The sequence below is a fragment of the Dama dama genome, chromosome 14 (genome assembly GCF_033118175.1).
Source record: "Dama dama isolate Ldn47 chromosome 14, ASM3311817v1, whole genome shotgun sequence".
Lineage (NCBI taxonomy): Eukaryota > Metazoa > Chordata > Mammalia > Artiodactyla > Cervidae > Dama > Dama dama.
The window spans coordinates 74,881,642-74,942,589 of NC_083694.1; the positions used below are offsets into that span (position 1 = coordinate 74,881,642).

The 60,948-nt window shown below is 49.2% G+C and overlaps 1 protein-coding gene across 2 annotated transcripts; it reads right to left on the reverse strand.

Moving 5' to 3' along the window:
* Positions 1-16,004: 16,004 nt before the first annotated feature.
* Positions 16,005-59,741, reverse strand: KIF14 (kinesin family member 14). Of its 2 annotated transcripts, none has more exons than XM_061161104.1 (30): positions 59,678-59,741; positions 55,202-56,399; positions 53,186-53,440; positions 52,541-52,628; positions 50,794-50,892; positions 49,752-49,804; positions 48,588-48,618; positions 48,060-48,167; positions 46,990-47,106; positions 46,036-46,151; positions 44,040-44,212; positions 43,192-43,339; positions 42,620-42,683; positions 41,093-41,277; positions 38,943-39,045; positions 37,240-37,400; positions 36,842-36,989; positions 36,077-36,229; positions 33,022-33,148; positions 31,028-31,121; positions 29,983-30,115; positions 28,698-28,798; positions 26,770-26,864; positions 23,803-24,027; positions 23,454-23,635; positions 21,511-21,669; positions 20,795-20,917; positions 19,183-19,257; positions 18,295-18,433; positions 16,005-17,939 (listed from the first exon to the last, which is right to left on the reverse strand). In XM_061161104.1, exons 2-30 carry the CDS (start codon positions 56,284-56,286, stop codon positions 17,548-17,550), a joined length of 4,932 nt encoding a protein of 1,643 aa, XP_061017087.1. In that variant the 5' UTR covers positions 56,287-56,399; positions 59,678-59,741; the 3' UTR covers positions 16,005-17,547. The 2 variants fall into 2 exon arrangements, with proteins under 2 accessions (XP_061017087.1, XP_061017088.1); XM_061161105.1 differs by having other exon boundaries at positions 55,202-56,396; positions 59,678-59,724.
* Positions 59,742-60,948: the final 1,207 nt, after the last annotated feature.

Sequence of the window (60,948 nt, forward strand, 5' to 3'; positions counted from 1 at the left end):
GTAGCCCACCAGGCTCCTCTGTCCATGGGGATTCTCCAGGCGAGAGTTCTCGGGGGAGGGCGGGTTGCCATGCCCTCCTCCAAGGGATCTTCCCAATCCAGGGGTCGAAGCCAGGTCTCCTGACTGCAGGCGGATTCTTTATCATCTGAGCCACCAGGGTGAGCCTGGCCCCAGGTCAGCGTCTCCGCTCCGTGGTTCTGGGGAAAGATGTCCCCAGTTCCATTGTTTTCCTTCCTTCAGTCTGTGAATCAAGTTTTATTAGTAGTAGTAACAGCATTGTTATTATTATTATTTTGGCCCTACCCTGCAGCTTGTGGGATCTTAGTTCCCCAAGCAGGGCTTGAACCTGGGCCCTTAGCAGTGAAGGCACCAAGTCCTAACCACTGGACCGCCAGGGAATTCTCGGGATCAAAATTTTTCAAACATTAGCTAGATTCTTGGGCAAATACAGGAATCAAGTTTTGTTTGGGGGAGGGGGCAGAAGGTTAATAGTGAGTTATGAGGATGGTTGAGGGGAGTGCAAACGTCCACACAAAGCCCGGAGTTTAACCGGGGGATCGGATATGACGCGTAAGAAAAACAAGAGCTCAAGTTGTCTTTAACTGACTTTGAAGTCAGGTAGATCCACATTCAAGTCCTGCGTCTACCACTCAGCTGCGCAGCCTGGAGCAAGTTCCTCTCACTGCGTTGCCCGTCTCCTCACCTGTAAGTTTACAGTGACAGAATCTTCTGTGTGTGAGGGTTAGATGAGACCATACACTCAAGCCCCGCGGACAGCGCCTGACGACTGCACAGTTGGTGGGGCTCATTCACTCAGTCGTGTCAGACTCTTTGCGACCCCATGGACATGCACACCAGGCCTCCCTGTCCTTCACTACTTCCCAGCATGTCCATCGAGTCAGTGATGCCATCCAAACCTCTCATCCTCTGCCGCCCTCTCCTCCTCCTGCCGTCAGTCTTTCCCAGCATCAGGGTCTTCACATCAGGTGGCCACAGTATTGGAGCTTCAGCTTCAGCATCAGTCCTTCCAATGGATATTCCAGGTTGATCTCCTTTAGGATGGGCTGGTTGGATCTCCTCACTGTCCAAGCAAGTGATGTACAGTGACATGGTATGGTGATGTCTCAATAAACGAGAGCTCCTGGGATTGCACCATCATCAGGGACATTTTCTTCTTGGACTCTGTCACCATCGGCGTCTCTGCATTCCCACTTATTTACTCTGTTCTCTGGAAAACCCATGCAGATGCTAAATAGCAGGAAAGCATTGCCTGGCTTCCATGCCAGCTGAATAGACTCAAGGATGAAAACTGCCAGGAATTCTCCCACTGGTTTTAACATCTCTGGATGTCTCCTTCTGTTTTACTTCACCAGGAAAAAGATGAAGCTGTCCATCAGCGCCCTCGGTGGAGGCCAGTCCCACCTGTGCATGGCGGTCAGGTTCACAGGGCCCTGGGAAGGTGAGCCAGAACCCCCCAGGGGGTGCATGTGTACACACTCAGCGTCCGTAAAATACAGCACCGCGTTATTTCTGCTGGCCTCGGGGTATAAAGAATGGATATAAAATGCCACAGGAGAACTTTTTGAGAGTGTTTGGAGATATTTCTTTTCACAATATTAAGAACAAAAAGATGTTGACATTTTTTACTGCTCCTTTCATCTTTATAGTTATTTTGAAGTCAGGGCTTCAAGTCCAAGACCAAGGAGCCAGGCGGGCAGGTTCACCTAGGCCTGTGAGATGCTGCCATCTCGTGGCCAATATGAGCACTACAGAGGGACGCTGACTGCCCTTTGTCCATCGGTTCAGTTCAGTTCAGTCGCTCAGTCGTGTCCGACTCTGTGACTCTATGGACTGTAGCACGCCAGGCCTCCCTGTCCATCACCAACTCCAGTTTACTCAAACTCATGTCCATTGAGTCAGTGGTGCCATCAAACCATCTCATCCTCTGTCGTCCCCTTCTCCTCCTGCCCTCAATCTTTCCCAGCATCAGGGTTTTTTCCAAGAGTCAGTTCCTTTCATCAGGTGGCCAAAGTATTGGAGTTTCAGCTTCAGCATCAGTCCTTCCAATGAATACTCAGGACTGATCTCCTTTAGGATGGTCTGGTTTGGTCTCCTTGCAGTCCAAGGGACTCTCAAGAGTCTTCCCCAACACCACAGTTCAAAAGCATCAGTTCTTCAGCGCCTAGCTTTCTTTATAGTCCAGCTCTCACATCCATCAAGTTTCAGGTTATTTGGCAAACCTGTGGCCTGCGCTTCACCAATACTGCCACTAATTGTATAGACTGCCCGGGCCTCGAGTGAATCTTCACCTTCCTGGGTAAGGAAGGGACTAATGAGCCATAACAAACTCCCAGAATGTTTAGGCTGAAGGCTGAGGGCTTTTTTAGTGGGTTTGTTTCGGATGCATGTTTGAGCAGAAAGAAAAAAAAAAAGAAAATCCAGCCTTAATTTATTTTTTTGCCCCACCTCATAGCATATGGCTTTTCCTTTCTTTTCTTCCTTCTTTTTCTTTCATTCTTTTTCACAGCATATGGCTATCCCAGTGGCAAACAGTGGGAAAGAATTCCCCGGCAATGCAGGAGACTCGGGAAACAAGGGTTCGATCCCTGGATTGGGAAGATCCCCTAAAGGAGAGCATGGCAACCCACTCCAGTATTTTTGCCGGGAAAATCTCATGGACAGAGGAGTCTGGTGGGCCACAGTCCACGGGTCACAAAGAGTCGGACACGACTGAGGTAACCAAGCACCCAGTCACGGCACATGGGGTACTTGTTCCCAGAGCAGGTATTGAACCCAGGCCCCCGGTGTTGGAAGCTCAGAGTCTTAACCACTGGACCACCAGGAAGTCCCAGAAAATCCAGGCTTTTACTCTATAAACATTGACAGTAGAAGCACAGATCCACTCTTTCGAGGTTTGACAGGCAGGCACGCTCTGTGTGAATTCTGTGACTTCGCAGGAAAAGCAACGCAAACCCTGAAGATGCATCAATATGTGTGATCAGCAGGGCACAGATGATTGGCTCCAGGCCTGGACAGCCCGCCGGGAGCTCTCCACCTGGTGTCCCCCGCGGTCCCCACAGCAGCCCCGCCAGCTCTGTTCTGCCTTCCCAGCAGCTCGCGGGGCTGCGGTCACCCGGCCACGAGGTGAGGACTCGGAACCGGGGCTCCGTCCTCCCAGAGGCGGACAGCCCTGCATCCCGTGGGCTGCTGGGTCTTCCCAGCCGCAGACAGTGCTGTCACGGCACAGCTACTCAACATGGCCGGGAGCGGGCGAGCGGGTGAGTGAGCGAGCCCTCTGGCAGTAGACGCCAGGCCTCCCTGTCCTTCACCATCTCTCCAAGTTTGTCCAAGTTCATGTTCATTGCATCGGTGATGCCATCCAGCCATCTCATCCTCTGACACCCTCTTCTCCTTCTGCCCTCAATCTTTCCCAGCACCAGGGACTTTTCCAGTGAGTCAGCTATTCGAGTCAGATCACCAGTCCACTTAGTGAGATTCAAAAGCGTACATGATTCCATCAGACATACAAAATGACTTGTCCCACTCGCCAGTGTCCGAGTGGCCCTTCCTCCCGGGTCATGCAACGAGACGGCATTTTTCGTCTCCTTTGCAGTGAATGCGACCAGCAACCAAATTCTGGCCCGTGGAAGCTCTACGTCCAGGCCTGGCCGATGAAAACCTCCCCTCCTTTTCTCTCCCCTCAGCAGGCTGAAAAGAGGGAGCTCTGAGAACCTAAAGGAGAGTGGGGTACCCAACGGGTCTGGGCTGGGACCCCTGAGTGGCTGCGTAAAGCAGAGTCCTGCTTCCCCCCACTAGACTGCAAGAGCGTGAGAAATCAAGGCGGATGTTATGCAGGCCACACAATCTGAGGGTTGTCTGTTAGCAGTGAGTCCACCCAGACCAATGAGACGCCACGGCAGTTCTTTTGAAGTCATAAACTCAGCCTTTTCTGTACAGAAAGACGTCCTGCGTTGCTGTCATTTTAAGTTAAAGCTCCCATGACTGAATAAAGAACTCAAGCTTTATGCTTATAATTAATTCACACCCTCATGGGACAGTCTTTATTAAATCAGAGAAACTTAAAGAAAGCTGATTCTCTCTCTCTTCCTTCTTCTGAGATTTTCACTGAATGAACCCAAAGGAGAAAGCGTGTTCCCCGAGGTGGTGTGGACGGCTGAAGCGTCTGTCCATGTTTACGGCTGCCCACAAGCTCAGGTGCGTTGCATGAACTCACCATCTGCCATCTACCTGGAGACCCAGGCCTCTGACTCTGACTCAGCTGCGTGAGCCACGCTCGACTTCTCCGATGACACGTCGACCCACAGGATGGGGGGTGAGGGGACAAAGCAGGGGGGTGGGTGGCTGTGTTCACACTGATGGAACCCCCCACACACACACACCTGTGGTGGGGGCCCTCCAGGTCACCTTGGAAACGCAGGCACACACGGGACAGGTTTACATCGGAGCCGCTCTGTAACACACTCACACAGTGGAGCGTGCGCGTGCCCACCTGCCTCCCTGGAAGGCTTCAAGGCTTCTACTGACACGTCTTTCCCTTTCTAACTGTTCTGATAAGGAAGGAGCTCCTGCTCAATGCGGCTACCCGCCTCTAACCTCAGGTCATCTGCCTACAGGGGCCCTCGTCTTGGATTAGAATCAAAATGCAGCTGAGAGGAGAAACCTCACAGAGAAAAACTTTGTCCATTAACGCACAGGCTCCTAAAACTCAAATACAATACTGCCATTTGACATCCTATCCTAACAACTATCTGAGAAAATACACAGCTGCGGATGGTTCAGAAATTTTGTCAGAAGAGAAAATGAAGAAGGATTTGCCTGATTAAAACCAATAGGACGCTCCGCTTTTGTTTTCGTTTTTTTGCCACTAAAGACAGAGACTGGTAAGACTCTGGACTCCAAGTTTGTGATGTCTGATGCCTTGTCTTGGTTCTTTAAAAATAAGAGAAGGAATTTCCTGGTGGTCCAGGATTCGGTGCTTTCACTGCTGGGGACTGGGTTCCATCCCTGGTGGGGAACTAAGAGCCCACAGGCCAGGAAGAACGGCCAAAGAAATAAAGAATAACTAAAACAGGTATACAAGAAGATGGGGCTGGTGAAGGGAGCGTGAAAGAGGCAGTCTTGGAGATGCGGCACCGACAGCCGGCTGCCCCTGACCTGCAGAAGGCTCAGCTCTTACATTCAGCCTCCCCACTGCACCTGCCAGACCCCCTCCCGGGCAGCGCCCTGTGTCTGCCCGAGGAAGAAGGTCTAACCTGCTGGCTTCCTGCCCACCTTATCGGGAAACTATGTTTGCCTTCCCTCAGCTAATTCCTTTCCATTTCCAGCCCACTTTGTTGTTCAGTCACCCAGTCGTGTCTGACTCCTATCAACCCCACGGACTGCAGCATGCCAGGCCTCCCTGTCCTTCACCATCTCTCCAAATATGTCCAAGTTCATGTTCATTGCATCGGTGATGCCATCCAGCCATCTCATCCTCTGACACCCTCTTCTTCTGCCCTCAATCTTTCCCAGCATCAGGGACTTTTCCAGTGAGTCAGCTATTCGAGTCAGATCACCAGTCCACTTAGTGAGATTCAAAAGTGTACATGATTCCATCAGACGTACAAAATGACTTGTCCCACCATTATCCTTTGATGCTTCGTTTGTGATAGCAAAAGATGGAAACGACCCAAATGTCAATTTATGAGGAAAATGTTGTTAGCTAAATTTTGGCTCAAACAGAGGGCTTCCATACAGCCATAAAATGGAATCAGGAAGCTCTTTGTGAATTTTGAGATGATTTCCAGGATCCTGTTACATGAACAAAGTTGAGTGTCTACAGAATGCACCAATTGATTTAAAAAAGAGAAAAATTAAAACATGCATGGATTTGCTTATAAATGCATAAAATATTTACAGGAAGACCCATAAGAAATTGAAAATCTGGGTGACTGGGTAAGGGTGGGAAGAGGGCTTTTTAATCAGATGTTATTTGGTGCCTTTTGGACTTAGAACCTGGTGAGTGAGTTGCTTCATCAGAAAATAAATTAGATTTAACACCTTCATTGGTGACAGGGTAAGAGGTTTTGTCCGGGGACTGAACACAGTGACCACACAGACACGGCCCCCACCCACCAGGAGCCTGAGACAGAATCAACTCTGAGTGACAGGAGGGGTCCCAAGGGCCCCCCAAAAGGAGGCTCAGAGCAGGGGGAGGGGTTGCCCCAGGTCACATGGCCTCCCGCCTGCAATGGTGACCTCTGGCCTCTGTCCTGCGGCCCCTCTGGACTTGCGGGTGTCCACGTGCCATGAATTGGTCCAGGCCCATTTTCTTTCCATGACAAGCCGACCTGTTCTGCTTCGTCCTCCTGAAGGAAAGCAGCCAACGGGTGTCCGAGCAGGAGCTGGCTTCGTCTCCGCAGGCGTGAGAGGAGATGCGGTGAAGGAGACGCAGTACCTGCCGCCGCCGGAGCTGAAGGCCCCGCAGCCACGAGAGCCTGCGGGCGCACGAGGGCGTCCTGGGCGCCTCCCGGGGCTCGGGGACCCCGCGGCTGGCCTCCCGCAACGCCCCTGCCGCCCTCAGGCCTCGGGGAAGATCTAAACTAATTAGGATTTTTATTCCACCCCTGCATCATCGCGGGGAGGAGCTCCTCAGTGTGAGAAATGGGCTGTTGGCTGTGTTCACAGTATGCGCGGCCCCTCGCCTGGGGTCTCCTGACGTCAGCCCCTCACATCCCCGGAGAGAACGGACTTTCCGGGCGGCGCCGCCACGGCCTGCAGGGCCCGAGCCGAAGAAGACCTGCTCATGTGCTCCGAACGAAGACACTTCGGTGGTGTCTTTAAAAAGCACTTAACAGGAAAGGATCCATGAAATATAAAATGGTAAATGAGAAAAGCCACGTGCAGCATGCTGCCAAAACCTCGTGTGTGCGTAAAAAGGCCCGCCTTATTATTCACCACGTTTCAGAGCAGTTACTATTTCTGTGCAGTAAGGACGGCAGGTGATATTTATTTTTTTTACTGTCTCGATTTATCTTACATTTTTACAAAAGACTTTCTTATATTTTCATGATCAGACCAGAAAAAACTCGATCCTTAGAAAAACGTATTCGCATTCATCATACTCTGGAAGGCGAGATGTGCGGGTCATAAAGTTTAGCAAGACGTTCAGCAGCTCCAGGAGGCTGAATCCAAGATATTCCATTTGCTAGAGCCCTGCACCCCTGTGGGTGAGGGTCCCTGAGCTCTCAATATTCTCGTGAGGACACGGTCCATGGCGGGGACTCCCGGGCAGCTGTGGTCAGTGGCTCCCCCACACCCTGTCCCCTGGACACCCTGTCCCCTGGAAGTGGGAGTAGTGGCTGGCCTGACCCCCAGAGAGGAGGCCTTGTGGCCGTTCTGGCCCTCTGGATGGACCGAGACCCGCCGGGGGACCAGTAAGAGGACAATGCTGACAGATAGTAAACGACATGTCGACACAGCCTCTCACACTGTCTTTGCTGACTGTTGTCCCAACCTGCTTTTCCGTCCTCCTCTTCCCTCTTCTCTGCAGATCTGAGTGCTGGGGCTAAGGGGCTTCTGCTGGTTCCCAGGACCCTCAGCAGAGCTGGGCAGCCCCAAGCCCAGTGGCTCCTGGACGTCCCGCCCGCACGAGTCGCGACCCTGGAGCAAGCACTGCAGACCACGGTACAGGAGGAACTTGCAAGCTGGCGGCTGGGGGAGGCCCTGTCTAGGCGCTGTGGAGGGTGGAGTGCGAGGAGGCTGCCAGAAAGAAGCAGAGAGTGTGGGGAGGGAAGAGGTGGAATGGGACAAAAGTTTAAAAAGCTTAGCCTTGTCTCTGGATGTTGGCCTCTGCTTATTTACCCTTCAGTTCAGTTCAGTTCAGCTGCTTAGTCGTATCCGACCCTTTGCGACCCATGGACTGTAGCACACCAGGCTTCCCTGTCCATCACCAACTCCCAGAGTTTACCAAACTCACGTCCATTGAGTCGGTGAGACCATCCAACTATCTCATCCTCTGTCATCCCCTTCTCCTCCTGCCCTCAATCTTTCCCAGCATCAGGGTCTTTTCCAGTGACTCAGTTCTTCCCATCAGGTGGCCAAAGGATTGGAGTTTCAGCTTTGGCATCAGTCCTTCCAATGAATATTCAGGACAGATTTCCTTTAGGATGGACTGGTTGGATCTCTTTGTAATCCAAGGGACTCTTAAGAGTCTTCTCCAACACCACAGTTCAAAAGCATCAATTCTTCGGCTATAAAGCATCAATTCTTGGACTATAAAGAAAGCTGAGCGCCGAAGAATTTACCCTTCGCTTCTGTACAAAACTTGACAATTTAATAATTATTGTTGTTCTGTTGTTGGTATATGTTCATGAACTTACAAGTAGAAAACAAAATTTTTGAGCCTTGAAGGACTAATCCATAGAAAAGTATGTATAGTAAAAATTAAAGTATTTTTAGAAATTTTTTAAAAAATCGACAATTTAGAAACACTTGGATTCTATCAAATAAGACACAACAAAATGAAGTCCTGTCCTGGTTGTCTGTCTTTTCACTCTAGTGCTTCGCCCATTTTCTGATTTTGGGGGTGTGCCTCCCTGTGATCACACTGCCTAGGGACACAGAAGCCAGCAACGGGGACTCCCCTGGTGCCCAGTGGCCAAGACCCCACTCTCTTGAGGCAGTTCGGGTTTGATCCCTAATCAGGGAACTGGATCCCACAGACCCCAATCAAGACCGGAGATCTTCGTGCCACAGCTAAGGCCCAGAGTGGCAAATTAATCAATATTAAAAAAAAAAAAAAAGCAGTGGCAGCCAGCACCAGTTGAGAGGCCGTCATTTCTGACCCTGGGAAGCTGGAGGGGGCACGTCTTGAAGAACAGCGTCAGAGCCGGGAAGGGTCTGGCAGGCATGCCAGGCCCCACCAGGACCAGCGCTGGTTCCCTGAAAGCTGCCTCATGTCTGGGGCCCTGCCTTTTCTCTACACAAATCTGTTCTGAAGTCAGCTCTATAGACCAAGAGGTGAAGGCAAACCCCGGAGTTCTCAGGTTCCCTGGCTGCGCGCTTTCACGGAAGGGCGTCCCTGCAAAGGCCTCTTCCCCACATGCTTCTGTGATGCTGTGCGCTCTCTCACAGCTCAGGGGACAATCCAGGAGCCAAGTCTCTTTGCATAAACCACTGCAGCTCTAAAGGAGACCATTCCTGCTGGAGGATTTAGAAAATACCCCGGGAGTCAAGCATCCATTACGTCACAGCGTGAGCATGTTCCGACGGCTATTACTGGGATTATGCTTGGGGGCCGGCAGATTAAAGGGTGTCAGCCCCAATACTTCACGTTCTACTCAGGAGAAAGGCAAGGAAACCAACCGCTGAGACGGCAGCCTCCTACCTGCTGAGTCAACTGCAGGAGCATTACTGTGCTTATTCTCAACTTTCTGTGATGAGACGCAAAGCGAAACAAAACAAAAAGAACGGAAACACTAGCTGTTTCTGTTACAGAAACCAGTGAACTTTCTGATAATTGCCTGTGTACTTTGGAGGCAAAGAGACTAACCTAGAAAATGCTAAGCATATGTAAAATAGAGCGTGAACCTTCGGAAGGGCTCGTGTGTTTCTGGCTGATCACGCGACCGACAAGGTCCGAATGTATCCAGGTGTCTCCAGACGCACAGTAACTTTGCTCCCTGATAGTGCTTCTTGGAAATGTCACATGAACTTTAACTAGACTTGACATTTTGTATGTATTTTCCCGTAGTATTTTGAGTGTTGGTATATAAATATGTGAATCCTCGACCACTCTTCAATGCCAAAGGAGCAATGTGTTTGCAAGGACCATGTGACCAAACTTTTATACCCAGATGGGAGTAATTGCTATAAACCTGAAAATGTCCTTACAATGATCTAAAGCAAATGCATGGGATAGCATTGCTGCTAGCGCTGGGTCACAGGACAGGACACAGGGCCGGGGACACGTTCGCGTCTCAACAGACAGTGGGGTGGGAGTTCAGGGCGACTCCTGCAACACACAGGGTGATGGAGGCTCCCCTGTCTGCCCGGAGCTGGGAGCTCGGCTCGTGCCCACCAGCCGAGTGCCGGCCGCTCGGTCACCTACCAGGAGCTGGTGGAAGCCGTGCTGGTGTGAATCAGCCGAGGGGGACCACTCGCGAGGCCTGCAACCCCACAACGCTGGCCCCCAGCACCTCCGCTCTGACCTGGAGTTCTGGAAGCCAGGCCTGGAGTGGTCAAGGTCTGGTGCATGGCCCTGGGTCACCTGGGCTGAGGAGCCACCCACGGCCCCTGGGTCTGGTCTGGAACTGGATTCAGAACCGTCCACGGCCCCACAGGCTGGCTCTAGAGACTCACAGGGCAGGCCTTCCACAGCCCGTGTTTACAGATGTGAATCCCGCTCCTCCAGGCGCCCGTGAAGCAGGCTGCTCTAGGAGCCACGGGGGTGGGGGGCCTGGGCTGAGGCTGGGCAGCCCTGATTCCCCAGCTGCCCACGGCCCTCGGTGGGGACCCACCTGGAAGGTTGCGATGCGGTGGGGGCTGAAACCTGGTATCTGCAGTGGAATCTGTGTGTGTCTGCGCGTGCACATGTGTGTGCCTGCACGTGTGCTCGTGTGTGTGCCTGCAGGTGTGTGCCTGCACATGTGTGCTTGTGTGTGTGCACGTGTGTGCTCACGTACACGTGTGCTCGCGTGCGTGTGTGCCCGCATGTGTGCATGTGCACGTGTGTGCGTGCATGTGTGCTCGTGGGTGTGCATTCATGTGTACGTGTGCAGGATGCAGTGGTAAGACACCTCTCCCAGTCTGACAGCCTGGGCCCCGGGACTCCCCTCGTCCTTGCGCCTCCTGCAAGCAGACCCAAGGGCCTCTGCACCCCCTGGGGCTGCATGGTGGGGGGCTCTCCCCAACCCCACTCCCCTCCTTCCTCCGCAGACTGCCCTTCCTCTTACCACACTTTCCTTTCCCGCCCCTCCTGGGCTCACCCCCACCCCGATCCCCAGGCCCCTCACTGCCCCGGGCCTTGCTCAGCCTCAGCATGTCCTGGGGTCTCTGCTCACAGCTCCCCACAAGCGAGGCCTCCCTCGTGCCTCACTTGTGGCATGGAACACAACCCCACCCTCACCATGCCGGCACCTTCCACCCCCCCCCCCAATCGATTTGATTTTCTCCACAGCATTGTCATTATCTGACACAACACTTACAGGTCTGTGACATTAAATGTATAACCCTTTATACAAAACAGCTGCCTGTGACGAAGTTAAGATCTCACATACATTTTATAAGTATTCAATCATATTTTAAAAAGCTTATCAGTTTCAGCTTCTGAAATTACACATATGTATTTTATAATCCCATTCAGTGTTTAAATGTTAATAAGGTCAAAAGCTTTGGGCTAAAATCAAGTGTTATTCGGAGTGATCTACGATCTATATTAGCACTGAGAATGGAATGGTCACTTTCAGATGATTTCTGGTGCTTCAACTACATTAGAAACATTAATACACTCAAAAGGATGTGCACTGCTGGTGTGTTGATTTATACTCTTGTTCTGCGCTAGTTAAATAGAAAACCCACAGAAGAATGGCTGCTTCCTGATTCTCTCTGCGTATGCCGAGTGGACGTGTGAAGGAGCTGATCGGGTGCCATCCTGAATTTGGTCTGCGTGTGGATTTGCGCCCTCAGCCAGGGAGAGCCAGGCTGGGGCGGCATTGAGAGTCCCTGGGTGAGAACCACAGTGGGGGCCCAGCCAACTCACTGGAAAAGACCCTGATGCTGGGAAAGACTGAAGGCGGAAGAAGGGGACAACAGAGGATGAGATGGTTGGATGGCATCACTGACTCAATGGACATGAGTTTGAGCAGGCTCCAGGAGTTAGTGATGGACAGGGAGGCCTGGTGTGCTGCAGTCTATGGGGTCGCAAAGAGTCAGACACAACTGAGTGACTGAGAAACAACAATGGACATTCCCACTCCATGCCAACTAAATAAAACATCTCTGGCATCAGGGCTTAGGGGTTAATAGTTTTTAAAATCTCCCCGGGTGGGTGGTACTGATGGGCAGTCATGTTTCAGCCCCCCTCAGTGGTCCAGAGCAGAATGTCTGGATCCAGACCACTTGCGTTCGTCATTTACCAGCTCTGTGACCTTGGGCAAGTCACTCAACCATTTTGTACTTCACTTTTCTCAACTTTGAGAGAGAGAGAATAGTAGCTAATTTTACAAAGGTGTTGTGAGGATTCAGTGAGATAACGGATGAGTAGTAAGCACTGAGCCTCGCTTTTATGTTTAAGGAAGTCGGGCACAACTCTCGAGTCACCGGAACATTCCATCCACATCTAGCGGGAGCTGCACAGAACAAAGCCTCTTCTCTCCTGAACAACAAAGGCAGCTACACCTCCCCCAACTTGGGTCCCGATTTATTCCAGCCAACTCTTGGCTCCTGGTCATCAGACATCCCTGTTCCCCCTCTGCGTAAACACAACGGGTTTCCTGAGGTCCAAAGTCTCGTGGGAGCTGTTAACACTTTATGCATCGTGACTGCCACTCTGTTATCTAAACACGAGGTCAAGAGCAAGGCCGTCCACCCGAGGACGCAGCTCCAGCCACCGAAACAGAGGGGGCAGAGCCAGCACTCAGCCTCCATTGATCCCCCTGGCGGCTGCAAAACTCTGCTTACAGGCCGATTTTGTATGCCCCCGATTGGCATACTGCAAAATGAAATGAAAGTATCAAGAACAGTAATATATCTTCCAAGAGTTATGGATGTCTACCCCGTCCACCTCTCTTAGCCTGAACCTGAGTTGTTGCCCACAAGAAATTCCTTTCTAAATCAGAGATAAACTTTGTATCATGAAACACCACTCACAGCCACATCAGTCCAACCTGAGCCCACCTTTCTCTCTTGACCTGAACGCCTGGACCCCACAGCTCACACAGTGTGGCTCTCCCACGTTATCGCCTCAGTGGAGTCTCACACGAAGAGGTAACGGGGCTGCAGCTCGCTCGGCGGATCTGTAGGGGCCATGCTTCAGGGAAGCCCTGATCCCGGGGTGACAGGGAGCTGGGGGCTGCTGGGGGTGCACTGGTGGCAGGCGGTCCCCATGAGTGCACCCACCGGGAGCACCAGTCAGGTGCAGCCTGTAGGGGCAGAGAGAAGCCCCACGTGGACCCTGGGACCCCACTCCCACCAGCCCCTCCTGTCTACAGGCAAGCGGGCAGCCGCAGGCAGAGTGCTCAACCACCGACCTCCGCTCTTAGGGCTGATGGTCTGCAATTAACACGCATCTTTCTAGAGGTTTGGATGAAACCAAAGGCCTAACTTTTACTTTGGAGAATACAGTATATTTTTATAATAAACTTGTTAAAGGAAATTGCATTCTATCTCTTTCTTCTATTCAATTTTAAAACGTTGAGCCATTTGGGGAACTGTAGGTGTGTGCACCAGCAGACAGGTTCAAGGAGGTCCGTGTCATTATTACTATAATAACCAAAGCCGGGGAATAAGCCGTCTGCCAAGGGGACAGGCTGTGGGGCACAGTGGAACACGGGGTCAGCTGTGCACAGGCTCCGCAGCGGCAGCAGCACTTGTTTTAGCTCATGAATCAGTAATACTCTGCCAGGTGGTCCGGATTGGCGGGGATGGAGCCTCTGCATCAAGCCCCTCTCATCCTCCTCCTGCAACCAGCCTGCACGTGCAAGTCCCGGAGCGACGGTGGTCGTACAAGAGCTAACCAGCCCACCTTCACAGCACTTCTCCAAGGCTGTACATCACTTCTGCTATTGTCCTCTTGGCCAAAGGCAGTCAGATGACCACAGCCGTGGCAGGGAATTCACCCAGCCTCACGGGGAAGGCATTGAAAATTTACGGGCCCAAGGGTACGGGACCCAGGGTGGAAGCGGGGTGGTCAGTTCAACCACATGCATATAAGTTGTGATATGGTCACATGGTGGACTACTATACAGCAGTGAAAAGGAGTGACCAGCTGCTAGTCACAAACGTAACAGTGAGCAGAAGGCAGACTCTAAAGAGCTCACAGGTGCAACTCCATCTGTACAAGGTCAAACCGTCACAACTAAGGACAGTGTCACAAGTCAGGTGGTGGTCACCTTTTGGGGGCAATGAGAGGAGTGGGCATGTGGAGGGTCTCTGGGTGTCTGTGGCATTCTGTTTCTTTATCGAGGTCGTGGCTACACTGATGTTTTCCCATGGTGAAAATCCTTGCAGGACACATGATCTGTGCATTTTATGTATTTGTCATGCTTCAATTAAAAAGTCAATTTGAAGAAAACTGAGCTTGCCAGGGAGTATGTCTCACCAAGTGTGGATAAAAAAATGAGAAGACATTTAAACCGTGAATGTCTTACCGCTGATGCTCTCGTGATGATACCCAGAACGGCAGTGAGACTGTGAGACACTAACTTCCCTTTGTTTCAGCCGCCAGGTGTGGGGTACCTGTCACGGCAGCTGTGACGAGCAAGCCCACCACCCCACAGCCTCGCCTCTGTTTCCTATCCCAGGAAACGTGCCCACCCACCTGCCGCCTGGGCCCAACACCTGGACTCCAGTCTTCTACCTCCGTTCCCTGCGTCCTCCCTTCACTAGGTCACCACATCTGGTCCATTTGCCCCCCTGAACGTTTCCAAGACCCACTCACTGTCCAGCTGACAGTGAGTGACCCTGGCCCAGGCGTCCTGGAGAACAACCCCCAGCCATCCCACCCCACGCCCTGTCCCCCACACGGAGGGATGCTCCTAGAGTCCAAATTTGAGATCATTTCCCGGCTTAACCGCGCAAGGTCCAGGCTGTGGGGCCAGGACCTGATGGCCCGTGAGACGCCCCGCCCCAGGCCCCGCCTTCCCGCTTGGCCTCGCCCCGAGTCCCCGCCTCAGGCCACGCCCAGTCCCGGCGGACCTTGCTCCCGGTCTCCGCGACCCGCAGGCGCGCACGCGCAGTTCCCCTGCAGCGGCGTTCACTCTGCCCAGAGCGGGCCAATTGCCGGCCGTTTCCGAGGTCAGACCTCGCGTGTCTCAGCCTGTGGGTGGGGGGCCTGCGGCCCGGCCAAGCCGCCTCACCGCTGCAGTGACCCATCGTCCCTCCCGAGGGCCCAAGGCCGCTGTCTCCCGGCGTCTCGGGGCCCTGCCCGCCCATCACCAGCGCTCAGGGAACAAGATGGAGAGACTTCCAGATCTGAGGGACGGGCAGGCCCGGACGAGCTGGGGAGGAGGAGGGAGGTTCCCGTGTCACCAACCCGAGGCCGGGCGCCAGGGCCCCGCGCGGGATGCGCAGACTGAGCTCGTGAGGCTGGCGGCAGGAGTGAACCGCGTGTGACTGGCCGTCATCCTGGAGGCACTTCTTCAGGGGAGTCCACTGGAGGGTGGCGCGGGGCAGAGCAGGCAGGGGCCCAGGAGTGACGGGGAGTGACGGAGCCCGGGAGTGACGGGGAGTGATGGGGGCCCAGGAGTGACGCAGGCCAGGGAGTGATGGGGGCCCAGGAGTGACGCAGGCCAGGGAGTGATGGGGGCCCAGGAGTGACGCAGGCCAGGGAGTGATGGGGGCCCAGGAGTGACGCGGCCCAGGAGTGACGGGGAGTGATGGGGGCCGGGGAGTGACGCAGGCCAGGGAGTGACGCAGGCCAGGGAGTGACGGAGCCCGGGAGTGACGGGGAGTGATGGGGGGCCCAGGAGTGACGCAGGCCAGGGAGTGACGGGGGCCCTGGACAACGTGGGCCCTGGGCAGAGCTCCCCGGCCCTGAGGGAGCGCAGATCAGGGGCAGGTGGGGGGTCTCTGTGGAGGACGGGCAGCGGGGCTGGTGTACAGCTCACAGGCCAGGATGAGGAGGGCAGTGGAGTGGGGCTGGCTCTGACACTGGCAGTGACCATCCACACGAGGCGGGGCCTCCCTGAGGGCGACCTGCTGGGCACGGGACAGGGTCACATGACTGGCGATGGGTAAGTCAGACACCGACTTTATGGACAGGAGCGAGACCACAGACCAAGAGGCAACTTTCCACAGCCATCCATTTATTATAACACATCAGCGCACATGATTCCAACAGGAAATATACTTACCAAAGTTGGTTTAAATATTGTGTAACAATCCACGGTATAAATATATGTATATACAAAATTTTACAAAGACATTAAAAGGTTACTGACCAATGAAGTCCTGAGTTTAGAAAGCAGAAAGGATTAAATAGTGAACATCAAGATAAAAACTACCAAAGTAATACTGTAGGAAGTTCCTCCAAGAGGAACAACCTTCAGGAGAGGTCCTTGTCTCTACACCTGCTCTTCCTAAAACCTGACAGCAAAGAGCCACTTGGCAGAGCACTGACTGTGACAAACGCATATGGACCCTCAGAGCGAATACAAGCTCAAATGCCAAAAATAAAAGAAAAAACAAAAGCACATTTTTTAAACTGCACCGTTTTAAAGCACCTGAAAACACATGGTTCATTAGCATCATAAGTAAGAACCAGTCGCTGTGTGAGAATAACTCTGCCTAACGAGAAAGCCATCCAAGGCGCCCCGGCACCAATCCCCACAGCCGTTCCAGGCTCACAGCGTGTCTGCACGTGCGGGGGACAAGGGGGAGATCCGGTTACTCAAAATAATTCTTGCCCAAGACCTGCTCGACCTCACCCACGCCAGGCCACTGGGTATCTCTTCAGTTTACACACATTTCTGCAGCCGAAAATGTCAGACAATCTCCTTGAGGGATGGGCCCCAAAGTGCAATATGACCTCTATTACCTGATTGTAGATAAAGGTTTTTTTAAGTTCAGAGATATAATAAGGGTCTTAAATCTTCATCAAATCATGTACAAACTCCCTATGTCTTCATCAGACAAGAGTTATCAAGAGAAGACCTGGCCTCTGATTCCCCAACCCCATCCAATAGTTGAATTAATATTCAATCGGTTTGAAGTTACATTCACACAGCCCCTAACATGAAGCCCCTGGCAGATAAAGAAGTGAGCTGGCATGCCAGCAAACCAGGTTATTAATATAAATTATACTATATTAGGAAGCTACTCATAATTTGCAAAGAAAAAGGAAACTGTGTCGTGAACACACCATTCAGAATGGCAACCAGTTAATCTTTCAAGAAAAGGGTTGTCGATTCAACAAGGCAGGTTAAGCTGCCCTGGTTAGACTTGCTTTGGCAGCTTCACCATAAAACTCATCGTAGCTATTGTATTTACAAGGGAGTGAAGATAGAGGCATGAAGGTGTCCACTCACAGGAAATAACTCATCCTCAGTCACCACAGTCCCCATAAGAACCATTACACACAGGCTAGTGAGCCAGCCCCAGACTGCACACCCGTGTTAAAAACGAACATCGACATTTCCAGGCAATGGACAAGGACCACTCACTTGGTTTTGAATCCCAATTCTATCCGATTGCCACGAGACTCTGACATGGTAAGTACCTGTCTTACATCATCTGCAGGGAAGCCTGCAGCTGCACATTCAGGCATCTGAAATCAGCGTCAACACCCAGGAGGAGGCCGCCCACAGACTGGCCGGCTCTGGAGTGGGCTCACTGCTCTCTGGCAGGAGGAGACCCCTCCCTGGTGCCCTCCCGGGTGGGCAGCACACCCTGCTCCGAGCCGCCCGGGGCTGGGCCCGGGAGCTCGTACACCCGCTTGGGCACTCCTCGGGTCCTCTGGGGGCCGGGCCTGTCCGACCCAGGCTGCTCTCGTTCTGCTGCTCTGGGACCCTGATTGCAAGCTTCCCAGGGCCCCCACAAACCAGGTCCTTCTTCAAATTCAAAACTCAAGAGCAGTGAGGTGGCGCGAGACTCCAGCTCCCGGTGGCCGGCTCGGGCCCTGCTGTCCTCAGGGCTCCCGCTCCGGTCGCCGTGGAGACCCCGGGCCGAGCTGCACAGACGCTGCACACAGTCCTGGAGGAGGGCCAGGTCCCCACGGCGCCCTGTGCGAGGAGAGGGGAGAGGGGGTCACCTCGCCGTCCTCCCCAGGGAGTCGGCTCCGAGATGTGACCCGAGACGTCTAGCCAAGTGACCCACTGGGACAACTCCAGGCAACTTAAGGGCATTCAGTGCCTCTGTTAAGTAAACAACTTGTTCTTCAGGATCTAGTAGTTTAGGCAGAGGAACTTACAGATGTTAAGTGGGAATTCAATCATACAAGTTCCTACAAGTCAACAATGCCAACAAGGGGCACTGATGAGGCCTCAGTGAGTGAATCAAACTAGAAATGAGAAGATGTTTGAGATTCCTCAAACTGTCAACTCCTGATTAACCACAAATTCCATTTGCACTACATACCTCTCACAGCAGAAATAATAATTTGAATAGTTTGCTCTAAGCCACATTTTAACTTCAAGAATTCTTGGGCAAGATTAATCATCTTCTTCAAATCTTCACATTCAGAATTTTCTTCTTGTACTTGAGTTCTGAAGCTTTTCTGCATAAAAAAGTTCATAGTTTAAAAAATACATAATAGGTTACATGGAGGGAAAGCTCAGTCAAAATAATTTTAATTGCCAGAATTTTACCTTCAAAATGACAGTGAGTTTAATTTCAAGACCAAAATGTGATATGAACAATTACTATATTCAAAAGAAACAAAAAGTTTTAAATAATTTAAAAATCAAAGTCCAATTTCCTATTTTATGAAAATGAAATAAAACAATAGTACCTACTGTTTACTACCCAATTATCATAAAAGATAAATTTGTTTAATTTTTAAGAGTTCAACTTTATATCTCCTGCTTATTTTAACATTTTCAAGCTATAGAAATTTTGATTCCATATTTAGTTTATATTTTTCTATTTACCTGTGACATGAGTAAAATAATTTGTCTAATTTGCCTGTATTTTAAAATCTTTGAGCATACTGATTATTAAACATAATTTTTTAGCCTATGGTGATTATTCAAGCAAAAGCTGACAGCAGCAGAAAGAAACAGGCATGACACATTAATATGCTCAGTGTCTGCATACTATTTCATTCATCACTAAACCAACCAAGTCAGACACCAAGAGGAAGATGCCTGAGAGCTCCTGCACCTGCCTGCTTCCAGTAAACAGGCAGAGAGGAGTCCCCAGCAAGCGACAGAAACTAAAACAAAAGCACATCCACGCCGGAGCCCAGTGAGATGAAAAACACACTCAACAAAACCAAACATGGAAACAATTAAGAGCTTCTCTTACTGTTTTCCATTCAGCGAAGAGGTTTCCGAGGGATTCGATCAGTCCCAGGGCATTAGCTTTCATCTGTTTGGTAACCTACAGAGAATGTTAAAATATTATACAAATAACTGTTTCAGTTCAGTCAGTCAGTTCAGTCGCTCAGTCGTGTCCGACTCTTTGTGACCCCATGAATCACAGCACACCAGGCCTCCCTGTCCATCACCAACTCCCAGAGTTTACTCAAACTCATGTCCATCGAGTCGGTGATGCCATTCAACCATCTCATCCTCTGTCATCCCCTTCTCCTCCTGTCCCCAATCCTTCCCAGCATCAGGGTCTTTTCCAATGAGTCAGCTCTCTGCATGAGGTGGCCAAAGTATTGGAGTTTCAGCTTCAACATCAGTTCTTCCAATGAACACCCAGGACTGATCTCCTTTAGGATGGACTGGTTGCAATTCCCTGATAGCTTAGTTGGTAAATAACTGTTTGCTGCTGCTGCTAAGTCACTTCAGTCGTGTCCGACTCTGTGCGGCCCCATAGACGGCAGCCCACCAGGCTCCCCCGTCCCTGGGACTCTCTAGGCAACAACACTGGAGTGGGTTGCCATTTCCTTCTCCAATGCATGAAAGTGAAAAGTGAAAGTTCAGTCGCTCAGTTGTGTCTGACTCTCTGCGACCCCATGAATTGCAGCCTACCAGGCTCCTCCATCCATGGGATTTTCCAGGCAAGAGTACTGGAGTGGGTTGCCATTGCCTTCTCCGAAACTGTTTAGAGTTCTATGGGATCTACCAGGGAGAAGAGTTTTCGTCCAGTAGTCATGAGGTTGGGGCTCAGTTACTGAGACTACAAGTAAGTAGCCAGAGTGTCCAAGTCACAGAAGTGGACTTTCTAAATAAGTTGCACACTGGTCCCACATTAAATGTGGATACCCGTCTTCCTGCTGGTCCAGTGGTTAAGCGTCCATCTTGCAATGCAGGGGACACCGATTCAATCCCTGATCTGGGAGGATCCCACATGCTGCGGAGGACTAGGCTCGTGTGCCGCAACTGCTGGGCCCCGGCTCTAGCACCTGGGAGCTGCAGCTGCTGAAGCCCACTCACCTAGACCCTGTGCTCTGCAACCAGAAGCCCACACACTGCAACGAAGAGTAGCCCCCATTCCTCGCAACTAGAGAAAGCCCACGTGGCAACAAAGACCCAAAAATAAAAAAATAAATAAAACTATATAAAAAAAAGAAATTATAAAAACAAAACTAAATAAATAAACAGTAGTTCCCATTCTCAAGTGGAAAAGCAGAGCCCCAATCAAAGGAGGAAAAAGAAAAGCAGAACGAGGCCACTAGGGGTCACTGACACACTCCATCCTCTCAGTTTCATCCAAGGCTGAATCTCTGGCAACAACCACTGCCACGGCAGGACCCACACAGAGTTAACCTCGAGAGCGGCTGTCATGACTCAGGTGTAAAACTGGGGTAATCACCAGGAGTGATGATGCCAACAGCCTTTTCAATAAAAAATAACCCAACTAAAATATATAAATTTATAAAGACCTCATTCACTGAGCTAAACTATTTTTAGAAGCCAATTTCATCTCCTCTCTGGTACCATACAGGACATTCCTTTGTTTGTCTTACCTCATCCTGGGGATTCTGCCTTAGGAGTTCATGCTCAAGCTCTTCTGCTTTTTCTAGTCCAGAATCGAGGAGACTCTTTATTCCCAAGTCTACACCATCACAAACGGCACCCACAAAATCATCCTAGAAAAAGTTTTTAAGCGTTAACTGGCAAATTCAATTTCTATATATATTTTAAATTATCAAATAATTAAGTTAAATATTCTGCTTATTTTAGCACTGTAATACATTCCTAGTTTATTAATTCAACTAAAGCTAGAATAAGAACAGTATGTAAGAAAAAAAAACAGCAAGTCTGTACTTCTGTATTCTACATATATTGTAAAGAGTGTTCGTCATCTTAGATAGGACACCATGTGGCTAGAACAAACATTTTAATATAACACTGTCAGTAGCATGAATAATTAAAGCAAACACACATTTTCTAGAATCACACGCCAATGTAATTATGAATACACTCTCCGTGTTGGCTGGCTGAGCACCCTCCAGAGCAGACGGAAACCATCAAGCCAAAGACCCAGAAGGTACGGGCAGGATCCCAAATCATCGGGTACATTTATCCACTCAGACTGTAACAGCTTTCATCTTCTGCTAAACTAGTAAGGTATGAGCAGCTCTGAAAACTAAATGCTTCTCCTGCTTCATGGCCCCTTGACAGGAAACGCTGCTGCTCCCTGAGACGAAGGCTGTCACCACGAGTGAACATGGCCCATTACCTGCAGGCCGGCGGCCCCGTGAGCACTGCTCTCCAGGAAGTGCAGCCGGTCCCCGGTAAGAGCCGCTGACCGCCCCACGCACGCGACGGCTCGGTGTATGGTTTGGATCACTTGCTTTTGAGCCTCTTTGACCATCGGTGAAATATCCGAAGAGCATCCCTGTAAGACAAAAATGGCCCAAGGTGTCAGATACCTGAGATGATGAGGGGAGGGAAGGACAAGACCAAAGAAAACGGGTTCTGCGCCCACTGCCACAGTGGCTGTGCTTCACAGGAGTCCGCTCAGAACCAGAGAGCATGCAGCCTCTGACAGCGAGGACGAGAGAAGGACACAGGGGACCCTCGAACAGCTTCTGCACCAACAGGCGAGCAGGCCGCGGCGAGGTGTGCGGAATTCAGATCAGTCAGCGAAGGAGTTACACAGCTCAAAATAGCCTGGAGTTAAAACTCCCCTCCAGGTCCTCCCCACCATTCTATGGAAAACAAAGAACTCCGTCACCCGAAGGAAAAAAAAATTAAGGTTGATTATGCCCAGCTCCCAGCTGGTCCAGCCTCTGGCCGATCTCCAAAATTCCTTGCCCCAGCCATTTAAGAGATAACTACTCCGAACAACCTTGGAGAGGAACAGGCCCCCTTAAGACAGTAGCTTTCCACACGTATGCCCATATATACCTCCTCTTTTCTTGGGTTAATGCAGCAGCTCACTAATTTGACTGTTGCCCCTTTTCGCCTCATTAAAGGCGATCTATTCCTGTAAAGTGCCGGCCTCGTTCTTTTTCTGAATCTCGCCTTCTCTGACTCCATACCCTACAGTCAGTGCAGCAGAGTCCCTCCCGGGAGGTGCCTGACATAACAAAGTGTCCACTAGATGAGAGGACTGGGAAGGCCTGGGAGGCACCAGAGGATCTGGCCAACATCTAGAAGCTTCGCTGTCTCTCGGGGTTTCCACTTTGGCCCCCTGGATGTGTGGACGTCTCTCGGAGGAGGTCTGGGCATCAGCAGACTCAGGGCCTCTGCTCCCACTTCCCCCTCCTCCATCCTCACCGGGCACATGGCTGCTTGAATAAAAACGCAGGTCCCAGGGACCCCGGCTCCATACGTGATGACGCTCCGGCCAAAGATGTGTGAATAGAAACGTCACATGACCATTTCCAGAAACCACCTTGAATGAAGACCCCCCAGGCCCCAACATTATTTGTCCCCTCTCCCATCCCACGCACTGACCTCCCCAGGGCCCTGCCATGGAGTGGACATGGAGCTCGGGCCAGCCACAGGCTACACGGGAGGAAGTGGGGCCCCAAGGCAGCCAAGCCCACCTCCAGATGTTACGAGAGAAGGGAAGCTTCTATCTTACATCTTCCTACAACCAAACCTCATCTAAGGGAAGAGACAACAGAAATACTCTTTGCCCTGGGTCAGCAGGCTTGTGACTAACTCACCACCTTTGACCAGAACAATGCCCCGCCCCTCCCCAGCCCCAGAGCGAGGCCCCGCCCCCTTTCCCAGCCCCAGAGCGAGGCCCCGCCCCCTTCCCAGGCCCAGAGAGAGGCCCCGCCCCTCCCCAGCCCCGCTGGGGCCCTGGGGGTCAGGAGCACTCTGGAATCAAGGCTATGGCCTAGTAGTGGTGAACAGTGGACACATCCTCCCTGGCCCTCCCTTCCTTTCTTAAAAAGGGGACAAACCAGCGCACACGTCTGAGGCTGCAGCGAAAACTAGAGGAGTGAACATTCATAAACCACACAGCACGGCCACAGCCTGGCCCACAGAAAGCCCTGGAAGTCCTGGTTCATTAAGTCAATTATTAAACATCCAGTCTACTGATTTCACACAGAAAGCGCTTCTGAAAACCCTAGAGGTCTGGTCCTGGGCGAGGCACAAATGGGAGGAAGTCAACGAACACTTGCTGAGCAGAGGAGTCCTAAGGGGGACCTGCAGCCCCATTACCTGCAGAAACAGCTGCAAGCGGCCCCCCAGCGTCCTCACTTCCCGCCGCAGCTCAGCTGGCAGGGCCTCCCGGCCAGCCTCTGGGAGGATGCCGCTCAGCCAGGGTCCCATCAGCACCGTGACCTGCTCGAACGCGCTTGTCACCTGGACTGCAAGCGACTGGTTTGCTCGGTCAGTGAACACTTGGAAAGAAGAAAAGTGATGAGCAGAAATGACCTCCCAGTAAAAGAGCTCACAGACGCTTGCCACGCAACCACGAGCGTCAGACAACGCACGGCAGAGGTGACCACTCCACCGAGGACGCGTAGGATGCGGCAGTGCCTGCGGGCAGGTCAGCACAGACACTTACGGTTACACTGACTGTCCTCGTCCTGCTCTTCGTGGGCTCTGGACACGGCCAGTACCCCATCGTAGATTCTGAGGAAATTACTCATCAGGCTGTCTGCCACGGTGTCTTCTTCATCATCACTCTGTCCGAGAAGCTCTAATGACGAGCCGATCAACTCTTTGCAAATGCCAGGAAGGAAGGGTTCTGCTGAAGCCGTATAAACAGGGCTGGATTTCCCCACTAAGCCTGTGTGGACAGAAAACAGCCACCGTAAGGCTTGTTTCCAGGGACAACGCTTGCAAACAAATGCATCAGTACAATACTGGGCACACACGCCAAGCAGGCTGCTTCCATTTCAAGACATCCTCCTTTCTCTACAGCAAGGGGAAGACAGCCCCACAGAGGACTCAACCAGCTTCTCAACAGCATCCATCCATCCACAGCCCAGCAGCTACAGAAGCAGATAACAGGGAAAACACAAATCCCATGTAACCACTGACTTCATTTCCTTCTAATTTACTTACTGGCAACACCTAAGGAAGTGTGAATTGGTGAAAACAATGGTAGTTGCATAAAGCAAAATAATATAAACACAATAAACATTAAGGAATAAACCACATGCTGGAAAAGCAGGCAGTAGCAAACAATGGAAGGAAGGTCCCGGCAGCTCTTCGTGTAGCACCTCCTGCTCCAGGTATCCTACCACCAGAAGAGGAGGAAGCCAAACGACTATCCAGTCAGTCTGTCAAATCTTAGGGAGACAGACTCTCCGAACAACTTTCTAAGCACCGTCCAAGCCAGAGGTAGAAAGTGTGAAAGCACTCATCGGCACCTCTGGAAGTAACTGCACCCAGAACGATAGCCCGAGTAGGGCTCTCATTGAACGTACACGGGTAGTCTTCCGGTCCAGTCCACAGGTGACGAGAAACAGCAAACTACAAAGCAAAGTAAAACACAAGCACGGGGCGGGGACTGCTGAGTGCAGAGCCAAAACAAGAGCTTGATTTGGGAGGAGAAAACAGAAACGCTGCCACGCCTAGAGCTCTGTCACTGCAGGGTGACGACGATGGCAGTGACCTCCCACCACCTGCTCCATGAGACGCCCGTCTGAATGCATCAAGTCCAGCTGCAGCCTGTCACCAAGATCTGTGCAAGTCCAGTTTCAGAACACAGGACCTCAGGTGAGGCGTTCAGCCACATGCTGACTCGCTGCAGTCGGGAGGTGCCGCCCCCACTAACCCCCGGCGGGCCTGGTCCTGCTCCCCCCCACGCGACCACCCAGGTGGGTTCACACTAAAGGCACAGGTGGGCTTCCATCTCCCTCTCGGAAAACTGCAAACAGGCCAAGACCTCTTAATGCTAACTTCCCCTTATATCTTAATTTTTTTAAAGGGCACTTAAAAATGACCCTTGAGTGCCTGAAACTAACACAACATAGTAAATCAACTATTCTTCAATTTAAAAAAAGACCCTAGAAGAGATAGGTTTAGTTATCTGGAAAAGGTACATTTATAAAACATCTTACTCTTAAGTAGTACTGAATAAATAAGTTGCTACCACAGATACATGGCCTTTTATTTTGCTGATAAACAAAAAGTCCATGGCATATTTTGCTTTGACTTATATTAAACAAGCAGTAAGATAATAATTATCTTCCTAAAAGATAAGTTTATGATTAAAAAAGAAATTCTTAATATCTTTAAAGTCAAGATGAAATATAATTTCTTTCATGGCTACTCACATCCCACTGATATCGTTATAGACTATTGTGTTACATATTAATTTTTAAACTCAGTTTACTAAGGTACAGGTAACACTCTGCAGTGTTCGCATCTTGAGTGTACAGCTTTTTTACGCCCGTGTACACCACGTAACTGCCAGCGAGGGGGACACACCCCAGCCCATCGCCCATGACAGGCTCCCTTGTGACCCGCTCCCTATCTGCTGTCACTGCGGCTCAGTTTTCCCTATTCTTGAACTTTCCATAAATAGAATCATATGGAATGCACTCTTCATTATATAGGTTCTTATACTTCACGTGGAGCTTCCCTTGTGGCTCAGCTGGTAAAGAATCCGCCTGCAATGCAGGAGACCTGGGTTGGATCCCTGGGTTGGGAAGATCCCCTGGAGAAGGGAATGGCTCCCCACTCCAGTGCTCTGGCCTGGAGAATCCCATGGACTGTGTAGTCCGTGGGGTCGCACAGAGTCGGACACGGCTGAGCGACCTTTACTTTCACGCTCCACACGCTGCTTTTGGGATTCACCCAGGAGGTGTCAGGAATCAGAGGTTCTTTTCTGTCACTATGTAGTAGTTTGCTGTTACCAAGTAGTAACTTTAATTATTACAGGTACTTACACACATAAAGTGTATCCCCCCTCTTCTTATGAAAACTGATATTACAGTCAATATTGGCATAAAATAATTATTCAGTGGAGTAAGTCCTATAAGTTTTTCTTTTAAACCATTAAAACTGGAAGTAATTTTGTGACAGATGACATGTGTGTGTTACACGAAATCCGGAAGGAAACGGGGGTGCGTTCTGCCGAGGACGCCCCCTCCCTGCCCTGCGTCACCCCGGACAAGCAGCGCTTGTGCCCCGGACAAGCAGCGCTTTCAGGCCGAGGGCAGCTCTCCCGGAGACTTGTTCACGAGCAAGCACATTCCCCCTCCTCACACAAGTGACATCCTGTAACACACCATCTTCCACACTTGGCCTCTTTCCACTTGGAAGGAAACAGTATCCTCGTACATTTATGAACACACACACATCTTCCCCATCTGAACCAGTCACCCGATTAACGCTTGGAAATGCACCACAGAGCACAGAGCTTCAGAAGCGGGAGGCCCTCCGGCCCACCCTCCTGTTTACAGACGAGATGGAAGCTCCCAGGAGAGGAGAGGATTTGCACAAGGACGGGAAACAAGATGGTGCAGAGACAGACTCGGTAGCTGCTCTCAGCAAACAGCAGAAACAACAGGAAGAGGACCTGCGGAGCGCGGGGAGCGCAGGTCCCGGCCCGCGTGGGCCTCAATGTCGTGCAGACAGCCGGAAACCCTCCTGTTGTTCATCAGGCTCCTGCTCCTGAAACAACAGACCCCAGCAGGTTAGCAGTCACATTAATACACCACATGCAATGACGCTAGATTGCTTGCTGTTAAATACCCTAAAGAAAACAGACCTCCATGAGTGTGCTTCCCACGGAGACGTTTTCATCAAGGGCTAAGTGAATCTGCCCACTGACTAAGAATTTCACTGTCTCTAGGTAGGATTCTAACCCTCCAGTTCACTGAACAGAATCAATATGTACAGGATGCAGGTGACCCTTGGACGACACAGGGGTCACACGCCCTGGGCACGGCTGAAAGCCCGTGTGTACCTTACGGTCAGCCCCGGTGCGTGAGGTTCCGCCACATCCGTGGGCCCAACCAACCCCAGGCCTGTAGGGGTTCCTATTGGAAACCCGTGTTGTTCAAGGTCAACTGTCCCATTAGTCACAGGCTCTGGATACTGTGGTTAAAGCACTTCAGTGAGCTTCTGGGCTCACTGAGCTTAAGGTCCACAGAAAGAGAGAGAAATTAGGAGTAACTACACTCAAGTGCCATGCTGTGAAAGTACTGGGGTTGGGGGGTGGCCTGCAGGACTCTGGGGAAGGACGTGGCCCCAGAGCCCAGAGGCCCCCCACACCCAGGGCAAGGGTCAGCCGCACGGGGAGGCAGGCGGGTTGTACGGCGAGAGGGAGGCTCAGCCCAGATGGATTCTGAGCTGCGGCTGAAGGTGATGAAGTTAAAAAGACTGTAACCAAAGAGACACTGTTCTCTGCGACAGAGAGGCTATAACACAGTCACAGTCGGGGGCTCGGGGGTCACTCAGAGCTGGGCTTGAGCACCAGCCCTTCCCTTAGCAGCTGTAGGCCTTTGGACAAGGTTCTCATCTCTTTAAATTCTCAGGGACTTCGTCCATGAACTGGGGGTAAGGAGGGCCTTTGCTGCTTAGCAGACATTCAACACGCTCCTCTGGTGACCATGATTCCAGTGGATGAACCGCTGTGACCTCCACATCCTGAAAACCTCCAATCTCCTCCTCAAAGCTTTAGACCGCAGGAGACCCCCATCCGGGAACCTGCCTCACTGCATCCACACCAGCCTCACCGCAGGGCACCCTGCTCCCCCGCCTGTCCCCTGGACCCGCCCGCGTCCCTGCATCCTCGTCACCCGCACCCAGGCCAAGGGTCCAGTCTCCGGGATGCATGTGAAGCCTGCCCTCCCTCGGGGCTCAGGCCGGGCCCTCATCACCGGCCCTGACCTGCTCTCCTCCCACCGGTCCTGGAGGACAGGGCGCGCCGGGCCTTTCTCTGGCATCCCCAGACATGGCAACCGGCAGGCCTAGTTCCAAACCACGCTGGGGGCCGGGCCTGGGACGAAGGCCTCTCCAGGGCACATTGGCCTCTCTGTAGCCCAAGGGTCGTGGTAACAGGGGCAGCCGTGCCTCTCCTCTGCCTCAGTTAATAAGCAGCACTTGTCACGCACGGACGTCCTCGGTCCCCACGACTGAGTGCCGAGATGCTCGTACTGACCTGACTGCATCTCACACTCCGCAAATTATGATAAAATATCAGAATATGCAAGGCTTCTGAGAAAGGGTTATTTAAAGTAATAAACACTGCTCGTTTTTATACGCAATTGGATTTATGCTAATCTAAGTTGCTCTTAAAGCTTATATGGTAAAATACTGAGGACTTTTCCTTCATATACTAACTGAATATAGGCAATTTAATGCCCTAACGGCTGTAATCTGATCACTGACATACGGCTTCCCGCCACAGATACCCGCCGTGACTGCAGACAGTTCTTGTAGACAGGAAATGACACATGTCTACAACCAGAACAAGAGCGCCAGGAGCACCAGCACCCTCACCTCCTTCTGGAAAAGGAAGAAACAGGAACATCGGTGATGTCGGGTTCCCACTCATCTTCAGGGTCACAGAAGACATCTTCACCCGGGCCACTCCCACGGCTCTAAAGAAACAAATACAGAGTTTCCAGTAACAAAGGGGGAAAAGATGTAACTACTTTGCTGCATTTATCAAAGTAAAAATGCACAGAAGTGGATGCTGTTTCAGTAAGATCTGCAAATTAATAAGTTCAAATGAGCCAAATTAAAAATGCCTACACAACAAAATGAAACCCTGGAGATGTCGACATAGCCAGGGGGGAAACAAATACAATAAATATAAAATAAAGGTTATTTTTTTTAATAAAGGTTTACTATCAAAATATGTTAAGAAAGCTTACAGATGTTAGCTCACCACTCACACTTCACGTGCCAAAAACTTCAGAGGACGTGAACACACACTTTACCAATAAGCAAACAAATCCTCAATCACTACTTATGAAAATGTAAGTTAAACCAGGGACACTGGTAAATGGCAATATTACTGGTAGGCAAATTGTCAGTGAGAAAAATAAAACAAAAAGTTTATTCTATTTATACAGTATTTATAAAGTTTACTTATACAGTGTCAGAAAATGGAAGACAAGGAAATAAGACCTTAGAGACTAACGTGCGGAGCTGAGACTTCTCAAGCAGCAAATCGCCGAACCCCGCGAGCACAGCAGCAGCCTGGGGACACCGCGCACGCAGGCCGCCAGCACCGCGGAGGACCGAGCCCGCTGCAGCGCTCTGGGTCCCTCACACCCTGCCCCCTGCACTCACGTGCAAGACTTAAAGAACACGCTATTATAACCGAGGAGATTTAGTACTAAACTTCTCCATACAGCAGTGAAAGTGAGAGTGTTAGTCACTGAGTCGTGTCTGACTCTTTTTGAGACCCCGTGGACTGTAGCCCACCAGGCTCCTCTGTCCACGCGATTTTTCAGGCAAGAACACTGGAGAGGGTTGCCGTTTCCTTCTCCAGGGGATCTTCCCAACCCTGGGGTCAAATCCAGGTCTCCTGCATTGCAGGCAGATTCTTTATCGTCTTAGCCACCAGGGAAGCATGCCTTACACAGCTATAACTATATTAAAACCCAAAAAATCCCTTCTACAGGCAAAAGTAAATATACACAATCGTTAATACTGGTTGGTTTGGCTAATGTGGACAGCCTTTTATTAATATTTGTCAAATTTTCCTCAGTGAGAACATGTCACTTCTGCATTTTTCATTTCAAAAGTTTATAGAGATTTTGATGATACCGCAAACCTCATAAAGTTCCTTCATTGCTGCAAGCTTAGACTCAAACTTTTCCAGACTCCAGACGGTTGAGACCCCGAGCTGCAGGTTACGGACCCGAATACAAGTGTCAAAACTGCTTCCTTTATCTGACACCACATGTCTGAAAGAGAAACCAAAGAAAAAATGCTTTGTCTAAAATACACGTAAGAAATACACATAACCGAGAGAGTCTGGAAACAACAGCTCCCAGAAAATTCAGTCCACAGATTAAGTCTCTCCAGAGTTAAGTATTTCTGTTATGGTTATAGTCAGGTCGAGGATATACTACATACTAAAATAACTTTTTACATAATAACTTTTTAAATTAAAAATTCATGGAATTTAGAAAGATGGTAACGATAACCCTATATGCAAAACAGAAAAAGAGACACAGAAATACAGAACAGACTTTTGAACCCTGTGGGAGAATGTGAGGGTGGGATATTTCAAAAGAACAGCATGTATATTTTCTATGGTGAAACAGATCACCAGCCCAGGTGGGATGCATGAGACAAGTGCTCGGGCCTGGTGCACTAGGAAGACCCAGAGGAATCGGGTGGAGAGTGAGGTGGGAGCGGGGATCGGGATGGGGAATACGTGTAAATCCATGGCTGATTCATATCAATGTATGACAAAACCCACTGAAATGTTGTGAAGTAATTAGCCTCCAACTAATAAAAAAAAAATAAAATAAAAATAAAATAAAAAAAAATAAAAATAAAAAAATAAAAAATAAAAATTCAATACTGCACATTTTCTTTTAAAATGTGGAATACTAATAAATTCTCAAAAGAAAATTAGTAAATTCCTAAGCCAGCTAAAATGACTCTGTTTATAAAATATTTTAAAAAGCCTTATTCACTCCAGAGTGACCTCCGAAAGGGGAGTCTGGAAGTGCCCCCTGGGGACTGACACCTGCTCGCTCCTAGACGGGCATGTAGGGTACTAAAGAAACTCAACAACAACAAAAAATCATATAAATGGCAACTAGTTTAAAACAAAGAATTAGTTTACTAATAAGATAACTACTCACCTGCCAAAAACATAATTCTTGTTTAACCTGCTACTGATGGCGTTGGCTTCCTGAATCATGACGGACAGCTTCATGGAGCTCCAGCTGGGCTGCACTGGCAGAAGGCAACAGAGAAGGCTGAGAACATGGGTGTGGGCACGGACCCCCGGGCACACCTCCTGAAAAAATCAGCTTCACACCAACGGTTCTAACTGTGTATCACAGAGGGAAGGGTGGTAACGCAGGGACTTTCTACAACCCTCATGGCGAAATGAAATACTCTTCACCCAAAATGAGGTCGTTTACCTGAGGAGGCAGGGAAGAAAAGTAAAGTTCACAGAGACAGGGAATGCCAAAGAGGCTGCTTTTCCTCCTGCTATTTTTAAAGATCTTCTCTTTTTCCTAATTTCTTTTTTTCCTAATGTCTAAGTTAAAGAATTAGATAAACTATGCATGCATGCATGCTAAGTCACTTCAGTCGTGTCCGACTCTGTGCGACCCTGTGGACAGCAGCCCACCAGGCTCCCCTGTCCACAGGATTCTCCAAGCAAGAATACTGGAGCGGGTTGCCATTCCCTTCTCCAAGATAAAGTACACTACAGCCTTAACTTACATAGAACCACAATCCTTTATATTTTGCCTGAAATTTTAAAGTATATAGATAGATAAATATAGACAGAGATAAAAATACATCAGGAAACAAAAACAATTTTAGTCCACAATTCCATGTTCCTAATTCAGATTTAAGATTTTATCACAGACACTTTCTATGTTGTTCAGTCAAACTTATAACCAATATTCCATTAAAAGCATTTTTTTAAAGAATAAAATTCATTATTCAAGTGAATTATTCAAATTCAACTAAAAAAAATCAACTATTCATGGCAAGGCACTATTTTAGGACCCAAGAGCAACAAAAAGATGAATTAAGAAAATGTTCTTATCTCTTGCAAGAGACAGGAGGAGCACTACTGCAAAGTCATCCGAAACAGAAGCTATGGAGAGCATCTGGCACCGCGACCCGGTGTCCTTGCTGAAGCACAGAGCCTGGGTGATGCCCTGTGGGAACCAGCTTCCTGACAGCCTGGGGCCCGTCAGCAAGCCCAGAATCGGAGACCCGCCAGCAAAACAACCTGGCTGCTCCCGTCCACAAGTCACAAGGGGACAGAGCGAGAAGGGAAGAGCCTGTCAACAGATTAAAACAGACTTAAAGGCACGTCTACCATACGCAAGGTATGGACCACGTTTGTACGCTGACCCAAACAAACCAAACAAATGTATCTTAAAAATTATCAAATAATCCAGGAAATTTGAATATGGACTAGATATCTGATGAGTATAAGAAACTATTACTAATACTTTAGTTGTGATAACAATATCAGAGTTAAGCTTCAAAGAGTGACAGAGAAAAGACGCCTTATCTCGCTTGGAGACACATAGGGACATATTTGCAGATCAAGCGATAGGTTGCTTGGGTTTTGTTTAAGAGCACTCCAGGAGGCAGGGGACTGAGCAGGGGCTGGAACAAGACTGAGCTTGGTGGGGAGCTGTTGGAGATGGCGAGAAGCATGTAAGGGTTTACTGAACCAATCTCTGGGCTTTCACAGTTTATTTGACATTTTCTGTAATTAAAAATAAAAGTTTACACTGAAAACATGCTGTGTTCTACACAGGAATGTAGAAATGTACAAAAAAATAACTTCCAAGTAAGAAAGTGATGTGTGCAATGATTACACACAACTTAGATAATTCTTGTAAAATAAGAATTCAGAATTACATTACGACATTTTAAAATACATGATACATATGAAAATAATACTTGGAATTCTGTTTACTATTTGCTTATGTAACTAAATATTCTAAAAATAATAGCTCATACAAATTTATCTACATCCAGAGAAGTCACTTAACACGTAGAATAAAACATTCTGAATATGTAAGGATAACTGACACCTTAGTAATTTTATGAAATAACGCACAGTTTAGAATGCCTGCTGAGGCCATCCTGCACTCACCTGTGAAGGCTTTGTCCCTGTGGCTCTGATTCTGCTGTAGAATCTGCACTTCCTCAGCAATCCTCTGCTTCTCTGTTTCTAGAGCTTCCAGAATTTTTGCGTGGCGAATCCTGTGGTCTTCTAAAGCCTGGGTGAGATCCATTCATGTGGAGCCGCACACGAGAGCATGCAAAGAGAGGAATTATGAACCAGGCTGATAACGGCAGTTTGGATGGAATAATCCTCATTCCACAGGACGCGTTTTATTAAGCATGAAAGCCTTTTAAAAAACGACTTATACAGTACCTTTAGAAAATGATTTTTTTCCCTCCACATAATCAGGAGGAATTTCTGATGACGTAATCTTTTTCTTACCATTGATAGGAGTATAAAAATCTTCAGGAAAAAAAACTACTCAAAAAAGCCCACACTCAAGAACATCTGTTGACTACATTAAACAGTTAAATGAAAACACGACCTAAAAACCTCGTTTGACACTAATAAGCTATCTAATAGCCTACCAGTAATTGTTTTCAAGATGTAAACTGCTCTTAAACTCTCTGAGATGGTTCCCTGGCCGCTCCGGTTCTGGAGCTGCTAATACACGTGTTCTCCCCAAACTCTAGTAGGGGCATTTTTAGGTTACTAACAGTATCCTCTCTACCCCCACCTCCACTATTAACTCAGACAGAAAAGAAAAAAAACTGCCGCTTGAGAGTCAAACTTTAAGGCACAAGAAGGCAAAGCGGAGATGAGAGCAGGGGCTCTACCTCCAAGATCAGTGGTGCCCGCTCCGGGGCCGCTCATGAGGGATTCGGGGGCCCCCTCGGAGCTCTGACCCAGCAGTGCTGGAGGCACCAGGATCTCACATCCCCCAGGCGATGCTGGGCCTCTGGTCCAGCACCTGGAGAGCACCGCCCAGAAGGTGCCTCCGCCCTCAGAGAGACGAGGGACACTGGTGCCCCAGCTCCCACGGCGGCCCGGGGCCTGCCCGCTGCTCCTCCCGTCCTGGCACCAGACGCAACCGGTACAGGAGTGAGCCACCCCCTTTGCCCTGTGCCGCGGCAGCCCTCGGCATCTGTGTGATGGCGTGACGATGGGGGAGGATGGACACGTCAGGCAGGGAGATGCCCCCCCACCCTCAGACCTGTCACTCCTGTGTCACCCTCAGACCCGCCACTCCTGTGCCATACTCAGACCCGTCGCTCCTCTGTCACACTCACACCCGTCGCTCCTGTGTCACCCTCACACCCGTCACTCCTCTGTCACACTCACACCCGTCACTCCCGTGTCACCCTCACACCCGTCACTCCTCTGTCACACTCACACCCGTCACTCCTGTGTCACACTCACACCCATCACTCCCGTGTCACACTCACACCCGTCACTCCCCTGTCACCCTCACACCCGCCACTCCCGTCACACTCACACCCGTCACTCCTCTGTCACCCTCACACCCGTCACTCCCCTGTCACCCTCACACCCGCCACTCCTGTCACCCTCACACCCGTCACTCCCCTGTCACCCTCACACCCGTCACTCCCCTGTCACCCTCACACCCGCCACTCCTGTCACCCTCACACCCGTCACTCCCCTGTCACACTCACACCCGCCACTCCTGTCACCCTCACACCCGTCACTCCCCTGTCACCCTCACACCCGCCACTCCCGTCACCCTCACACCCGCCACTCCCGTCACACTCACACCCATCACTCCCGTCACCCTCACACCCGTCACTCCCATCATCCTCACACCCGCCACTCCTCTGTCACCCTCACACCCGCCACTGCTCTGTCACCCTCACACCTGTCACTCCTGTGTCACCCTCACACCTGTCACTCCTGTGTCACACTCACACCTGTCACTCCTGTCACCCTCACACCCGCTGCTCCTCTGTCACCCTCACACCCGCTGCTCCTCTGTCACCCTCACACCCGTCACTCCCCTGTCACCCTCACACCCGTCACTCCCCTGTCACCCTCACACCCGCCACTCCCGTCACACTCACACCCGTCACTCCTCTGTCACCCTCACACCCGTCACTCCTCTGTCACCCTCACACCCGTCACTCCTCTGTCACCCTCACACCCGTCACTCCCGTCACACTCACACCCGTCACTCCCCTGTCACCCTCACACCCGTCACTCCCCTGTCACCCTCACACCCGTCACTCCCCTGTCACCCTCACACCCGCCACTCCTGTCACCCTCACACCCATCACTCCCGTCACCCTCACACCCGTCACTCCCCTGTCACCCTCACACCCGCCACTCCTGTCACCCTCACACCCGCCACTCCCCTGTCACACTCACACCCGCCACTCCCCTGTCACCCTCACACCCGTCACTCCCCTGTCACCCTCACACCCGTCACTCCTGTGTCACACTCACACCTGTCACTCCTGTCACCCTCACACCTGTCACTCCTGTGTCACACTCACACCTGTCACTCCTGTATCACACTCACACCTGTCACTCCTGTCACCCTCACACCCGCCGCTCCTCTGTCACCCTCACACCTGTCACTCCTGTGTCACACTCACACCTGTCACTCCTGTCACCCTCACACCTGTCACTCCTGTGTCACACTCACACCTGTCACTCCTGTATCACACTCACATCTGTCACTCCGGTGTCCCTCGGCATCCGTGTGACAATGGGGTAGGACAGACACTTCAGCTGGGAGATCCCTCTCACCCTCAGACCTGGAGCTGGCCATCACCCTCAACAGAGCCTAAGTTCTTTAAAACAAAACCCAGGGACTTCCCTGGCAGTCCAGTGGTTAGCAATCCGCCAGCCAGTGCAGGGGACACGGGTTCCATCTCTGGTCCGGGAAGACCCTACATGCTGCAGGGCGGCTGGACCCGACACCACAACTACTGAGCCCGCACTCCTAGAGCCCGTGATCTGCAACAAGAGAAGCCCCTGCAACGCGGAGCCCACACTCCGCAACCAGAGAGTAGCCCCTCTCGCTGCAGTGGAGATGCAGCACAGCCAAAAATAAACAAATGGATAAATAAATATTTTTTAAGTCCAGCTTTTCCTCCAGACTACACTAGCTACATGATGAAGTCACCTGCTTTGTCGCCAGAGCCTCCATTTCCAGCCGCTTTCTGTTGACATGAATTTCCTGCTCAAAGCGCTGCTTCGCCTTTTCCAGTTCCTCAATTTTGTGATTCGCCTTTTGGTTATTTATTTCCTGAATCTTCTTCCTTTGAGATTCTTCTTTCTTTAAGCAAAGCAACAATAGTAAAAAGTATATAGGGCAAAAGTACAGAGCAATTCTTCAAAAACAAGATCAGTTGGTAAAGAGTCTGCCTGCTTGCAGGAGACCAGGGTTCAATCCGTGGGTCAGGAAGAGCCCCTGAAGAAGGAAATGGAAACCCATTCCAGTATTCTTGCCTGGAGAATTCCACAGAGGAGCCTGGTGGACTAAAGTCCATGGGGTTGCGAAGAATTGGACACGACTGAGTGACTAACACACAAATAGGGCAAAAATACAGAGCAATTCTTGAAAAACATCAAAAAAGTACAAAAGTCCCATTTTTAAAATCAGTGCCCAAGAAATTGATTCACAATGGAAAAGGGGCCCTGGAGCGTCTCCACCTCGTCGAGGTTGACTAACCGACTGCAAAGAACCACATCACTTGCCCACCCTCCCAAGCGCTGACCCCTGGACGGTGCAGGGAAGCTGAATGTCCAGCAAATGAGAGCACCAAGGCCCAAGGAGGGGCCGGAGACCCTCGGTATCTCCTCTTTCCCGAGAGCCGCGTCTCCCCGGGACGCCCCAGGCCCATCTAGAAACCTAAGGTTACTCGGGACGCCCTGACAGGCCTCCTACCAGCTCCGCCTCCAGCACTCGGATCTTGCTCTCGTATGCAGCTTTTTGAGAGGAGAGCTCTTGCTGGGCCATTTCTCTCACGATCTGGATGCCTTGCATCATTTCCTCCTTGGCTCTCACCTGCGCCTCCTGAATTTCCGCCTCAAGCCTGCAAGGCAATGAACAGCCACAGTGGGCGCCGTCAACCTTCACACACCAGAACTCGCAACTGTACTAAGATGTTTTCAGTTAAACCAACGTTCAAACCTCAAAACTTAAATTTCTGACTTTCTCTCAAAAGCGTTCTTAAATTTTTATTAGCTCGAGAACTGTTTACACAAAATATAGAAGAGAAAATATAAAAGGATGAAAATTCATCTATTTCTAAGCCACTCTGCTCTACACACACGAGTACTCACTGTAACCTCTGGGCCATCAGCAAGTCGTTTTTGGCTGACTCAAAGTCTTCTGGGCCCTTGCTCATAGGATTCTCTCTGCTGGGTGGCCGCTCGCCTTTCTGGACTTCCACTGGATGATTAAATCTAAAATAATGATCGCCACCAAGAATCACCCGATCACCCTAAAGCACACAAAAAATGGACCACTGGAGGTGAGTCCGAACCAAAAATTCCCATGGGACAAATCGTCATGCTCAACAATTCAATACCATCCAGTGTCACTAATGATGAACATAAGAATCACGGCAGCTAACATTTATGAAACACCTGAGAGGGTCAGTTCCTAGGCAGGCTGATAAGTCCAGGGTCCCCGAGGAGGAGAAAGGGGTCTGGGGCTCTTGAAGAGGAGATAGGGGTCTGGAATTCTCAAGGAGGAGGAAAGGACAAACATCTTTTTTTTCTCTACATTCCTTACTCTTGAGTCACATAAAACTTTTTTTTCTTTAAGCCCAGAACCAGGCTTCCCAGGTGGCGCTACTGGTAAAGAACCCATCTGCCAATGCAGGAGACACCAGGGACGTGGGTTCAGTCCCTGGGTTGGGAAGATCCCCTGGAGGAGGAAACAGCAACCCACTCGTGTTCTTGCCTGGAAAATCCTATGGACAGAGGCTACAGTCCAGGAGGCTACAGAGTCGGATGTGACTGAACACACACATGATGATACAGAACTGATGATTACACAACAAACTCAGTTTAAACTCTATACTAAGGATTATACAATATATCCTGCTTGAGGACAGTTTCTCCTTCCTGAAAACCTTCTGGCTAATCCTGTTACCTTAAAATGTAAACTATGGGAGTGGGTCTAATAAGATCTTTACAACCTTGAGACATTCTATCGACTTACTGTAATAACTAATTAGAAAAGCATGTGACCCCCTTGCTAACACGAGCAGGGGGCACTCTCCGCCCCTTCTGAGTCTGTGTCAGAAGCCTCCTCTGTTCCTTTTTCACTTTAATAAAACTCTGCTACACAACAGCTCTTGAGTGATCAAGCCTGGTCCCTGCTCCTGAAGCTAAATCTTCGGAGATCACGAATTCGACGTCATTCACCATAAGCTACCGCACTGTCCATATGCCAAGAACTGGGGCAGACACGCTGCCTACATGCCTATTATTAACCCAATTTTAGGGATGAGGAAACTAACAGAGCACAGACATTAACAGCCATGGCGCTAAGCACTGGTTGAGCTCACTGTCTGCAGACACTGCATTAAGAACCAGGCACAAATTAATTCTTCCAGCAGCCTCTCTCAACCCTCCCTGAGAGAGAGATACATACAGCAGGTGACCACAGGCCTTGCTTTGCCTGCAACAGAACACTTATGCCTGTTCCCCTAAAGTCATCATTAAAGTGCCTGGGGAGAGTGACACATGGTCACCTGAGCCTCGTAACTTCTCAAAGGTCAAACAGCAGCTGGCAGGGCGGGGGCTCTGACTGAAGCCCAGCTCTGCCCGGGACATGGAACGGTGCTGCCACTGGGCAGCTCCGAGGCGCGGGTCTCTGCACGAGGCCAGGCGATCTGTGAAACGCCAGGAGAGAACGTGAGAGCCCGAGAATCCTTCCCCTCGCTCTGACCTCAGAGGAAAGGACCAGGCTCAGCAAACTGAATCCCATGCCCAAAGGGGAACAGTTACCCGCATCTCAGCAGCAGCCAACTTACATGGTGTAACACCGTGGGCTCCGAAATCAGTTTTCCGTTTACGTATGACTTCGCTTCCCCAGCTGGGACGATACTCACTGTCCCAGCGGAATTGGTGATGGTGCTGTGAAGACAGGGTGCCCATGGTTACCGTGATGGACAGACTGACAAGGAAGAAAAGGCAGTACAAATAATGCTCCTTGGGGTGTTCCTTCAGTCTAAGGTTCCTATCAATTTATGACAACAGTAATGTATAAGAATCCTCTTATTTTCCGTCAATCAGATTTTGAAGCTTTGCTGAAAAAAGCCTGGCTTCTCTAACAATTCTATCCAGCAGTGGCGGGAAAATTCTTCATTGTATGTATTACGATTAAAACTACTTAAAAAAATACTAACCCCTCTCCCCGCCAAAACAAAAAATGAATACACAAACATTAAAGGAAAATACATTAAAATACTTACGAGCACTGACCCGTGTACTAAAACCAAGGGCCAGGCGAGTGGGGGACTTCCTGGCCCCCTGCTGGACTCTTCACTCTTTGGGGGCATGTTCTGTATCTTTGCCACAAGAGTAAATAATACTGGACTTATTTGTTACAGAAAACAGTTAGTAGAAGACCAAGAGTAACAGAAGATCAAGGAGCCAAACCACGCCAGGTACAAAGACACCGTGGAGCTCAGATAACTAAGACCATGCGGTATTAGTGAGAAAACTCACTCCATATCTTTAGAAATTTTTTGCATGAATACCACATATTAAAAAAAATAAAAAAGCCACATGTTATTCAATATATAGGACTGGCAGAATTGGTTATTCACAGGGAAAATAAATGAATTTAGATCCCTACTTCACACCAAACAAAAAATTCCAGACTACTTAAGGACTTAAATGTGAAAGCAAAATTTCAAAACATCTAAAAGATAATTTAGGAGACTATCTCTATAACCTCAATACAGAAAGGGTTTTTTTAAACAAGACACAGAAACTGACAACCATAAAGGAAAAGATTCACTTGTGTGATACACTAGGAACTTTGATCCATCCGAAAGGCACCCTGAGAGAGAGAAAAGATGAGCCATGCGCTAGAAACGAGCTATTTACAACACATGAAACTCACAAAAGCTTGCCAACCAGAACACAGAAAGATCTGCTACAAATAATGAAGGAAAAAACAAACAATACAATTGAAAAATGGACAAAAGACATGAACAAGTTACAAACAAGTTACAAAAGAGCAAGCAAAAGCGGCCAAAATATGTGAAGATTACTAGACAAGGAAATGCAAACGAATGCCCAACGAGACGCCAGTTCGTGTCCACTCTACAGCGCTAAGTGTTGGCAAGGATCTGAGGGTAACAGGAACTCTCAGTGCCAACTGCGGCAGACCTGACAATCATTCTGGAAAGCAATCTGAAATCACCTCGCCAAGGTGAATTTGCACACATCCTGCAGGCTGCTCTCTCCCCTCCTAGACACACACTTAGGGCTACTTCCCAAACTGGGGAATTACCGTGACATGCTAAGTGCAAAGTCGCCACGCTCATACGGCACGCGGGGCAGACAGACGGGCCAGGCTGCCCCGAGGGCCCTGTCTCACCTGTTGACACTTACTCTAGGGACGTGCTACCTGTTTGTACCAGGAGATGTGTCACAAGCACTCACAGCAGTGCTGTGGGAGTGAAATGTGAGAAACCACCAAACGTCTACCGACTAAATAGACAGGTAAGTCCATACCACACGACACTTTGCAGCTGGGAGAAAACAAGCATATCAACAAGGATGAATCATGAAAACACAGCATGGAGCTAAAACAGTTCACATAAACCATCACCCCAACAACACATGCAGCATCACTCCACTCACAGGGACAGAAGTTTAAATTCATCATCTGACCAAAAATCCTGCCATAAATGATGGATGGAAGTTTCACGCCTAAGATTATAACTCCCAAGAAATAACCCCTTGGCCACATCGCATGCATAACACAGAAACACAGCCACACTACTCATACATCACTTCCCACAGGAGAGCAGCTGCCCTGCCATCCTCACAAAACGCCGACTGCCTGCTTTCCTGGCTAACAGACGCCCTCTGAGTGACACCAGGCCTCAGCGTGAACGCAGACGCGTGGGGAGGGAGCTGCAGGTGGGCGGGATCTGGAGGGACGCACCAGTGGTCGTCGGCGATCAGCACCCCCGACAGCTGGATGTCGTGGTTGGAGCTCGGTCTGTTCTTTCCGACTGTGGTCGTCCCCTCTTTTATCATGTATAACAGGATCTCCGACAGCTGAGGGTCTTCATTGAGATTGACCAGGTTTGGCAGATGGTTGTCCATTTGAAAGGTAATTCCTGCTTTCTAGTGGAAGTCAAAAGAAAGTTAACTTTGATCAGGAGCATGAAATTGTTAAATCCACCTAAAATGAAAGGTCTGCGTTAAACGTCAAAGTCACAGGACGTGTGACTCGATAATTAACGGTCTCTTAGACCATCTCCTCACGTATGTGTATGTGTGACCGTATGCCGTAAGTGTGACCAGCATACTTCTTAGAAGCCTCCCAGGGTGACGCTGACCCTGTGTCCCTCACCTTCAGCCCACTCAGCCCACCTGGTGTCTCCATGCACCTGTCCTCACCCGCAGCCGTCCACAGTGGGTCGGGTCCTGCTACCGCATCTCTGCAGCCACCACCGGGTCCCCTCACCGTGACAATAACCTCCTGATCCCACGATGCAGGGCACACCTTTCAGGCCCCATTCCCCAGTTCCCTGTCTACACACATCTCAGGAAAACCCTCTTGAGCCTGTCAGCTCTCCTCCTTTCCGGCCCTTGCACCCAGCCCCGCCACCGCCTGCCCCGAGCTCTCGTCAACTCCTCCCGTAACCCCAGCCATAGCTCCGAGATGGGTCCCTTTTCCAGCATTCGTCTTCCCCCCCTTGAACCCTCTCTCACAGCCTCACCAGGAGAACCTGTCCAGACACAGGCTGCTCCGCCCTCCTTCCACCTAAAACCCGCCGTGGCCCCGCCCACCGGTCCTCACTGCATCGTGGCCTGACTGTGCCTCTCTCCAGTCTGACCCGTCCCTGCAGCCACGCATCTGTTCCTAATTCTCAGGGCATCAGGCTGCCCTGTGTGCTTCTAAACATGGTATTTCTTTGCTTAGACGTTTTGACTCTGGTAGCCAACAAGCTCCTGCTCATTGTACGAGATTTTGCTTAGTTGTTCCTTTCTGTTCCAAGTCCTCCCAATGACCGCCCTCATCACAGAAAACTACTCCCTCCTGTGTCCAGCTCCTCCGCCCATCGCATTAGGGTGACTCACACGACACAGCCAGGGTCCACCATCGTGTACCTACCAGGTGGTTTAACCCCTCCCATCACACGACACTTCCGTAAACCTCCCTCTGCATCACACGTGCTCTGGATTCACCTCGGCCTCCCCAGGCCTGGCACAGCACAAACATTTCATATTTGTTGAACCAACATGAACAGAACTAGAGAGTTTGTTTATATTTTAACTTTCCAACCAGCTCAAAGGCTCTAAGCCATCACAATCCCACTCTTAAAGCTCCTCACAAGGATTCCCTCTAACATTTTGCTCTGTACAATCAGTATACAATGAGCATTTGAGAAATTACATCTGCATATTTACTGGCATATTTCTTTGCAAATTTTCAAATCAGTTTAGAGAGTTGAAATGATACCTGTAACTCCTTTGTTACTTGAAGTTTTCTTTTTTCAGCTTGTTCAAGTTTTTCTTTCCACATTCTTTTCAAAGAACAAAAGAGTTTTAAAAAATCTAGATATATAAATGATTAAGAATCAAGAGACAATCAACAAAACTTAAAAAACCACTTGGGAATATTTCAAACATCATGGTCTGGGGATGAGCTGCTGTACTCATATGGAAGGGAGGATGAACACAGACTCAGGTGCCTCCTCAGCCTCCCCGCCAGCCCCCGCCACCACCCCCACCAGCCCCGGGAGCCCAGGGAGCACAGGGCCCCGCCCCATCACACACAGAGTCCCGCCCCCGCCCGCCCCAGGCCCCGCCCCATCAGCCACAGAACCCCGCCCCTGCCTGCCCCAGGCCCCGCCCCATCAGGCACAGAACCCCGCCCCGGGCCCCGCCCCATCAGACACAGAACCCCGCCCCTGCCCACCCCAGGCCCCGCCCCATCAGGCACAGAACCCCGCCCCTGCCCTGCCCACAGCCCCGCCCGCCCCGGGCCCACACAGGGCCCGCACAGGGCCGGCCCGCCTGGCGCCCGCGCACCTCTGCATGTCCGCCATCTCTCTCTCCTGCTGATGCAGCTTCATTCTCAAGGACGCGATTTCTTGCCGGCAGAGCCTGTATCGTTCAGGGTCAATGTTCTGACTGCTTCTTTGGGCAGCTTTTAACTTTTCAATTTCTGCTTTCAATTCTAAACATTTGTAAAAAGAGACCTGATTAATAACATTTGATATACAGTCCACTAGACATGAACGGCTGATCTTCTATTTGAAGTCTTAAGAACTACTAAGTGAAATTTTACGTTACTTACAAATCCTTACCTAGCCTTAACCTGAAAAACTGCTCCCCTGTTAATGAATCCCTCCCTCTTAGCAGGATGGCCACGAAATGTCCAACGCAGGGCCCCTCTGAGAGGGCCCGGGCACTCGTCTGGGACGACACAAACAGTCCTGCCCTGGCACACCGTACCCATAAAGACTCGAGATAAAGATCAAAGGTTTTCCAAGCTGGAATTCAGAAGACTAATGGAAATGCTCCCGCTGGTAGAGAGAGGAAATGCAAAAGGGGAAAGATTGAGTGGGAGCCAGCCGGCACCCGTGGGCTCCATGCACCATCGAGCCGCTGTGGGAGGGTCGCAGGCGAAGCGCGGCCTGCTGGCGCTGGGCGGGCCGGGCAGAGCTGAACCAAGGATGCCGCTGCTCCCACAGAGGCCCGCCGGCCCCGCCCCACCTCCGGCCCCTCCACCCCACTCCCCATGGTGGTCTCGTCCGCCATCAGCGAGGGAAGGTGATGAGGAGCTGCTGCAGCCAGCCTGAGAGGAAAACCCTCAACTCTCTTAAACCGCTCATTTTCACGACTAAAGTGACCTTCAGGTCTGAGGTGGCGCTCACCTCGGATGAGCCTGGCGCTCAGGTCCTCGTTGACCCTGGCGGCAGTGACGATGCTGCGGGCCTGCGCGGCATACCTCAGCGTGCTCAGCGTCTCCTCCACGCTGCTGCCCGCTGGGCTGACCGTGGCGATCATGGCGGTTTTCGAGTTTCCACTCAGACTCTCCTTCAGCAGCCTGGGTGGAAAACAGCCACCGTCAGACTTCGATTCTGCAATGACCGAATAACGACGGGTACCGGGAAAGTACGAAGCATGCTAACGGGATAGCATCATACACTGTTCCACTCCTCACTCAGCCATGTAGAATGTTTTTGGTACTTACAGCTCTTTTTACAAAGAAGCAATGGCAGCCCACTCCAGTACTCTTGCCTGGAAAATCGCATGGATGGAAGAGTCTGGTGGGCTGCAGTCCATGGGGTCGCAGAGTTGGACAGGACTGAGCAACTTCACTTTCACTTTTCACTTTCATGCATTGGAGAAGGAAATGGCAACCCACTCCAGTGTTCTTGCCTGGAGAATCCCAGGGACGGGGGAGCCTGATGGGCTGCCATCTATGAGGTCACACAGAGTCGGACACAACTGAGCGACTTAGCAGCAGCAGCAGCTCTTTTTAGGTCTCTGAGCACTTTATTTCCTCTCACGCTTTGTATACTGTTTTGTGAAACAATAGTCTGTACAGAGATTTTAAAATGTGGGTAACTATCCAATCTTTAGTGAAATTCCTCTCCCCGCACTAGACTGGGAGCTGCTTCAGGGAGGGACCGTGTCTGGTTGTTTTTGGGTTTCTGGAGCCACCATGATGATTCAAAGCACCTGCCTGGAAGTGCAGAAAATGATGGATGAACCTTATAAACACAAATTTTGTTCTCTGTTACTAATATATGCAAAAGCCTTACTTGAGAGGGAAAAAAAAGTATGAGACTAAAAAGCCTATCTTTACGAATGCAGAATGAATCAGTCTCAACTTTCAAAAGTTATTCTTAATTTTCAAGAGGCATTAAAGAAAATCAGACTGTTCTCTGACACATTTTGAGGTAGCGTTACAATATAATAAAGTATAAAGACACACTGCTGTCAAGGAGAGATATGTCCTTCTCAGAACTGAATATTAAATCTATACAGATGTAAACTGAATGTAACATATCTGAAGTTACATACGCACTCATTAATGAAAAAATACTTTTTGAACCAGCCAGTGTGTGCTAAGCCTCACTTTGCACACCCAGCATTGTGTCTGGTGACAGCACACAAGCTCAAACATCAGGCACTAATAATAGTAAATACAGTAACAGAGGCTGACACTGACGCAGCACACACCACGTACTAAGAGCTTCTGTATGTGTGTGCGCTCAGTTACTCAGCCATGTCTGACTCTTTGTGATCCCATGAATGGACTGCAGCCCACCAGGTTCCCCAGTCCATGTGATTTTCCAGCAAGAACACTAGAATGGGTTGCCATTTCCTTATCTAGGGATCTTCTCAATCCAGGGACCGAACCTACGTGTCTCCTATGTCTCCTGACCGCAGGTGGGCTCTTTACCACGGCACTACCTGGGAAGCCTCTAAGACTTTTTACATCCATCATTCACCCTCACTATCCCAGGAGACTCAGTGGTAAAGAATCTGCTGGCCAACGCAGGAGACTTGGTTTCAGTCCCGGGGTTGGGAAGATCCCCTGCAGGAGGAAGTGGCAACCCACTCCAGTATTCTTGCCTCAGAATCCCATGGACAGAGGAGCCTGGCGGGCTACAGTCCATGGGACTGCAAAGAGTCAGACATGACTGAGCAACTGAGCACACATACACACACAACCCTAAAGATACGTCTTGATATATACCCGTTATTTCAGACAGGAAACAGGCTGGAGCACTATCAAGGTCAAGTCCAGGTAGCCTGGCTCTTAAATCCATAGGAGAGTCACATGCACTCGGTCTATGCCCCTTTCCCACACTACTCGGTGTATCTTGTTCAGTTCTTTACTCTTCAAGAGCTACTTGCCATGTGAGGACAGACTCGCGGTAAGGAATGAACACGCTCCGCCCGCCAGCCTGCTCGGACAGTGCAGAGATGACCTTGCCCAGGGTCAGCAGCGACTTGTTAATGCTCACGCCTTCCTGGGGACAAGATCAAACATTTTAATCAAACCTGCTCCAGAACAAATTTATCTCACAAAATATATTTCTTCCCTAATTGCTCCTTGGAAGAAAAGCTATGACCAACCTAAACAGCATATTAAAAAGCAGAGACATTACTTTGCCAACAAAGGTCCATCTAGTCAAAGCTATGGCTTTTCCAGTAGTCATGTATGGATGTGAGAGTTGGACCATAAAGAAAGCTGATGCATTTGAACTGTGGTGTTGGAGAAGACTCTTGAGAGTCCCTTGGACTGCAAGGAGATCCAGCCAGTTCATCCTAAAGGAGATCAGTCCTGAATAGTCATTGGAAGGACTGATGTTGAAGCTGAAACTCCAGTACTTTGGCCACCTGATATGAAGAGTTGACTCACTGGAAAAGACCCTGATGCTGGGAGGGATTGCGGGCAGGAGGAGAAGGGGACGACAGAGGATGAGATGGCTGGATGGCATCATTGACTCGATGGACATGACTTTCAGTAAACTCCGGGAGTTGCTGATGGACAGGGAAGCCTTGAGTGCTACAGTCCATGGAGTCGCAAAAAGTCGGACACAGCTGAGCTACTGAACTGAACTGAACTGAAAATTACTGAGTAAATACTTCCTTTCAGAATCTACTCACTCCCTTTGGACTCAAAGTCTACTAACTGTCTCTGAAAAGCAATCATAACCAAGAACTATGGGTCCCTTTTTGAGCCTCAGACCGCAGTCTATGAAGTGCAGGTTCAGAGAGGGGTTTTTTTGGTTAAGTATGCTGAGCTTGTAATCTCCTAAAAACACAGCCCAGGCCTGAGCTCCCCAACACGAGGGGGCACGTTACCTTCAGCCGCTCCCCGATGGTCCCAGTTGCGGAACACCGCTCACTGCCAGCCAGGTCCACGAGGTTTATGCGGCTCCGAATTCTGTGGTCCAGCTCCTCCCCCTCCACAAATTCTGTCTGGAGAAAAGGGGCATTAAAATAATACATCATAAGTTCTTTCATGACTTGCCATCACCATAAGTCTGCAAAACAGAGAGTTACACAAGATCACAAACACAAGGGATAAAGAAACTGTCTCCGTGAATCCATGACAACTCATCAGAACACGCTGAGCAGTGCTGGACTAAGCCAAAATAAAAGCAGTGACTTCAAAGGGCCAGAGACCTGTAACTACTCAATTACATTAAGGAAACAACAATAAATAGAGAAAAAGCTTAATTTATAAAAGTGTTGTTTATCCCAGCATTGAAGTAGCAAAATGTTTAAAAGCAACATAAATGTCCAACACCTGAGAAAAACCTGAGGACTTTTAATAGTCAAAGGAATACTATGTAGCTATGAAAAACAGTATTTTGCAAATAATTTTAAAGCCATGAAATTGCTACAGATTTTGTAAATGTATGATGTGTGGTTGTAAAACAATTGAAAGATTATATACCAAACTGTTGAGGGGGTTTATCTGAGTGGTGGAACCTATGGCTAAATTTATTTTGGCTGTGCTGGGTCTTCACCGTGGCTCATGGGCTTCCTAAGGTGCAGCACACATTCTCTAGAGCAAGAAGGCTCAGTAGTTTCCGTGTGCTGGGTCTTAGCTGCAACATACGGAATCAAACTCGGTCCTCTGCACTGGGAACACAGTCTTATCCATTGGACCACCAAGGGAGTCCCTGCATTATTTAAAATCCTTTACTTTCTGACATGTTTTTTCAGATACAAGTATTATGTATTATTGATAATATATTACCATATATTGATATGATGCGAGTCACTGCATGTATGTCCTAAAACCCAATTATGTTACATACTATGTGACCATGCTTTTACCTTTGATTTAAAGGAGGAAATAAGGACAACATGCAACTTAAATACAGTGAGCATCTTTCCTAGGCAAGCCCTCAGCGACACGGTACCTTGGCCTGGGTCATCACCAGGGTGACCACGGAGTGAGAGCGTGAGCTCTTGTCGTTCATGCCAGTGGCGGCCGTGGCCTTCTGCTTGTTCCCCAGCTGCAGCCAGACCTGGTGAGGGAGGCGGGCCAGAGCTCAGACGTGCCGACCGGGCCAAAGTATGAGGCAAGCACATATACACACACCAATAATCACTTTGCAAAATAAAATTATCAATACATATTTATTTACTCATTTGTATTACCATTTTCCAGTTGTTTGTTTTCTTTTTCTGTCTCAGAAACTTGAATCAGGAGATAATACCTTGAAAAGGTTATTTCTACAACTCTAAACTGATCTGATAATCAATTTAAGTTTTTAGTTTAGAAGAGTAATTCTTTTTATTAAAGTTTACACAGACAAAATCAGTTGATTATAAATTAACAAGATTAACCTTTTATTTATGAGAACAGCAAGTAAGGGGAAATAGTCTCATGAGTATTTATGACTGATCTATCTAATGGAGAGAAGACAAAATACAATCAACCTTACCTGGATATCAGAATAAGAACTGACAACATTCCTATTTTAAAAAAGCAAAAAGACAAAATCCATTTTACTGATGATTCATCACACCCCTGCTCTTACAAAACCACCACCTATCAATTACATAATTATTCCATGGATATCACAATGGAATAGACATTATTATATTGATTGTGACAGAGCCTTTCATTTTCTCCATTCTAAAAGGTAGGAAATAAAATACAATGCTTTAATTTTATCTAATTTTTTAAAATATGATTTTTCTTAATATAATGAAGAACCTTAGCATTTGAACACTGGAATATCCAAGTCTAAGACATGAGACCAAAAGATAAACTTTAACCCTTATGTTGGCAGAGGTACCCGTATACACATATAGGGTGTGGTTCAGCAAAGGTGTATGTACAAGTACAGGTACACATGGGTGTGGGTTTGCGGGTGTCGTGGGTCTCAGCACAATTCCAGATTTACTAAATGGAGTTAAATCTTTTCTCATCACTTTTCTGTTCCCTTAAAAAAGCATTTGGAGTTGAAAGCCAAACAAATGACTGTCAGTATAGTTCTAACTCTAAGCATTTAACTCCGTGCCTTCGCCCCTCCTCGGCTTAAAGGGACAGATGAAACAAGCGGCTCAAGAAGGAAGGCTGAACTTAGTGGGTAAGCTGGGGAAAGAGAGAGAAGTCAGATAAAACTCAGGTAACTCCCACTCGGTGTGATTAGTCCTCCATGAGAACGCTTCACTGGCGCCCTGAGAGAGAAACACAACGAGAAGCAGCTAACTCTCCATTTGGAAAAAGAAGGGACGTCTCTCTGGAGCGCATTAAGGCCAGAAGACAGCAGTGACGCAGCTCCTGCAAGCTGGGGGGGCGCTCAGGAATACAACACTCCACGCCCACTGCCTGCACTCACGTGGGCAGGCCCCGCCGACCCGCCGCCCAGACTCACGTGGACAGGCCCCGCCCACCGGCCCACCACACCCACGTGGACAGGCCCCGCCCCCTGCCCACACGACGCACTCACGTGGACAGGCCCCGCCCACCGGCCCACCACACCCACGTGGACAGGCCCCGCCCCCTGCCCACACAACGCACTCACGTGGACAGGCCCCGCCCACCGGCCCACCACACCCACGTGGACAGGCCCCGCCCCCTGCCCACACGACGCACTCACGTGGACAGGCCCTCGACATACGGGCCCGAGGCCGGGTGCTCCCGCACTCGCAGCTGTGGGCAAACACAAGCTGTGTTAGCACAATACAGATATTCTATATAAAATGGGTTTCTAATCATCTTTTCTTCTGTATTTTGAGTCTACAGTAAAAAAACTTGTCTCCACTTTGCCCAGAAATAAACATAAAGGTTCTCACAGAAACACACCCGCAAGGCACCGGAAACTGCCTCAGGACCAGGAAGCAGCCCCATCCGCAGTGTCTGACTGTGTTTACTATGACATCAAATATCTTACAGGTTTGTTCTTCTCAAGTCCTGCCGTAGCTACTGTTCATGTGCTCTTAAGTGGCTTTCCACAATACATTCAATTAATTTCAGTTAACACCTTTTTCAGCTTCACATTATACATTTTACACTTTATGAGCAGAAATTTTAAAACACATAGAAGTCTTAGAAGGAAATGCTAAATTTTGCTTAAGTCTCTAGATGTTGCCAAAGGCAGACCGAGTGACTTTGAGCAAGTGACCTCTTCAGATTGTAGCTTCTCAAATCTCCACAGTTCTTTTCAAAACTAAAAATCTTTTCATTATAATTGCAGGTTTTTAAAAAGTTTATGCCTTGTGAAACTTTCTATTTCACAGAAAATCTTATCTGTATCAGCTTGCTAAATAATCCAGTGAAATACATATTCTTCAAAAACAAGGCCGTTTTTTTTAAACTGCTACTCTTTTTTTGGCTTCACAGACTTTTAGGCATTTTATATTTGACATGTGTGGTCCAACTAAATCTTGGAATATTTCATCTTTAATATTGACACAGTACTTGCTTAAGTAAAATGAGGTTACAGTTAGTAACTCATTTAATGTCCACTAACAATAATGTTCAGCTTATTCAGTAAGTGGCAACGCAGTTAGACTGCACATCGAAGCATGTGCTATCATATAAGAGCACTGCAGTAATTAAGCCATGTATCATCTTGAGAACTAATATCATTCTATGCATCAATAAAAACAAATTAAAAACAGTAAGTTTTTAAATCTTACCGTTTGCTTTCTCTGCCCATTTTCACCATTACAAACGAGAAGGTCATGAATTCTTTCATTGTAGACTTCAAAGAAGCTCATCTCAAGGTGGTAGCTGACCTAGCAGAAACAGAAGCAAAGCAAACAGTTTATCTGAAAGTCCTTGGATTTCTTACGCATCAGATCTCTTAAGGCTCTATGATCCCCATAGAAGCGCTTCCCAGGTGGCTCAGTGGTAAAGAGCCTGCCTGCCAAGGCAGGAGACAAGAGACCCAAGTTTGATCCCTGGGTGGGGAAGAGCCCTTGGAGGAGGAAACGGCAACCCCACTCCAGTACTCTTGCCTGGAGAATCCCATGGACCGAGGAGCCCGGTGGGCTACAGTCCACGGGGTCACGAAGAGTCGGACACAACTGAGAGACTTAGCAGGCAGCACGCATGCACACATCTCCATATAAAGAATTCTTACAATTCAACAACAGAAAGACAAACAGTCAATTAAAACACACGCAAAGGAGTGAACAGGCATTTCTCCAAAGCAGATGCACAGTCAACAGACACAAGAAAAGGTGCCCAACACCGCAGGTCAGCAGGGAAAAGAAGGTCAGAGCCACGGTCAGAAGCCACTTCACACCCACGAGGACAGCTGCAGTCAAGGAAACAGAAAATAGCGAAGCTGGTGAGAGTTGGAATCGGAACCTCCAGGACTGTGGGTGGGAATGTAAAATGGTCCCGGTGTTGCGGAAAACCACTGGCAGTTCCTCAAAAGGTTCAGCACAGACTTACTATATAACCCAGCAATTTCACATTTACCCAAAGACTTACAAATAAATTCAAATAAAAATTACTCAAATAAAAATTGTACACCAATATTCATAGCAGCACTAGATAGTGGGTTGGCCAAAAAGTTCCTTTGGGTTTTCCATCAGATGGTGTAAATAAACTTTTTGGCCAACCCAATAACTAAAAGATAAAAACAGCCTAAGCATCCATCAACAGATGAATGGATAAAGAACACGCAGTGTATACATACAATGGAATACTACTGAGCCACAGGGAGGAACAAAGAGTTGATACCTGCTGTACCCTCATGAACCTCAGGCTGCAGGATACTCCATTTACAGGAAATGTCCAGAATTGTAGGAAAATTACAAAGTCTCAGACTACCCTCCAAACCAAACGAAACAGAATCTCCAGCAGCTTTTCAGCAGGTACACACACATACATGCACACGACTGCCTCCTGACACATTCTGGGGGGCTCTTCTCATCAAGCAAAAGTGGGAAGAACCGGTCTTGCAGGCTGCCTGGCAGACAGCTGACCGCACGCAGGACTGGGTGAGGGCGTGGGCACCCGGTGCCAGGACAGGGCCGGGCGTGAGCAGCTGGGACCTCGACCCTGGGCTGAGTCTGCAGGCCGCTCCCCAGTCTCCTGTTGCTGCTGTCATAACCCTGACCCCTGCTGTCCTTAGGGAGGGGCATGCACCCCCGACCGCAGACACGCACGATGGTGGAGTCACTGCACACCCCATCGGCACAGGTGATAGAGCCGAGGAAGCGCAGAAGACCGCGGAGGGCGCCCTCGTCTCTGCCCACCAGGAGGAACCGCCCTGCATCTGGAGCCCGCTCCCCACACCACTGTCCCAGAGCAGAGGGGCCAGAAAGCACACCATCTGCTGAGTTCTTCCTTAGCGGCCACAACTCTGATTTTAACTTGATTTGACTGTTTTCTACTCGAATGAGAAGGCTTACAGAGAGCATGAGAACATACCTCTTGGGTTTGCTTTTTGGCTATTTCAGCAAAAAGATCTTCACAAAATCTTGGAATTATTCCTGGTTCTTCATTAAAGCCCATCATCCTAGAAAATACATTATGAGTTGGGAGGAGTAAAACTAATTAGGTTTTAACATTCTTTGCAGGCAAAGTAAACCTACATTTCCTCTTCTATAAAGTGGGATAAGTAAAAAAAAAAAAGAATAAATAAAGTGGGGTAACTAAGAACTATCTAATTCAGAGTCATCTAGCACAGGGCCTGGAATATAATAACAACTCGATAAATATTAGCTACTATTAAAATTCAGATATTTCCTCCCAGGGCAGGTAGCAGAGCCAGACCACTGATGAGATGACTTGCTTGTGACTCTCACAACACAACTTCCAAAATAACCTCTCTGAGCTTCAGTTTACACAAGCGATAGAATTTACAGTAAAGTGGGGTCAATGATACTGACAAGGTAAACAGTATCTCACGCATAAACAGAAGCCCAGAGATTAAGCAACTTGCAGAACTGGAGTGTAAAATGGATGAGACTTAGCCCAGAGCAGTGCAGTTTCAAAAAGATATTCTATCAAACTATGTTCTTCTCACAAAAGATATAAATGTTTCTGGAAGGTCGGATTCACAACACAGCTTACGTGTATGACTTTCCAGAGCCAGTCTGGCCGTACGCGAACAGACAGGTGTTGAAGCCTTGGAAGGCCTGTCCCAGCAGCGGGGCCGCCAGCGCCTGGTACACGGCCGCCTGGCTCGCGAAGCGTGGGTGGCGCTCATCCACGGACCAAAAGGAAAGATCATACGCAAAGCTGTACATCTGTCGCGTGCCGGGGTGCTCCACGGCGATTTCCTCCCCATCCAGGAAGACCGCCTGAGGCGCTCCTTCTCTCTCCTCCCTTTCAAAAGAAGCGCAGAGAAAACTATCATTATTGCAATTATTCTGAGTATTATTTCCACAGAATATAATAAGGACTTCAGACTAAAGTATAATGTTCCTCCAGGGCAAGACGGCGCTTTAGATTCTGTGGAATGTGCAGAGCAGCACACATCATGATAGTGAGTTCCCAAAATCTATTTCCGCAGCTCCAGTGCCACTGCTCAAAGGAAAAACTTGCAAAGGAATTGCAAGTTTCTTATCCGGAAAATTCCCCTACTTGTACAGGATTTTCCATCTTCTTCCTTTTCCTCTTAAGTTCTCCCTTTTCTCATCCTGTCCCCTGAAATCTACCTGTACCTGTAGTTCTAACCTGGAAATGTATTCAAAAACATCATAAAGAATTTCTGGAGGTACGAATCTATACAAAGCTGGCAAAAAACAAAAGCACAGTTTCAACAAACTCAGATACAAGTTTGAATTGAAGTGTCTTTGGGAAGCTAGGTACGTTTCTGTGACTCCAAAGGTCCTTCCTCCTTAAAATCATCTCCCTTAAAACTCTGACTCTTCACATCCACCCCGCTTCTATCTCAGACTCAGGAGGAAATCTTTTTGCCCTACAGCTGCAGAAAAACACAATGAGCCCTTGTCTGGCCACACAATTCTCTTTTTGCCCCCAACTCTGCTTAGATGAGAATTCACTGTGGAACCACCCTTCTCGTCCTCCCCGTGGCCCTGCTGCAAGCTGCTCTGGGGTCCACGCTCTGTCCCTCTAGGACCAACCCCCGTGCGGGCTGTCCTGCTGCTTCTCTGCCCTGGGCAGTCCTGAGGCTCTCCCCAAGTTCTCTTCCCTTATCACTAACCCCATATTTTCACCAAAAGGCTCAGAGCCCTGCAAAATCTGCCTTAACTGCTGGCCATTCAGGTTCAAACCAGGGGTCTGTCCACATTGCAGTCACTATGCATGCATGCTATGTTGTTTCGGCCATGCTGAACTCTGCTGTAGTCTGCCAGGTTCCTCCGTCCATGGGATTCTCCAGGCACGAATACGGAGTGGGTTGCCATGCCTCCCTCCAGGTGACCTTTCAGATCTAGGGATGGAAACTGTGTCTCCTGTGTGTCCTGCGATGGCAGGTGGATTCTTCACTGCTGAGCCACCTGGGAAGCCGCAGGGCCACCAAACCCTCCTCCAACTCACTTAGATCCACAACAGACTTAAAAAAAAACTACTGACTCTGTGAAGTCTTCTCAGTTGTCCTCAGAGCATTTAAAAATAATCAGATGCTACAGTCACACCTGGCGGGTCCATCTTTTTCTCACCCACAGGCACTCGTGGGGAGAGCTTTTTGTCATCAAAGTCAAACCTCACAGAACAGTGTGTGCACAACCACGACATGTCACAGACGATAAGGTGATGACCAGCACCCTAGAAAGGGTTTTGGAAGGACACCCTGGAAAGGGTTTGGAAGGACCTATTTGGGGAATGAGTGACTGGCTGTTGCTCTTTTTAAGAGAAAGGTAGAAGACACCACCATATATTACAGATTTGAAAGCAGACTGCCTTAGAGACTAAAGTCATTCAGACTTTTAAAACATATATCTGGAGAAACTTACATTTGCAAAATATGGTGGTTTCGATTTTTTTATTTTATAGCCAGTCATCGAAAATATCCACATACTACCACTGAACCGAGAAGTTCCATCTATAAAAAGGCAGCGCCGCCGGCATGAAGACGCACCAACACGCGGAGCAGTTGGCCTGGATAAAAAGCGGGTCACGTACCGGTTGCTGAAAGGCCTGACTCTGACGGCCACCGTCACCTGGCTGGTCTCCACCTTCAGGGGGTCTGTTTCTGCTGAGGTTTTCTGAAGTGCCGTTTCTTCCTCAAGAAGGAATGTATTTTCACGCTCCCTTTCCTTTTGACTTGCGAGCAGAGAGCTCTGCGGCGTCTGTTTAACCTGAAGGGTGGGCCTCCTGTTTCTCAGAACCAAGGCAGCGGGGCTCCGAGGTTGCAGGACACCACGCCTGGGTGTCGACCTGGGCTCTGAAATACACTTCGAGGGCGTCCTTTTCTCTAAGCTCTCAAATCTACGTGGAAGTTTCGCGGCTTCCTTCTCAGCACCCCTGTGATGCGAGGTCCCTGCCCCTGACACTTTGATCTCTAACCTGCTCTCAGTAGGCCTAATCGCCAAGCTCGCTGCGCCAACAGCTTCAGTCTGACCCTGGGAACCGGTGGGCGCTCGCTCACGTAGGGACTTGAGGGCGACGCTCTCACCCGCCCCGCGGAGGGCAGAACGCGTCGCTGCGCATTTTCCATCAGCCTTCAGTTCAAGGTCTTTCGGGTCTGGAGTTAAAGGTACAGAAGGTGCAACAGGAAAGTTTTTGTCACCGTTTACAGCCTTTACATTTATACCAGTTTCTGGTGAAGGCCGACTATTTTCTGTCCTGCTGCCCACATTCTGCGTTCCTTTCCACTTTTCCACACCATCTGTCTTAGTCCGACGCTGTAATCCAAGGCGTGCTTCTGCTGTTCTCGAACCTGCGTCTCCCGACTCACGACCAAGCAAAGAGGGTTCCTTGCTCCTGGTTGTTCTCCTCTGAAGTGTCAATCTCCCCACAGGGTTGGGAGAGAGGGGCGTGCCTTCTGTTTTCTTACAGGCAGAAATAACGTAAGTGCTGTTCATGTCTCTGGTTTTACTTGCAGATCTCAGTAACGGATCGTCATTTTCACACACTGACAAGTCCAACTTCGAATGCAGCTTCAGCTTGCTGCCCTGGGGGAGGACACTCAGGGATGACGTCTTTGTGGAGGAAGAAATGCCAAGGAGATCGCTGTCATTTCTGCTGTGTGCAGTGGAAGCTGACATGGTGGCAGAAAGTTATTTTTAAAAAGAATGTTGCTGAAGAAATGTTAAGCTCTTCTTTAGACATTCATCTGACTTCCGGCCATTTCTTATGCAACAGTTTCCAAAATTATCTGCTAAAATAAAATAAATAAAATTTAGACTGCACAGATTACAAACAGGCTTCAAAAACATGAGGACCTTCCATGGGAAAGTGATTTCTCAGGGGCATACATTAGGTCATGATCTCCACTGAGATATCCTTCCCAAGCAGCTTCGGACAAATCTCTGACCTCAAAGACCACACAGTCATTGCTCAACAAATATGTGCTAAGATCCCATGAGGTGCCAGGCCCTCTAGTGGATACTATGAATTTCAAAGACAAAACTCTATTTTCATTTCCTTAGTCTAGAAGGAACGTACAGATAAAGACTGTATCAGTTAAAATGTGCCAGGTGACTTAAAAAGATGTAAAAAGCACATCAAAGGAGATATAAGAATAGTCAATAAGCACATAAAATGATGCTCAACATCATGGGTCGATAGGGAAAAGCAAGTCAAAACTATAATGAGATACCACATCATACCCATTAGGATGGAAACTAGCCTAAAAAAAAGAAAAAGCAGAAAACAAGAATTGACAAGGACATGAAGAAATTGGTATGCTTGTAAACTGCTGCTGGGAATGTAAAATGGTACAACCACTATGAAAAACAGTATGGATAACCTCAAAAAGTTAAAATTAGCATATACTAAGTCACTTCAGTTGTGTCTGACTCTTTGCGACCCCAGGGACTGTAGTCCACCAGACTCCACTGTCTGTGGGGTTGTCCAGGCAAGAATACTGGAGTGGGTTGCCAGGCCGTCTTCCAGGGGATCTTCCCGACCCAGGGATTGAGCCCACCTCTCTTATGTCTCCTGCGTTGGCAGGCAGGTTCTTTACTAGTGTCACCAAATTAGCATAGGATCTAGCAATTCCACTTCTGGGTATACACCAAAAAGGATTGAGAGTAGGGTCTCAAATGAAGAGATATCTCTATACCCATGTTCACAGCAGCATTATTCACAATAGATAAAACAGGGACGCAACTTGAATGTCCACCGATCAATGAATGGCTTACCAAAACATGATATATTCATACAATGGAAAATTATTCAGCCTTGAAAAGGAAAGAAATTCTGCAATATGCTACAATATTGGTGAACCTTGAGGACATTATATTAAGTGAAATAAGCCAGTCCCAAAAAGACAAATAATATGTGGTACCACTTATATCAAGTACTTATAGTCGTTAAAATCATCAGCAGAAAGTATAATGGTGGTGGTTAAGGGAGAAGGGAGAGTTATTTAATAGACGTAGAATTTCAGATCGACCCGATAACAAGAGTTATGGGGTGGATGGCAGTGATGACCATATATTTAAGGATGTACATTTTTAAACGGTTAAAATGATAAATGCTAGAAAAGAGAACATGTCAGCAGAGATTTTTTTTTTTAAGTGCCCCCCCCCCCCCAGCTTGGGGAGCAGCAAGGGGGACTGAGAGACAATCCAGCACCAAAGTTAAAGACTGGAGTGAAGCATTTCCACACCTGCTGAATGCACATGGCATGCAAGAATGCCTCAGGGAGATGAGTCTGAGAGGTGTCTCAAGGCAGACCATACCCAAATAAATACCAGAGACAATATATATAAGCACTGTAAAGTAATTGCTGTGTTGAGAAAACGTACGCCAAGATCAGTTAAGTATTCAGCCTGCCCTCTAGCAGTTAGACAACAAAGTTGACAGGAATGTAAGTAAATATGTGTCAACAATATCTATCCAGTAGTCATGTTTAGAAGAAAAGAGAACAGCAGAGACAGCTAAGAGGTCTGGCTTCCCGTCAACGCTGCATCCAAATGGTTATATTGATGTAAACAAGTCTTTAAATTTGCATGTCTGATTCTAACTTGCAAAATGACATCTGATCAAACTATTTCATTGTGAAGGCAAATAAAGGAACCCTCATTTAAAACGGAGCTATGGGCGGGGGTGGGGGTATCTGAACAGGAGCTCTCAGGTTTTATCCCTTGCCATATTTCACAGACTCTACAGGAAGAACCTACTTCACATCCCAGGGCAAAGAGGAAGAAAGGTTTCATCCTCACCTAGCAACGGCCCAGCCAATGAGAAAACTAGCAGCTGAGCCACTAGGAGGTCATCACCACCCAGGCTGTCCCTCTCCTCCGATGGACTGTCATTGAATTCCCTCCTTTTCTCCACACAGGCAGGCCTCATCTGGCTGAGGGGCTTCACTTCGTTGCCCCTTCTGCATTTTTTTTTACAAACTGAACGTTTGTAGCAACCATGTGTCAGCCAGTCAGTGCCGTTTTCCCAAGTGAGCATCTGCTCACTTCAGGTCAGTGTCACGCTCTGGAAATTCTCACAACACTTGAAACGTTTCCATTAGATGCCACTGGTCAAGGTGATCTATGGCCAGTGACTTTGATGTTAGTAGGAGGACTCCCTGAAGGTTCTGATGATGGTTACCATTTTTACCAACCAAGTATTCTAAACGAAAGTATATACATTGTTCTTTAGACATGATACTATCGCACACATAAGGGGCTACAATATAGCACATGTATGATTCTTCAGTGAAACAAAACACTCAGAAGTCCCCCTGAGCCCACACAATCTGGGACCAGTTGCCCCTCTCCTCGGGGCTGGTCCTCACTTGAAGCTCGCCCTGAGCTGCAGCTCTCTGCTGCTCCCACCTAGACTCTTCCTGCTAATACAGCAATTAACCCTCGTATTTTTAAAATCAACCCCAGAGATCATGACTCTGGAAGAACAAAACAACAAAGGTTCATTTTTAAGTAACCTGTGCAAGTTCTAAATCATTAACAATCATGCCAGGATCGAAGCATCTCCCATCGCCTTCAAACTAAAAGCAGGCAATCTTTAAAAGATTTCCTGATGCGGAAGTAAATACAGAAGCAAGAAGAGACTGAGGACTTGATCCGCAGCTGAAAACCGGCTGCTATTTACAAGGAGCAAGACAGCTCTGGGTCCGGGGAGGGGCGGGGGTGCGCCCCGGGACACTGGAGGGAAGGGGTGCCCAGACCCCGGGGTGGGTTCTCAGCGGCCATCCAGCCGCCCTGCGGCCACGCGCCCCGAAGACGCCCTCCGAGGGGTCCGCGGCGGCGAGGGCGCGGCCCTCCCGGGAGAACTCCGGCCCGCCCCCCTTGGGGACCCTCGCACCCGTCCCCGGGGACACCGCCCTCCTCTCCCCGGGGACCCCCGGCCCGCACCTCCCCGGGGACACCCCGCCCTCCCCTCCCCGGGGACCCCTGGCCCTCCCGGACTCCCGAGCTGGCCACCCACCCCACCCCTTCCCGCACCGACGCGCCGCCCCCAGACCGCAGCCCCGACCTCGCAGGCTCCCGGCCTCCCCGCGCCGCTCACGCCTCCGCCGCCGCCCCGCGGTTTGAATGCGCGCCCCGCCCTCTGATTGGCTGCCGGGCGCCGCGCACGCACGTCCTCCCGGAAACGCGCGCGCATCTCCTAGACAACGGCCCCGCCTCCCGGGCTGCGCGCGCCGAGCGGGGCGCTGCCGTGTTGGAGCAAGGACGCGGACTGCGGGCGGCGCGGGCGCGCTTGGGGAGCGGGGGCGCGCTCGGGGAGGCGGGGGCGCGGACTCCGAGCGGCGGGGGCGCGCTCGGGGGACTTGGCGGAGGACCCGGACGTTGATGCGCTTGTCCAGCCCCGGAGCAAAGTGAGCACCGTCCGTCCACGTCGCCCCAGAACTTCTCTGTGCAGAAATAGCTGCTTGCCCGCAAGGTAGTCACAGCCATTCACGCTTTTCTAGGCTTCCCTGTGCAAAGCATAGTGATGGGAAGTGCGCTGAATGCCTTAGATGGAAGTTTTTCATTTAATCCTGAATATTTTACCAGGTAAATATTAATATGATCCCCCAGTTTACCAGTGAGGGACTGAGGTTTACAGTTAAGCTTGTGAAAAATTAGACAGCTAGCTGGCGGTGTAACTAGAATTACAAACCCACCTCGTGACACATCCCTCAGTTTCTAGAAATATCCTAATAAGGTTTTGAAGCACGAAAAAATAAGTATACTTGCTGAAAACTAACCAGATGAACGAGACGAACTCTAGTCGAAAAGATATTTTTAAGTAACTTTTTTAAACAGTGAAAAGTGCAGATAAATTGGATTCAGTGGGATAGAAAGAAACTAGAATGGACTCAATGTATAGAAAAATTGAATGTATAATAAAATGCTCATTCTAAAACTCTCTAAAACTCATTCTAAAATTTATTGAAATTAAGTTATACAGCAACCATCAGAAAAAGAATGTAGTATTTATCAGGTCTGTGGTAAAATGATCAAGTCTAGAGAGCGAAAGAAGATACGGCAAAGGAGAAGACTGACAAATACATAAAAATTCTAAACTCATAGATAGTTCAAAATAATGAAAAGAAAACGTAGTAAACTGGAAAAATACATTAAATATAACAGAAGATATAAAGATACCTTTCAAGTAAAAGAAGTTTATAAGTAGAAACTTATAGTTCAGTTCAGTTCAGTCGTGTCCCACTCTTTGCGACCCCATGAACCGCAACATGCCAGGCCTCCCTGTTCATCGCCAACGCCCAGAGTTTACCCATTTAGTCGGTGATGCCATCTAAC

What these genes read in the sequence shown, in the direction of transcription:
- KIF14 (XM_061161104.1), bottom strand. Translation starts at nt 56,286, where the DNA reads ATGTCAGCTTCCACTGCACACAGCAGAAATGACAGCGATCTCCTTGGC. An exon ending in GTTCTTATTCTGATATCCAG is followed by an intron (nt 48,168 to 48,587) that starts GTAAGGTTGATT and finishes CTCCCTCACCAG; the next exon opens with GTCTGGCTGCAGCTGGGGAA. An exon ending in CCATCGGGGAGCGGCTGAAG is followed by an intron (nt 46,152 to 46,989) that starts GTAACGTGCCCC and finishes TCTTGTCCCCAG; the next exon opens with GAAGGCGTGAGCATTAACAA.